The 72,089-nt window shown below is 38.6% G+C and overlaps 2 protein-coding genes, 1 long non-coding RNA gene and 1 pseudogene across 5 annotated transcripts; 3 read left to right on the top strand and 1 right to left on the bottom strand.

The window, feature by feature from the left end:
- Positions 1-14,165: 14,165 nt before the first annotated feature.
- LOC148854947 (uncharacterized) lies at positions 14,166-15,754 on the bottom strand. Its single transcript, XR_016113323.1, has 2 exons — positions 14,740-15,754; positions 14,166-14,545 (listed from the first exon to the last, which is right to left on the bottom strand). It is a non-coding gene; the product is annotated as an uncharacterized LOC148854947 (long non-coding RNA).
- A 13,656-nt stretch (positions 15,755-29,410) lies between these two features.
- LOC148854946 (uncharacterized) lies at positions 29,411-40,715 on the top strand. Its single transcript, XM_088984869.1, has 5 exons — positions 29,411-29,689; positions 35,514-35,614; positions 39,034-39,502; positions 39,689-40,063; positions 40,479-40,715. The coding sequence occupies exons 1-5, from the start codon at positions 29,411-29,413 to the stop codon at positions 40,713-40,715; spliced, it is 1,461 nt and encodes a 486-aa protein (XP_088840995.1).
- Positions 40,716-45,079: 4,364 nt separating this feature from the next.
- On the top strand, positions 45,080-60,961 carry LOC148854944 (LEAF RUST 10 DISEASE-RESISTANCE LOCUS RECEPTOR-LIKE PROTEIN KINASE-like 1.2). Of its 2 annotated transcripts, XM_088982617.1 has the most exons (5): positions 45,097-45,980; positions 47,479-47,511; positions 47,623-47,664; positions 47,764-47,883; positions 59,307-60,961. In XM_088982617.1, exons 1-5 carry the CDS (start codon positions 45,236-45,238, stop codon positions 59,309-59,311), a joined length of 945 nt encoding a protein of 314 aa, XP_088838743.1. In that variant the 5' UTR covers positions 45,097-45,235; the 3' UTR covers positions 59,312-60,961. The 2 variants fall into 2 exon arrangements, with proteins under 2 accessions (XP_088838742.1, XP_088838743.1); XM_088982616.1 differs by lacking the exon at positions 59,307-60,961 and having other exon boundaries at positions 45,080-45,980; positions 47,764-48,030.
- LOC148854945 (GATA transcription factor 12-like) lies at positions 59,517-60,961 on the top strand (annotated as a pseudogene). Its single transcript, XR_016112981.1, has 2 exons — positions 59,517-59,520; positions 59,577-60,961. The product of XR_016112981.1 is annotated as a GATA transcription factor 12-like (transcript).
- Positions 60,962-72,089: the final 11,128 nt, after the last annotated feature.

The raw sequence follows: 72,089 nt of genomic DNA, 5'->3' as shown, positions 1-72,089 counted from the left end.
TATCAGGGTTCAAATATTGGGGGGTAAAGACCTCCCATCAGTACAAGAAGTATATGCTCTAGTATAGTCAGAAGAGAGCAGACAGAATGTGATGAATAATCCTAAGGGAGAGCATGTTGCTTTAGCAGCTAAAGAGAGTGTTTCTATGGGTGGTGGAAATTCCTCCAAGAAGAGTGACTTCTAGAAGAAAGTTGATGACGAAGATAAGTTATGGCATACACACTGTCAGAAGTCTAGGCATACTCGAGAGACATGTTGGGAGCTTCATGGGAAGCCAAAGTGGGCTCATGAAATGAGTAAAAAGATGGATCAAAATAAGAAACAAGGACAACAAAGTCAGAGGAAGTTTAATGCAGCAAACTTAGTCTCTTAAGAGCCTCAATCATCTACCACTACTATGAGTCCTTCCGGGCTGATCTGAGGGAAGATATCATTAATTCTTTCTGTCACCATTTGGAGTTGTATGGGAGGGCAATCCACCAGATGGGTTTTGTTTCTCCACCCTCAACTTCCTTTGCATCTACATCAGGTAATGGTAATTCTGCCACATCTTTCCATGTGTCCTCTCATCTCTCAGACTCCCCTTGGATAATAGATTCTAGAGCCTCGAACCATGTGACAAGTAAGTTCAGTTGTTTTCAATCTTATCATCTTTTATCTAGTCGGGACAAGGTGAGACTTGCTAATGGTTCTTTCTCCACCATAACTAGCCAAGGAACCATCTCCCTTCCTCTTGGACTCACCCTCTCCGATGTTCTACATGTTCTTAAACTACCCATCAATTTGTTCTCTATTAGTAGTGATGTAACGGTTTCTGGTCACATATCATGTTTTTTTGCTAAGCCCCTCGTCATTTGGTCTGCTCCTAGGTGGTCGATGAACCAGAAGCTGAAGTGGAGCTCCATAGTGTAGTGCAACCCGGCTGCTCCCTGTAGGAGATGATCTGCTCATCTTTGTAAACGGTAGGAACTGGTTACCTACAAGAACTAAATCAGAGAACCCAGGGTGGCTTACCCGGCGGGGACACTCCGATGGCTAAGTCAACACTTAATTGTGAGCTGAAAATGATATTAGAGAATGAGAGAGCTAGAGAGCAGAGATCACCTTTCATTTCCATCATTTTTCCTCATACCTTTGCCCTTGGGGGGTGAGGCCTTTATATACGTCCTTGTGGGTTTGGTGGAGCAGTTCCTGGATTTTCGCTATGATGGGACCTGTTTTTGTGTTAGGTAGGGATAAAGCCACCAACCAGTAAGGTTGCCCATTTTCGCCTAAATCGGGGAGTGGGTGAGCTAATATAGCCGTTACAAGTCACAATCCCATAAAATGCGAGTTGCGGTGGTGAGCTCCTTGGAATTATCATGCGGTGGTCGAGCTGTCTGTGAAGTGTCGAGCTGTTTGGGTGGCGAGCTACCTAGTGGCGAGCTTCCTGTAAGGTGCCAGGCTGCATGATGGAGAGCTGCCTGTGAAGTGTTGAGCTGTTTATAAGGTGCCAGGCTTACATGATGGCAAGCTACCTAGTGGCGAGCTGCCGAGCTGCACCTAGTTGTCAGGCTACATGATGGTGAGCTGCCTGTGGCGAGCTGCCTAGTTGTCATGGGGCTGCACCTAGTTGTCATGAGGTGCCAGGTGTCATAATGTCATTGGAGGGCCAAATCCGCCCTCATCATTTGCCCCCCACTCCCGAGCTGAAAGTAACTTGGCGAATGGAGTAGATTTCTCCTTGTGGCCCATAATTCGACGAGCTCGTAAGTGCTGATTTAGTTTCTTAGGCTCTGAGAGCTGCTTGGAAGCGAGCTACCTGTAGACTCTGGGGGCAACTTATAGTCCACTTTTGTTGATTTTGTCCATGCCGAAGAGGTGATTGTGTCTTAAGTGCCCATGCCAAGGAGGCGACTAGGACTAGCTCGCCCATGCTGAAGAGGCGACTGGGTCTTAAGTGTCCATGCCAAGGAGGCGACTAGGACTTGCTCGCCCATGCCGAAGAGGCGACTAGGACTTAGCTTGCCCATGCCAAAGAGGCACGAGGACTTAGCTTGCCCATGCTGAAGAGGCGACTGGATCTTAAGTGCCCATGCCGAGGAGGCGACTAGGACTAGATCATCCATGCCAAAGAGGCAACTAGATTTTAAGTGCCCATGCCGAGGAGGCGACTAGGACTAGCTCACCCATGCCGAAGAGGCGACTGGGTCTTAAGTGCCCGCATCAGGTCGCCCCAAGTCGGCGCATGTGCCACGCTACCAGGCCGCCAGACCGTGTGCAGGCTGCTCGCAGGTCACCAGGCCGTGTCAAGCCGCGCCAGGCCACCGGGTGGGCACCTTAGAGCTATGACTGCGATGCATCAACCATGTAATTCTGGTCACCCACTCCCACAAGAAGCTACTAGAAGCTCGACCTTCGGGGGCTGCAGTACTAACTTTAGGTCGCCAGCTCACACGGGAGCCTTGGAAGGCTCGACCAGCAAGGACGCCCATGTAGTTTGTTGGCCGCCAACTCCCGCGGAAGCCACAAAGAGCTCATCTTTGTAGAGGGGACCTCGCGAAGAGGACTGATGAGGTTTTATCTGAATTGAAAGTAAAATTGGTAGAGCTGCTTAGTCTGTTAGCTCCCTGCATAGTCTTTGAGTTCATAAAAAATGGAAACTATAAAGCGAGAGCTTCAATTTCTAAAAGGTGAGGACTTAGCTTTCTAGGCGAAGAGGACTTAGCTTTTTGTAGGATGAGAACTTAGATTTTTGTAGGATAAGAACTTAGCTTTTTGTAGCATGTTCCCACAGATGGCGCCAAATGATGTAACAGTTTCTAGTCACGTATCATTTTTTTTTTGGCTAAGTATCTCGTCATTTGGTCTGCTCCCAGGTGGCCGATGACTCAGAGGCTGAAGTGGAGCTCCTTGGTGTATTGCAACCCGGCTGCTCCCTGCAGAAGATGGTCTGCTCATCTTTGTAGACGGCAGGAACTGGTTGCCTGCAAGAACTAAATCAGAGAACCCAGGGTGAGCCGAAAATGATATTAGAGAATGAGAGAGCTAGAGAGCAGAGATCACCCTTCATTTCCATCATTTTTCCTCATTCGTTTGCCCCTGGGGGGTGAGGCCTTTATATACTAGAGTCCTTGTGGGTTTGGTGGAGCAGTTCCTGGATTCCCGTTGTGATGGGACTTATTTTCGTGTTAGGTGGGGATAAAGCCCCCAACCAGTAAGGTGGCCTATTTCTGCCTAAATCGGGGAGTGGGTGAGCTAATATAGCTGTTACAAGTCACAATCCCATAAAATGAGGGGTACGGTGGTGAACTCCTTGGAATTATCATGTGGTGGTCGAGCTTCCTGTAAGGTGCCAAGTTGCATGATGGTGAGTTGCCTAGTGGCAATCTGCCTGTGAAGTGCCAGGCTGTCTGTAAGGTACCAGGCTTATATGGCGAATTGCCGAGCTGCACCTAGTTATCAGGCTACATGATGGTGAGCTGCTTGGGGCGAGTTGTCTGTGGCAAGCTGCCTGTATGTGGCGAGTTGCCTAGTTGTCATGGGGTTGCACCTAGTTGTCATGAGGTGCAAGGTATCATAATGTCATTGGAGGGCCAAATCCGCCCTCATCAAGTAGTATAACAAATTCGTTGAACTGTTCAATAACATTTTTTCCTTCCTCTTGTATGATACAAGATTTGGCCTCGGGGAAGGCGATTGGTAGATGTCGTATGGTAGATGGTCTTTACATGCTGGAGAATAAAGCTTGTCTTGCGGCTATTGAGCCTAAGAGTCTGTCTAATAAGAGTCAAGTCTTGTTATGGCACAGTCGTTTGGGTCATTTATCTTTTGAGTCATTAAAAGCTTTGTTATCATATTTATTTAAATTAGTGTCAATGTCGGATTTCACATGTCAAACTTGTCATTTCATAAAACATTGTAGAAATCACTTTATTTCAAGAAATAATAAATCTGATTTTCCCTTCCATATTGTTTATTTTGATGTCTGGGGCTCTACTACTTTAACATTCGAGTCTGGCTATAAATATTTCATTACACTTATTGATGACTACTCCCGATATATATGGGTGTATCTTATGCGGTCCAGAGACGAAGTACAAAAAATCATTAAAGATTTCCAACGCTTGATATTCACTCTGTTTCAAATGGAAATCCAAATTTTCCAATCAAACAATGCCAAAGAATATTTTCATAGTGATCTCATGGAGTTGTTTTTCTTTGTGCGGATCCATACACTATAGCTCTTGCGCTAGAACCCCCCAGTAAAATGATGATGCTGAAAGAAAGAATTGTCATCTCCTTGAACTTGCTCGCAGATTACTTATACACATGAATGTCCCTAAACGTTTCTGGTTGGATGTTGTGTTGTGTGCTGCCTATTTCATCAACCGTATGCCATCTCGCTTGTTAGGGTACAAGGCCCCCATCAGCTTCTTTTGCCCAAGGCTCCCCTCTTCTCTATTCCCATCCGTGTTTGGTTGTCATTGTTTCGTCCAGGACCTTTCTCCTACTCGTGGAAAACTTGATCCTCGTACCATTCCTTGTGTCTTCTTGGATTATCCTTCTTCCTAAAAGAGCTATCGATGCTTTGACCCATTTCCAATAAGTACTATGTCTCTATGGATGTGTCTTTTTTTTGAAAGTAATCATTTTTTCCCAGTTTCTCCTCAGGGGGAGAGTAAGGTGGAGGATAAACTAGTTCAGGTTGTTCTCCTTCCTTTGCTTGACCCTCCTCCATTCTTTGTTTTTTGTTGTCACAAGAGCCAATTAAATTCAAGAGTTGTGGAGCAACTTGAAACTGTACCACCAATATCATCAGATTCATCGAGGACAGATCATATCCAACCAGGTTCTATCATTCCTATTGATGTTCTTGATCTTCTTACCATAGATATTCCATCTGGTGATGACCTTGACATTCCCATTGCGAAAAGGGAGTTAGGTCTTGTACCACCAAGTATTCTATTACCTACTTTGTTACCTATGAGAACATCTCACCCTCGTTTTGTGCTTTTATTTCTTCCATTGACAATGTCTCTATCCTTAAAAATGTGGCAGAAGCTCTCTTAGTACCTGAATGGACAAATGTAATGAAAGAGGAAATAACTGCCCTACATAAAAATGGTACGTGAAAATTAGTGGATCTTCCTGAGGGTTAGGAACCGGTAGGATGCAAGTGTGTGTTCACAGTGAAGCACAGGGCTAATGACACGATAGAAAGGTACAAGGCTAGGTTGGTGGCAAAAGGGTTTACCTAATTATATGGTGTAGATTATGCAAAGACTTTTGCCCTAGTAGCCAAGATGAACTCCATTAGAGTCATTTTCTCTTTTGCGGCAAATCTTGATTGGGATTTTCATCAGCTAGACATTAAAAACGCCTTCTTGAATGGAGACCTTGAAGAAGAGGTGTAAATGGTCCAACCTCTTGGCTTTAGTACCCTAGGCAAAGAGTAGATAGTGTGCAGGTTAAAGAAGTCTATGTATGGTTTAAAGCAATCACAAGAGCCTGGTTCAACAAGTTTCATCTGGCTATACAACAGATTGGCTACAAACAATGTTAGATTGACCATACTCTATTTGTGAAAAGAAGGGAAGGAAAGATTGCAGCCTTGATAGTGTATGTTGATGACATAGTGATCACAGGTGACTGGAAGGTTAAAATTCAAAGACTAAAATATTTCTTAGCCACTCAATTTGAGGTAAATGATCTAGGTCCCTTTCGATATTTCCTTGAAATTGAAGTAGCCCACTCTTAAAAGGGGATCTTCATTTCTCAGAAGAAATACATCATAGATTTGTTACAGGATATAGGAAAACTAGGGGGTAAGCCAACCGACTCTCCCATTGATCCAAATCACAGACTAGGTGATTGTTGTGGTGAAGTTGTCAAAGATGTAAAACAATTCTAGAGACTTGTGGGGAGGCTATTGTATTTATCCATGACCAGGCTAGACATTTCTTATGCAGTAGGTGTTCTTAGTCAGTTCATGCATGTTCCTAAGACCACACACTTAGAGGCAACAAAAAGAATACTTAGATGCCTAAAGAGGTTTCCTAGAGCTGGTTTATTATACCAAAAGAATGGTCATTTGAAGATTGAAGCGTGGTTTTCAAAACCGGACAGGACCGGACGGTCAGACCGAAAAAACTGGGAATCAGTCACTTGACCGATTCTGTTTTCCCCCAAAACCACTTTTTTCCCCAAAACTGTTGATTTTGGTTAGCAAACAGTTGAACCATCCGGTTAACCATTCGAATTGTTTGAATGGTTTTGACCGTTTTCCAAATTTTTAAGTTTTTTTTTTTTAATTTTTATTTTTTTTTGTCAAAGCGGGTCGACCGTTCGAACCGGTAACCGGACCCTTGACGGGTTTGGTCACCAATTCACTTTTAAAAACCATGGATTGAAGTATATATAGATGCTGATTGGACTGGATCAATTGATGACAGAAAGTCTACTAGTGGGTATTGTTCTTTTGTGGGAGGAAACATAGTCACATGGAGAAGAAAGAAACAAAATGTGGTGGATAGGTCTAGTGTTGAAGCTAAATATAGAGCAATGTCCCATGGGGTGGCTGAAGGCATGTGGATAAAGAATCTGTTGAACAAATTGGGTTTTCCTGTTGATGGCCCTATGCCCTTGTATTGTGATAACAAGGTTGCCATCAATATTGCAGCTAACCCAGTTTTTCATGATAGAACTAAGCATATAGATGTCGATAAGCACTTCATTAGAGAGAAAATTGTTAATGGGGAAGTGTGCACCCTATATGTGAGTTCCAAAAAGCAACTTAGTTTATTTTAAGTTTAGTGCCGCAAGGGCACCTTTGTAATTTTCTCTCTTCTCTCTTCTGTCTATTGTCAGCACCAAGAAGCAGGTTTGTTATTTTTTTTCTTTATTTTGAACTTTGGCTCCCATTTTGTTTCAAGAGTAAGGTTTCATGCACCATCTTTTTTTATGATCATTAATAAACTCCTCCTTTCTTCTTCGAAAAAAAAAGAAAAGAGTATACAACCTATGATTTTTAATGTTAATGGTATGGTATGAGTCTTTTCTTGTCACGAAGACTGATCGTTTCAGTCATGTTAGTGGATTGGTTTTCAGAGTGGGCCTCTATCAGTGCCAAGGGGAGTTGGTTTATGCCCTCCAAATAGAGCTGATCCTAGCTCAAGCTTAAATGGATGAAGTGGCTAGAGTTATTCACGACTCATTAGTCTAGATGGTGTCCTCCCAAGGATATTGTCAAAAATAACGTAGAAGGTGCTGCTTCTAGCGTTGGAGATGAAGTAGGAGTAATTATCTGCAGACACAATGGAGGTTTTATTATGGCTCAAGCTTGCAATCCTTCCTTGTGAACAACTGAAGAAACAGAGGCAGATACTTTCAGGAAGGTCTTAATTTTGCCCATGGTCTAGGAATCGGAAAAGCCATTTAGAACATAGAAAATATTAGAATTCCCAAAGTGATAAGGTCAATATTAGAATTCCCAAAGTGATAAGGTCAAGGATCCCTCCCACCTGTAAGCATAGAAAAGACACCAACGGTTAAATCAGCTAAGGTTTCAAAGAAGTTGAGGTAGAAAGAGTGCAATAGCAGTTGAATGGATGATCAAAAAGCATTACCTGAGGCCCCGAGTCTCTGGTTATATATAGTTGAGTGTGGCGACCGTTGGGTAACCACCACTCTAAAGTCTAAACGATGAGAACGTTAAAACGTTGTTCCTTGTCATAAATGTGCCGAGAAAGGCTCGGCCAACGTCATAACGCTCATCATTAATTAAAGCATTACATAAATCCCAGGGGTAAAAGGACGAAGATACCCCCAAGGGTATGCAAGATGACCAAACTGTCCCTGCGGATGTGCCACATGTCTTTATATCCTAACAAGGACAAATTCGGATACGACACATGAGTTTTGTGATCAATATAACTACTAACGGAGAAGCGCAAAATTTAAAAATGCAATTTGGAGATACGATTTTTTTTTTTTACGCCTATTTGGAGGTACAATAATAAATTAGGATATGTTTTTTAAATAAAATAATTATAATTATATTATTATGAATAATAAACAATCATGTAAAATCAGTCTTGAACCGATTATTTAATTGAGATCAAATCATAGACTTCATTATATTAAAAACAATAGTCAAAATAATACTAATTTATTTTTATATCAATAAGTTAAACATTTTTAATTAATATTATCTTATTTATTATTTAACAAATTTATTATTTCAAACATGAAACATGATAAAAAACAAAAACAAGAAAGATAAAAATTATATATTTCATAAAATGTTTGGTTTCGGACCTGAATCGATTATGAACAAGTAAGAATGAGAATCAATCCAATAATTAATCAAGAAAAAATCATGGAACCAAAACCATTATAATTATGTCCGGTCAATTTAGCTCCATCAAGATAGACCCAACCCATTGGCTCATCTGTAGCTTTTCTTAAGTAAAATAAATAAACGTCTATTGGGATCGGATTGGTATAAGCTATTACGAACCAAACCCGACATGTTGATAGCACTAAATATTGGGCTCAAGGGGAGAGAATAATTTGTTATTAAATTATTTCTAAATAAATAAATAAATAATTTAGTAAGTAAATAAATAAATGTTTATTGAAATCTATCAATTTATTTTATTAAAATAAATAATTTATTTAAGTTATTAAATGAATAAATGTTAAGATAATAATAATAAAATAAATAAATGAATAAATAAAAGTTGAGATAGAGAATAGGAGAGAGAAAGGGAGAGAGTTGAGAAAGAAGAGGAATGGCATTTTATTTATAGTGTCATAACCATAAATAATTGTATGTGGCACTATTGTAATTTTGGAATGCCATTGAGTCAATTATATAAGGAGATTTGTATTATATTATATGTGGCATTGCTATAATTGCGAAGGCATTTATAGAGAAGTTTTGTCCGATATGGGGTATTCTTGTAATTTTACGAACAAAGAGAGAGAAAAGAAAAGAGAGAATAAAGAAGAGAAAGAAAAGAGGCATGTGTCAACCTCACAATGATGCTGTATATCCTCCCAATGTTTTAAGTATATAGATAGACTATGTGACACTCTAGCAAGGTTTTTAAAATTGACCTGGACAACGAACAGGTCAGGGGTCTGGTTTTGAGTTGAACGGTCCGATGACTGTTTGAACCGAATGGATAGCCTATTCTGATAAAAAATAAAAAATTTTGAAATGAAATGAAAAGGGTCAAAACTGTTGAACGGTTCGAATGGTACAACCACCCGAGTTAGTGGTTTTTTGACCAAATCAATTTGTTTGGCAAAAATCCGATTTTTGGGAAAACCGCAACCAATCCCTTGACCGGTTCTCAAAAATCCGGTTCGGTCCGGTGTTGAAAACCATGCACTCTAGATCCTCTACAAATAAAGGAATGTATAATGGGTTATGTAGCCATTATAGTGAACAGGCTAATGACCTATAGACAAGGGGTGTAGGCCTCAGGTTTGTAACAGATGATGTAGGGCATATGAAGACAAACAAAAGGGCTGCGCGCCTGTGCAATTGAAAATTGAAATTGCTTCTCCGCCCGCCACTGTCAAAAATTACGCGGTACACCTGAAGAAATTGTGAGCTTTTAAGTGTAAAGAAGGGGGATCGTGTCGATGGAAAAATTGTGACTTTAAAACAGCCAAGGCTGTTTTTTCCAAATAACCAAAGTTTTCTGTGGTGTCACTAGACAACCCAAAGCCACGCCTGGCCCATGGCAGACATGGAGTGACAGCATGATAATAAATAATGATGCTAGATGAGAGGAATTTTTGCTGTTTGGGAAAAAAATAACCCCAACTTTTTTTTTTAAGCTTCCCGCTCACGACACGATACCCACTAACTACGAATATTGGTCGCAGATACTCTTTTACCCAACACTGATGTAACATGTATGTCATGCTAAGGAGCCTCCCAACAGTTTTCGGGTTGAACCAAATAGACAATTTGCTTTGGCCAAAATAATAAAAAAACGGTCAAAAACCTCTGTTTGAGTTGGCGGTTCAACCATTGGGATCAGTGATTCACTGACCAAATCAATAAATCAATGATTTTTGACCAAAAACCTGTTTTGGGGTGAAATAGAATCAATAAGGTAACTGGTTCTCGGTTTTTCTAGTCTCATCGTTCAATCCAATTCGGTTTTGAGAATAATGGTTTCATTGGCTGTAACCAAAGTTTCAAGGTTGTTGATCTATCATCACCAGTCAGTAACCAACAGTCTATTTGACCTTATGATTGGGGGTGTTCCTTTTTTGGATTTTGAGAGAGAGAAAGTTCATCAATGGGATTTTGATTCCCATTGACCAAAAATCTCATGTTCTTTTTACAAATTTATGTGGGGACCAGGGAAAGTTTATTTCCCTGAGCATCACTTAATCCTGTAAGTGATACCCATCTCCTAGGTAGATAAATGACTTTCCCACCTTAGGGAAAAGTTGTCAACACTTAAAAGGGACAAAAATACCCCTTGTAAAAGTAGATTTTCATGGATAAAATGGTAATTGTCTTATTTATATGGGGAATAAAAATACATGGGTAAATGCACTTATCCAATAAATCTTTCCTAAGAAACAATTACCTGGGTAAGTGCATTTACCTGAATAAATAACTTACTGAAATGCGAACGGGCCTTGATGACAAGTTAGTGCCCTTGGGAATCAACGCTCCTGATGCAAGTAATGAACAGTTTATTATTTTGTCCGAAGTCACACTAGATAAGTTGGTGGTAGACATTGGTGATGCCTGTAAGGGTTCTTGAGTGTGATTGAAAAAGGAAAATTTGAGAATTTAAGACCATCATTATCATCATCTAAGCCTTATCCCAACTACATGGAATCAGCTATATAAATCATATTCCGCTAATCGGTTCTGCATAATGCCATATCCAAAATAAAAATTGAAGATAACTAATTTTATTTATTTATTATTTACTTTTTTTAATACCCCAAACCTTACTTTAGATGGAGGGGTTAGAAAATCATCATTACAAAGCATTAACTATAATGAACAGTGGGAAGGCAAAACAACCTCATTAATTTCCTATGGAATAAATGTACAGAGCCCAAGAAATGAAACTGAGTTTCATCAATATCACAATTTGCAAGGAAGTCCGCACCGTACGACTACATTAATAATTCATGAAGGGTGTAATCAAGCTGAACATGAATATTCCCCAATAACCTTATTAAATCACCAAGGATATAAGAAAGAAGCCACAGATGAAGAACTTCGCCCACTAGAATATCAATGGCTGTTCTATCATCACTTTCTATATCAACATCATGAATTTGGTTATCAACACACAGCTGAATTTCATCGTGAAGAGCCAACATTTCTGTTCTTAGGGTGTTGTACTGAACTGTAAAAATCGTGGAAAGGAAAACACACTTTTGGGTTTTTTTTCTTGATAAGTGAAAAGAAATACAGACTTTGGTTGTATCATCATGAGCTTTTTGTTGGAGGGTTTCATCATGAGCTTGTAAAATTGTAAACAAAAGTTATTAACATAATTGGGAATAGATCAATGCAGAAGCATAAAGGCGATTATAACTAAGGCATGCATGAATACTCTGAATAATCAAGCTCTAATGCTCCCCTCTTGTCCTATTTTTGATAGTTCAATAAAAAAAGTTTGTTTTAATATTTATAAAATAATCAAATTAAGTTTACCACCTTAATTTTGTGAAAAAACTATAAAAGAAAAATTCATATATAAGAGCAAATATATAAAAATTAATGAAAAAGAATGAAATTTAAAACCTTGAATAATTGAGGCATAGCTATCTAATTAGCTGATAGGATCAAAATGATACCAACACTAATAATTTAGTCGTTGATTACATCATTAGTTATTCTGAATTTCCACTTGTCTAGAATAAAAATCAATGACAAGCATTTAAGTAAAGGCAAATATACGTCTCAGGAGGAAAGGATAAAGCTACTTTTCTTTCTATAAAAAGAAAAGAAAGGGTAGAATGAAGAATGAAACAGTCAAGGCATCCACGTTCATGGCATGCCGCCCACAGATAATTAATTATATATATGAATAAAAGCATTCATATTCACATCTCTCTCTCTATTATATATATCTAACTAGAAAAAAAAAATCATCATATATATCTGAAGAAAAGGCATGTCATGGAGCAAGTTTTAAATTTTAATTCACAGAAACAAGAAAACAGCATCACGGCCGGTCAGTTCAATCCAATAGGCCCACCTCCCACTTAATTTGGTTGTTACTATTCCACGACAAGCTTACATTGCTTAATACCCTATCTTATTGATTCTTATATCAATATCACTACATTTTATCTGATTCTAAGATTGATTAAGTGGGTGTTTTTTAATGTTAACTGTTTTTTCTTGTTCTGAGTTCTTAAAATATATATTTAAAATCATGCATCTGGTTTAAAAATATATTGTTTTATTTTAAATAGAAGATGAGAACTAAACATATTTCTAATTGTACGTACATGGGTTTTTTTTTTTTTTCTGAAACAAAAGATGCACTTTTGAATTTTTATTTTAAATCATAAAATATATCCTCACCATCTTTCATAAATCATATAATATATTTGTATGCATTTGCTCTGTTGAATGCATGAATATAGAGATGCAAAACTTCTCGTCTATATATAATACGATGTCACTCCTACATTTCATCTTCTACAATTGAACTTATCGTTTGTTCTTGACTCTTGAATAGTGTGATGTAATTTGGTGAGTGATTGATGAATGAATCCTAACCTTCTGCCCTTAAAAATAAAAGCTAGAAATCTTATATGCCTTAGAGTGATATCAAAGAATAAAAGGTGGGACTGAATATCAAGCCGCAAGAATACATCACTTCTGTCATAATTTATATTAAACTTCAAAGAATATATTTCATTTAGATATTTTGCGGCTTTTATGAGATCAACCTCCTTATATCGGTTTTTTAGAAGGGTAAGGTTTTCATATTCTGTTTTCCTACATTTTTTATTATTTATTAAAAATTGAAACAGTGGGCGCATTTGGGATTAAAAAAAATATTTTGCTACTTCTAAAATATTTTCTGGATTAAGAAGCATCCCAAAATGTGTTTATCCATTAGGCCCCGTTTGCTTTTTAATAAGTTATTCAGTTTAATGTAATTTATTTGGGTAAGTTTTTCCTAGGAAATACTTACCCCGATAAGTGCATTTATCCATGTTCTTTTATTTTTTAAGTAAATAAGACAATGACCATTTTAGCCATAAAAATCTACTATCAAAAGAGGTATTTTTGTCACATTCAAGTGTCGCCAAATTTTCCCCCAAATGAGAGTTATTTACCCACCTAGGTGATGGATGTGACTTATCCGAGTAAGTGATACACAATAAATTTTTCCTATCCCCATATAAATCTGAAAAAAGAACATGAGATTCTTGATCAATAGAAATCAAAATTTTGGTTGACCAACTTTTCTCCTCTCAAAATCGGAACAAAGAATAATCCGTTGGGCGGTAAAATTAAAGCTTATGCCAGGCCAGTGAACCACATTCTGCCAACGGTACATTTCCAATAAGGTTCAACCCTTCCTCCAAAGTCCAAACCCTTGCATATAATACAACACACTTCTAACTGAAATGGCCTCCAATATGTTTATAATTTGGATGGATTTAATAAAATAAAAAATGCATTTATTAGCCCGTTCAATATTTATAAAATTGTAAATAATTGTGTGGAAGATCATTCCAGACCACTTATTTGGAATGTAAGCTATGGTTATGTTTTTGATTGTTTTTTTTGAATTTCCAATAACTTGCATTAATTAACCCTTCAACTGTATCGAAGTAGCTGGTTGTTGATAAGGTTCATGGATTTCCAACATGTAGCAACCACATAATTAAGTATTGGTACGGCTGTTTGGTGGAATGGAATTTGAATAAAGAACAATAGGAAATTTTGAAGGAAAACATAAAGGATACTGTCTCCCCTTTTGGAAAAGTGTGACTTTCTGTGATTTGGAAATGGAAATTTGTAACTTATCGGAAATTGGGGTTCAACTCAATCCATCCCAGTTTCCCCTCGTGCATCCAAGACCACAAAGAAAGAGAATTACAACCTACACACACAGAGAGAGAGAGAGAGAGAGAGAGAGAGAGAAGATTCACAAATCACATAGGAGACACTGCAACTGTACATTGATAAATGAAAGAGAAGACTCTGCAGTCACATTACCAAATACAGATGTTTGGTTGCTCACATAAAAATCCTGATAGGAAAACAGAAATGCAAGATGCATTAAAAAACACAAACCCATAATACAACTTGCCATGAAATTGCCTGGTTATTTGTTAAAGGCTTCAAAGGTTGCAACCTGAATTCCAACAGAACTATCCAACCTCACAGACCATTTCTGCTCTGAGATAAGAAAGAAATTACTTTAAAACCAAAATATGCGAATTGGGTTTCTGATTTTTCACTTCCAAATCCAAAGTCAAGAGCAGAAGCAATCCCTTCGGCGAACATTAATTATCTGCAACCCTCTCTCAATTTGGCCTGCACAAATAAGAAAATAACGAAACAAATGAAACAGACCAAGTAAACCCATAGAGAAATCTGCTAACAAAATTGTTTTGGTGTTTTACAAAAGCAAAGCAACTTAATTGTATGTTGTAACTAAAGTATGAGAAAAGAAGTTGAAGGTGATAACAGAAGCATAGAAAGCACAAAGCAGTGAAATGCCAACTTACACGTTTTTCATCATCTGTCTCTCTATCTTCTGTCAAGAAACAACATCACCGCTGCCTTCTCTCTCCCTAATTAGTTTATAACAGTCTGAACGCTACAAGAAAAAAGTCATTTAGAGAGAGAGCAACAAATTGCACGAGACAAACTGCAACTGTACATTGAGAATTGAAAGAGGACACTCTGGACTTGCATTATTAAGTTAGATATGTTGGTTGCTAGAATAAAGACTCCTGATAAGAAAATACAAATGCAAGCTGCATCAAGAAACAAACCCATTAAATAACTTTGTATATGATGCAATTAATGCCTGGATATTTGTTGAGAAGATTCTTCTATCTTAACAAAGGTTACAACCCATATTTCTTATGGTGAGTTCCATCTGACCTCATATGAGCTGAGATAAGAAAGAAAGTGCGTAAACTGAAAGACGCAACTGGGTTCATGATTTTCACTTCTAAAATCCGAAGTCAAGATTAAGAGCAATCCCTTGAGCGAACATTTTCTGCAACACTGAACCAATTTAGCCTGCACAAATAAAACAAACAAACCAAAGGAACCAACAATTGTATGAGAAGAGAAGCAGGGAGTCTGGTGGTGGTGTATCTAAAGTATGAGAAGAGAAACTGGGAGTAGTGGTGGTGGGGTTACTAAAGTATGAGAAGAGAAGCTGAAGGTGATGACAGAAGCATAGAGAGCACAAAGGAGTGAGATGCGAACTCGCGCGCATTTCATCATCTGTGCTCTCTATCTTCTGTCAACAGCATCACCAGTGCCTTCTCTGTCCCTTACTAATAGTAAATTGATCAAAAAGGAGAGAGCACTCAGAGAGGAGGACGGAAAAGGTGAGGTGGGTATGATTTAATAAGGACTCCCCAGACACCTCTATTTATAGAAAGTGCTGCGAGAAAGCCGCCAGGTTACTACTATAATCGTAATCTTCACATGTACTATAGCAGCTGTAAACGTTTCTCTCTGGGTAAAAGATTGAAAGGACACAATCTAGAACTTCACAACCACCGTACTTGTTTCTGGTTAACTGTAAATCTCTTAAAAAAACAACACCACCAAAGTAATCTTCGGCCTCGAACAAATTAAATTCCGGGATTCCCACAGTAACCTAATTGGGCATGATTGATTCTTTTCAGAAATGGGTTACAATATAAGTGAATCTTGGAATAAACTATTCTTATTTTGGAACTTAACCAATCCTCTCTTTCTCTATAAATCTCAACTGGGCGTGCTCAATACTAAGCCTGACGACATTGAGACATCCCGACCCTGGATAGTGGTTTCTGGGTCCGACGTTTTTTGGCCGCACTTGGGTCCATTTTTTAATACCAATTAGGAATGAGGCCGTACTGGGGTCCCTGCTCTGCTACCCAACAGAAATTAATCCAAAGACGAAGTTGACCAACCCGTACTCTGGGCTTTGCTCTTTTATAAAAAAATCTAGCCTTAAATATTCATTTTTTCCCTTTCTCTAAGAATCTTATTATATACCTGTTGAATTGGAAAACTAAAGCAAGCTCACTGCTGGTTTTGTAATTTTCACCCAGAGGAGCTAGCATCGGTTCTTGGTACCATTCTTGAGAAACAATGAAGGAGGTAGCAGAGGTTATTGCTACCATTTTTTTTTTTTGGCTCAAAACTGACAAGAACTTTACGAATCACATTAGGATTCTAGTCTTAGTGACAGAACTTTCTATTAAATCATCACCTTTTCTTTTTAATTTTAAAGTTACAGTCATTGAGAAGGATGATGATGACACATGAGATCATTGTAATCAGATAATCACTGTTGTTTGTTGAAAGCATTAATTCAAGAAAATTCTGGGGTCATTGATGGGATAGAATGCTGATGACGCTCATAGCAGCATATATGTTACACGCAATTATCCAAATGAAGGATCTCTTTTCTTCCATGATGGTCTATATTTACCGTGTCCGTGTCAGCCCTCCACAAGAGAGCTTATAATCAGATAATCTCTTGTCTCTCTGTCATTCATTCTTATTCTAAAAGTCGGCATGGATTAACAAGAGCAGCCCTCTACTGGTGGATTGAGTACGGAGTCATAAAGATCAAATCTATATGATATGATTCGGGAATATGTATGTTTAGCCCCTATTATTTTATCTGAAAGCACCTTCTTACCTTCTTCTATAGCAAAAGATGCTGAGATGACTCCCTTTTATATATCTTTCTATGCAGATAGGGATGGCTAGCTATGTGTATCGGCTTCTGTTTGGGTAGGGATCCATGCCACTTTAATTTGGTTGGACCAACTCGAACCAAACCCTCTCTTAACTGAACTGAACCCAATCCAATTTTTAAAATGACAAAAATGCCAACCTAGTAACAAGTTCGATTGGGTTAGCTAGGGTTAGTGCCTTGGGCAATCCAATCCCTATGCATCCCACTTGCATATTCTTGTTGTATGTATAATTAAGCATTTATTTATAGGGGAAAGGGGGAAGAGAAAGAATGAAGATGAAGCAGGATGATCAATTATTATAAGATGTTACCATTTACGTATGATTTTCATGTAAATAGGGTTGTCTATAACCTACATTACCATCTTGTTAATACGTCAGTATTGTAGTTGAACTTTTGATAGATAAGGTTCCCATGACTCAACCAATGGTTAAAAATCTTGGGTTGAAGATCAAGTTGGGTTAAGATTAGGGTTTCGATATTGACACATCAGGATGCATGGTTTATAAGGGCTGTTTTCAATGAACAATTGGAGCCAACCTGGCTCGAGTTGCACCTCTGTATATGGTCAGAGTCGCATTGAAATATGAAATTGACATTGGAGTAAAATTTATCTGCATAGAAAGAAATACGACACTAAACCGAACAGAACGGTGAAATAGGATTCATGTAGCCTATCGATGGGGACAAGACTTAGATGATCGATGATGACGAGTAAGAGGAGGAATCTGTTAGAAAAGAAGGAAGCTTTCCTTAAAAATGAAGAAAGAGAAAAAGAATTAATAGAGATGACAGAAGGATTAGAACCAAATCGAGACCTTAAACCAAACTCCAAACCAGCTGCTCGGGTAGACCAAAAACGAGGTTTGCCCATGCATGACCATTAGTTGGCATTCACCGCATGTAAATGAAGATCACTCACTCAAAAGCACTAGTATGACCCACCACAGAGAACACTGTAATTAAGACGTCGGCAGCATCCACCACACACTATTTCATTAATGGTGATAGAATGGAACCTGAGCAATTTTCAGTATTCGCTATTCAGGAAATGTGAACACTGAGAGCGTGCTGAAGTGATACTTTGATATTTTACAATTCTATTCACAAAGAGGGACAACAGTAACACTTTATGTTTTGATCGAAATTAAAGGACCGGGAGGGAGAGAGAGACGTTTGCGTCTGGGGCTCTGGGCTAGGCTAGACATGTGAACAACTTGCCAGGAAACATGGAGTAGAAAGAAAGATTGGACCATTGGAGCATCCCCCAACATACACGCCTTATCCCGTTCAGTCATCCAAGAGCAAATGGGGCGGTGGTCGTTGTTGGAATCAAACTGTCCACGTGGCATTACCCCCAGAGCTTCCGTCTCTATCTGTCTTCAAGTGGGCTCCATTTTGTTAGCCTCCTTCTGATTTGAACGATTTGATGGATGATTCTGGTGCGTTATGTAGAAGAGAAAAATATATAGATTAGATAAACCAGCCACTAACTAAACACATTATACAGAATTAATCATGGATTGGCAGCTGGACAGACATGGAATGTTGTAATGGAATTCCCGCCGTTTTTTTTTTTCTGGAGTGCACAAAGTGGATCCCACATTCCATCGATCAGTGCCGTTTTTAGAACAGAACAAGCCCTTTCGAGATATCTTTCCGTTTTCCTTTTATGGGAGTTGAAGTGAAGGGGGATCATTTAGAGAAGGATTATTTAGACTAAGGGCATCCATGATATCCATCCCCTCTGATTATTTCATTGTGGTAAACATCCTTCTTTCTTTTCTTTTTTGAATTTGTTGGATTCGTGCTTTCATGGCTTTTGCTTATGCTTTGTCTTTTAGAAATTGCTTCTTAGTTATTTTATCTGTCTGCCCCACCTTTTCTCTACTTATGGTTACCACCATATCCTTTTTTGTTTTTTTTGGCTCCTTTGCAAGGTTCAAAGTAGGCATGCTGGTAATGCGCACTGCCTTTAGTTTGTGCCTTTGTGGGTCCATCAAAATAATGACGATAACAATTCAATTCATTGGATGTATATAGGTGCCCAAGATATGACTCGGTCAGTCACCTTTTTGGGTATGCCCGCTCAAGAAATGGGTCGATATGATCACACCTTGGGATGGGATTGGGATGTCACTCTTTTGAAGCAAATTAAACAAAGTTTTTGGTGGAACCATTGATGAGGTAAGGACTACATTGGACTGTGAACGCTTATAGATCATTTTTTCGAGGAGAGGCAGTTACACCATGCATGGCAAACCACTTAATTCTCATAGCTTAATATATAATTAAAACATCTCTCTCCCTCTCTCTCTCTCTTATTGCTTGCTTCTCTTAGAAGGTTCAAGGGTGGTTTGGTTCTGCTAATTATGAAGATTCACAAACCAACGAATGAAACCCATAAAGCCCGCATCTGCAGCAAAAGTGGGTTGTGCTCGAATCAGTAACCCCATTTTTTATTGCTTTTAAGAATCAAATTTTGCTCGGTTCATTGCATTTTACCAACTAAGCTTTTCTAGTTCCTCGGGTGGAAAACACAGAAGGATTCGTCCAATAATACTTAACTCTGATTGGTTCTTTATGTTTTGTTTGCTTTGTTTCATTTATCATCATCCCATCCCTTGTCTTGGTGGAGAGAATACTTTGACTGTTGGGCTGTAGAAGAGTTATTGTTTTTTTTTTTTTTTTTCACAACTCACAAGAAACATCAACCCACTCAGACCCCTTTTTGTCTTTTTGGTCTAAAAATATTATTCATTGCAATTACTTTTTTGCCCCACACCTATGGTAGCGTGTCTTGCAGAAAAAGCTCCTCCACAGCCTCCAACAGCCAAAATTTTTCGGTCCAGGTGGATGATGGCTGATCAACCCAACCCAAGCCCCAACAAACGTTCATGCAACGCATATGTCATGCTATTTGGGCGTATGCCTAATTCTTTAGGCTGTGTTTGATTTGAAGGAAAAAATAGGGAAAGGATGGAAAGGGTGGAGAAACCTTTACAAATCTTGTATAAATTTTTCTACATTTTTCTTCATTTTCCTGTTTTTTCCTTCAAACTAAACATAACTTTAGCGATTGAACAATTGCTTGGTTAATTGTTCATGGATTTATTTTAGGATATGAACCTTTCTTTTATTTAATTTACACGATATGTTAATAGTTAGGCAAGGCTTAACCATAATATATGCCACATGTCACAACCTACCAAAATGTCCTATGAGATATAAACATGGCATGTGCCCAATAATCTATCTTGAATAAGACATAAAGTGTGAATTTTTATGTCCTATGTTTGCTGCATCTGAGTTTAATTAATACAGTCACTTAAGCTACATTTTACCACCTCCTTAAAAGAAATTCGGTATATATCAACAATTCCACTTTCTTTTCTTTTCTATTTCTTTTATTTTAATGTAAGCAACAATAGTTATCTACGTGAAAGGAAGCTCTCCTCATTATTATTCAAGCATTTAAGCCGTATTTCATTTGAAGGAAAAAGTAGGAAAAGGTAGGAAAATCTTTACAAACCTTGTATAGGTTTTTCTGCCTTTTCCCTACTTTTTCCTTCAAACCAAACATAGACTTAAGATGTGTTTGGTTTGAATGAAAAAGTAGGGAAAGGTAAGAAAACCTTTATAAACCTTGTATAGATTTTCCTCATGTTCCCTTCTTCTTTCTACATGTTCCTTCAAACCAAACATAAGCTTAATGTAAGTATTTTTTTTTCTTTTATTGATGTAGTGACTGTTTTTGTTTTAAGAAACAAGACCATCCATGTAGTGACTGTTTTTCCAAAATTAGATTCTAAACTTCGGCTGCATTTTTTTTTTGCCTAAAACGAGGGAATGGATTATTTTTCTTGCACAAGCAGGATATTAATTAGGAAAATGACTTATGTTTTTTAATTATTTTTTTAATATTTTACTTAACTTTAAAGAAATTAATCTGACTAGTTGAGAGTGTTCCAAGATATAAGCTGAGAGGAGAAAGGTGGAATGAAAAAAAAGGCTTGTGCAAAATAAGAAATAATGCCACTTTACTACAACTAATACTCACTCTTTTTGGTTTTCATTGTCATTTTCAAGCAATCAAATGTCATAAGATAGCAATTTTTAGAAAAAGTGTCATTTATAAAATTAAATTGTTCTTGCTCTCCCCCTTTTGCCACAACCTCAACATGAAAATCAAATATATACTTGCTTTAGAAATTTAAAATTTTTTACAACTTGACAAAAGAGTGTATTGTTTTGTTCACACATGACATGAATTTTCTAGAAGTCATGCATTTACATTTTAAATGATGAAAGATAGGTCTACAAACCAAGTGAAGAAATTTTGAATAAGGGTATTATCCAAATTCAATTTGATAACAAAATAGGATATTCGAATTCAGTTTAAATGTGATGGATCTAAAAATTCTTATAACTGAATTTGATTCACTTAAATATATATCCAGACATCCAACTTGACTTATATATATTAAATATTCAAATCTTGCAATTCAAATTACACATGATTTTAAAGCATCAATGGCAATTTCTTTAGAAATTAGTTACTTAGTAATATTCGCCATGTGATTGGGCCCATGCGGGACACGTGGCAGCCTAGGGCGATCCCTAATAATGATCAAATAATGGTTGTTAGAGCTATTTGAGCCATTTACGAGTTATTCGAGCTTGGCTCGGTTCAGTTTAAACTAAGTTTCGAGCTGAATTCAAGCCCAATATATAGGCTCATATGCTAATCAAGCCAAGCTCAAGCCCAATTAAGCTCGGCTTATGAGGCTTATAAGGCTTGTGAGCCTAGTATTAAATAAATCATTTTTATTATATATATATATATATATATATATATATATATATATATATGCATATATGTATAATAGTAAATAATTTTTATAATTCTTAATTTTTGTCTAAAAAATAAAAATAATAATAATTTTATACATATAATTTTTATTTTCTAGAAAAAAAATTGGCTTATAGTTGAGCTCGAGCTGAGCCAAGTTCCAACTTCGAGCTATGAACTGTGCCAAGCTTGAGCTCAAGTCTCTAACTTGAATCGAATTCAAGCTTGATACTATTCCTGTGAACTGAGCTCAAATAACAAAATATTCAGCTCGATTTGACTCGAATTCACCCCTATTGGAGTCATAAAAGTATACTAACCTGACCAACTCAGACCAGTGCATTTTTATATCATATGTTGGTGCAATGCTAGAACATTCTGGAATAACAATTAAGAGCCAATGTGAATCAAGAATATGAACTAACTAAGAAATAAAATATGGTAGAGTAACATTGGTTAAAATAAATTTATATGCATAAGTCATCAATTGAGGAATATTCTAGAATAATCAAGGGTAAAATAATAAATATAAAAGTTTAGGAATGTGAGAGACCCAATCAGATATACACAAGTGACCCACACCCAGATTCATCTTAGACCCAATTTACCTCTCTCCCACATTCTCTCCTATCTCCCTCTCTCTCTCTCTCTCACACACACACACTCTCTCTTTCTCTTGAATTACCACTAGTGGCCTACTTTCTCCTCTCTTTCCCTTGTTGAAATTCTAGCTTCAGCAAACTACAAAGGCATGATCCCTCACCGAAGGGTAAATATGTCGGCTCACCCTCCAGGGGTTTGGCCAAATCTCCTCTCCTCTTTCTTCTCTTCTCTTGAATCACACCATCATCCTCAAACTTTTGGGGTGAGGCAACAATTCATGGCCTTACAATACTAAAGAGAATAGAGACCAACCATGAGGAAAACCTTCCTAAGTCATCAACCCCACCTTACCCAACTAGTATACTCACCAACTGACTCTAGAGATTCGACGACTCTCCCTTGCTCCACCTTTCTAAGTTATAGAAACTGCTCCTGATGAATGCAGCCATGACTGACAAACTAGAGCTTCTTGATCATAATGAATAACTGTCGCCAGAGATATATCCTCCCATGCCATCATCGGCCAAAACTCTCCACACACCATGAAGGTCAAGGGAACTTCGAAACAATTAACCAACCACTAACTCTATTTATAGACAGTGGTTCGACCTATAACTACATCGACCTTGTCATTAAGGACAGGGTTCAAATCCCCAAGTTGTCTATTGTCCATTTAGAAGTGAAAGTGGCCAATAAATATTGACTGCAAAGCTCTATCAAATGTTAATAGGTTTCTATTTGAGTTAAGGGCTCTGAGATTGTGGTTGGGAGCTTAGTGGCTTTGCACGCTAGGTTGGCACCCATACCTTAATAGGGTTCAAGTTAAAGAATCGGAGTTGGTATCATTGGACCAAGCCCCAAAGATTTATCCAAGAGTGGGGAGGTTTACCTATTGCAGTTGTGTGACACTGCCACCCAAGGACAAGATGTATCAACAAAAATCCTAGAAGTTGTTGTAGTCGTAGATTTAGGAATTCATCCAAGAACCCAATTAAGGGGCTGTCATCTATTTGATCCCAGCAAGACCATGTCGTAGTGCTAAAAAAGGAAGGTGTCAGCCCAGTGAATGTGCATCCTAACTGCTATCCATACTACCAAAAGAATGCTATTGAAGGGAGATCATTCAATATTATGTTTCAACATAGATTTTCGAACACTAAACTAGGTAACAGTGAAGGATTGGTTTCCGATACTAGTGATTGATGAACTACCAGACGAGTTTTAGGAGGTGATGATCTTCACCAAGTTGGACCTCATGTCAGGTGATGATCAGATCAAGAATTCAAGATATAAGAGCATAATGTACCAAAGATTGCTTAATTTTATAACTCATCAAGTGTGTAATACGAGTTCTTGGTATGTAAAACCTTTTGGCCTTTTCAAATACGCCTTCTACCGTTTAAGCACTCATGAGCCAAGTCTTCTAGAAGAAGCTAAGGAGATCCATGCTTGTTTAGAGCCTGGCTCGATGGGCATCTATTACATGTATAAGGAAATTTTTTGGATTATTAAGGGATAACTAATTTATATGTCAAGCTTAGTAAGTGCAAATTTCCAGTGGCAAAGGTAGAGTACCTTGGTCATTTGATTTTGTCAGTAGGGGTGGAAGCTATGCCATTTAAGATTGCTAGCATACTCTAATGGCCTCGAATCAAGCCTTTGAAGGAGATCTAGCTAGCTATATGGGAATTCCTTAATTAATTTGCTTGACAAGTTATTACCAAAGGTTCATTTAGAACTATAGACTATAGTGTGGTAGCTAGGCCACTCACTAGTCTTTTGAAGATGGGATCCTAGGGATGGTCGGATTTTAGCTGAGTAGGCATTCAAGGAACTCAAACAGGTGATGACAAGATATTCACCCTGATGTGTGATGTTTTGTGACAAAGGAGTTGGCACTGTATGTCAATCCAAGACGGTGACCATCACCTTTCTTAGCAGGGCTCTCAACAACAGAATTCTAAGCCAATCTACCTATGAGAAGCTCATTACCAATGTCTTAGCAATACAGAAGTGGAGGCCCTATCTCCTTGGGCAACAGTTACAAACAAAAACTGATTACCGCAGCCTTTCTTATATGGTATATAGCAATGAATAACCACTCTTGCCTATCAAAATTTATAAGTTGATTGTTTATGATCACTTTGAAATTATCTACTGAAGGTTAAGAACTCAACTACTAATGATGCGCTCTTTGGAGGGAAGAACTATGCCCCATCCTAACCAGTGTTAGCATGGCTGAAGGAGATCAAAGAGGAAACCGAGAAGGATGCTTATACATAATTGGTCGAATAAGAGCCCATTTAGGATGCACACTTTATTAATTGAGCTATGATGGTTGAGAATTAGTGTTTTAATTTGAAGAACCTACTCAGAGTAGCTTCAAATTTGAGCAGTAGTTTGGGCATTCTAAAAGCCCGTGTTGGCTTTTTGGGTTTTTACCCAACACAGGTTCAGGCATTCCCGTGTAGGGTCAAGATCGAAATGACATAAGTTACATGATGAAAGCCCTCCTAAATGGGTACCAAACCAGGGTCTATTGGGTCCCAAAGGGTCTGATCATTTAAGGAGGGACTCTTATGGATAAAGGGCAGTGTAATGTTAGGACCAACATCACCATTCAGGTGAAAATCTTTGAAGAGATTCATAGTATCCCGTTGAGGAGACATTCAGGGTATCCCAATTCCTTGAGGAGGGGGGAGTTGTCACGTGACTAGCATACGGGATATATCTTTCAATGAATGAAATCATGCATTCCGATTCATTATTTTTCCTTAATTTTCAGTCTTCCTATTGGAGAACAACCTAACCCCTATAAGTAGTGTCCTTCAGCACTATAGCTTGAGGCAATGCTTCATTGACTTCCCAGCAACAAGAGGAAGTATATGACAAATTCTTTCATTTTTGTACTAGATTATAATTTGAATTAGGGTGATCACGATTGCATGCAACAAACAAATATTGGAGCTTGGACATCTTGTCTTTTGATGCGAACTGGCTTTCAAAGTTCTCAATCAATGTTATGAAGAACATGTGGCTTGAGTGTTTTTTTTTCCTGACCATCAGTCCAAGATCAACAAAGATCAAGGTTTTTCCATGAAATCAATTCATAGAAGTGAAGAAAACTTGAAATAAACCAAAAGAAAATAATAGAAAAAAGGGGAAAAAAGAAAATACATTTCTTCTCAATAGGAGGTATGCAGTGGTGGTTAAAAAAGCAAAAAATAAAAATAAAATAAAAACTTCATCAATCTAAGGGAAAAAGAAAGGAGAATAAATTTCTAAAATTTGCATCCTTATTTAGGATTTGCTAAATTTCTTATCTAATGGCATTGGTTTGGAAAGAAATACCTTCTCTCAATGAAAAGGGAAGAAGAAAGGCAGGGTCAAAAACCTCTCAAATTCTCAAGTTCATATTGCAATAGGAATTGAGATGATTGTTAGGGTTACTTTGTTTTAAATTAGGCTTAACTTTAATTAGGGGTGCAACCAGGTAGGCTAAGGTTGAGGATTTGTTAAAATTTAAAAGGCCTAAACTGAGATTTATTGAACAGAAGCAAAATCAACACACACAAGATGACAGATGCCAGGGTAAGAAGAAGAATTAATCCCGAGTATTAATTGCCACTTGAGGCTATTGGTTTTTTTTTTTTTTTTTTTTGCAAAGACCTCGAATTGAGATGAGTTATATCAAGGGTCCATCTAAATTCAATCCCATTGATAAAGAAACCCATTGTTTCTTTGAAGTCTTTGCCAACAGTTTCTTTCATCAATTTGAGCCTCAAAATTAAATCATCAGTACTCTTTGACTCTGTGTCAGATTGTCTTCACTTATCCATTACAATGTTCTAAATACGACTTTTTTCTTTGTAGACCAAGTTCTCAAATTTTCATTCCTCTTTTTTAATGGTTATCCCTTTCAATATCGTAACTAACTTTGAGTTGATCTTATCTTATTCCGTGAATATGATGCATGTCGTCCTTTAATTTGATTGGCCCGACATTCTGCTCGATAAAGCAAAGCAGATCCTATTCTTGTTTCTACAAAAGAAGACCTTAACTTGATCGACTTTTGACACTTAAACATTGTTTCGTATTCAATCAGCTCTAATTCTCTAACACGTTTCGTGATGTGGCAAGACAAACTTGTCCCTGTGCTAGAGGTAACTCCACACTGGCCACGTCATCAGTCATGTCATCAGTTAGATAACAACAATAATTTGTTATATGTGGACTTATCAATCCCAGATAACAATTATCCTGTTATCAACTTATGATAATCATTACCCTTTGTATCTATCATCTTATCTGTACATTCAAATTTGAATTTCAAATTCTATATCTTCTTTTATATAAACTCATGTAAATTCTGCAATTAGTTAATAAGAATTCGCCACTTTCATTGTCTCTTGTATGGTATCAGAGCACTAGAAGACTAACGTCATGTCTAATCAAAGTTCTTCGATCAACTCCCAAGGTGAGTCATCTTCCAGAAATAATGGTTTGGTTACTCTCTCAAGTTTTATGAATGTCATTACAGTTCGCCTAGATAGACACAAATATCTTCTATGGTCTATGCAAATTCTTCCCGCACTCAATGGGTATCGACTCATTGGTTATGTTGATGGATCACTACCATGTCCATCGAAATTTCTTCTTGGTACTAATGATCAATAGATCAACCCCGAATTCATCTCCTAGAATGAACAGGATCAGCTCATAATGAGATGGCTTCTTTCCTCTCTCACAGAGCATGTTCTTGCTCAAGTTATAGGATGCAAAACTTCTAAAGAAGTATGGGATCGGCTCAACCATTTATTTTCCTCCACTAATAAATTCAGGATCCATGATTTGAAGCTAGAGTTAGCACATATTAAAAAAGGCGATATGTCAGTTATATATTATATTCAGAAAATTAAAGGGTTTTTTAACCTCTTGTTGCATCCAATTATTTTATATCAGTTTCTGATCTCATTCACTATCTTCTTGGTGGTTTGCCGCCAGAGTATGATACTTTTGTTATCACAATTATTGTTCATTTGGATGATTTAATCATGCCAAATGTGTAAAGTTTACTTCTTACTTTTGAGAAGTGTCTAGCTTGCCATGCTATTTCTGTAGATTCTCCCTCTGCTAATGTTGCAAATAAGAAAGGCTGGAATACCTCCAGCCACTCATAGCAGCATTATTCAGACAAACCTTGGCAGTTCAATTATTCGAACAACAAGGAACATCCCAACAATGGTTCTAAATGACCTAGTGGTAAGGATAATTCTGTGGATATGTTTGACACACTGCCGCCACTTGCAGGAAATATTTGGAGCTTTTAAGGGTAAAGAAATTTGCAAATAAGAACGCCAATGTGGCTTCTTGCACTACCTCTTCTGTAGTGTCCTCTCGTGACTCCATCTGATATCCAGATTCTAGCGCCACAAATCACCTTATTGCAGATCTCAATAATTTGTCCTTACATAATCCATACAATGGTTATGAGGAAATCACTATTGGTAATGGTATGCATTTACCTATTTCTCACATTGGTTCTTCTACTATTCACACCTCCTTTGGATCCTTTGATTTACATAATATCTTGCATGTACCTCGGATCACTAAGAATTTGTTATCAGTGAGTCAATTCTGCAAGGATAATGATGCAGCCTTTATATTTGATGCTTGTGGTTTTCTTGTAAAGGATCAAATGACAAGGAAAACTCTTTTCAAAGCACCAACTAAAGATGGTTTATACAAGGTGCAATCCACTTCTTCTTGCAGTCCTGCAGTTTTGATTAGAGAATGCACCTCTAAGGACATTTGGCACTTGCGTTTGGGGCATCCAGTCATAGGATTACTTCTCACATTATTTCCAAATATGATTTACTTGTTTCCAATAAAAAATTTTCCTTCTGTATGGCTTATCCTAGAGGAAAAACTCATTCTCTTCCCTTCTCTTCTAGCACTTCAGTTATTATGGAACCATTAGCGTTGATTTTTTCTGATGTTTGGGGTCTTGCACCCACTACTTCGGTTGAAGGATTTAGTTATTATTTATCTTCTATGAATGCATTTAGTAAGTTTATTTGGATATTTCCTATGATTGCTAAATCTCAAGCGCTATCTTTATTTCTTTCATTTAAAAATCATGTTGAAAATTTATTGGACTGTAAAGTCAAGGTTAGACTGATGAAGGAACAAAGTATAAGCCTCTTAATGTTGCACTTCATTCTATGGGAATCTTTCACCGGTGTTCCTGTCCTCATACGCACCAACCGAATGGTGCTATAGAATGCCGACATCATATTATTGTGGAGACAGGCCTTACACTCATGGCTACGGCTTTTGTTCCACAAAACAGGTGGTATGATGCTTTTGAGGCTGTTGTTTTTCTCATAAACAGATTACCTACTCCTACTCTTTCCATAGCTTCCTCGTGGTTTAAACTGTTTGTAACTGCTCCTGATTACACATTACTTAGGGTTTTTGGTTGCTCATGTTATCCATATCTCCGACCTTACCGGTGTTCTAAACTGGAATTTTGTTCTGATGAATGTGTGTTTATGGGCTACAGTCCTTCCCATAAAGGCCATAAGTGCCTTCATCTGCCAACTGGTCATTTATATATCTCTCGCAATGTTGTTTTTAATGAAGGGCACTTCCTGTTTGCTGGTTTATCTACAGATGGGTCTGTGCCTCCTGTACCTGCACCACTGATCCTTGGTCCTCCACCACTTCGGCATGCTTCTTCCAGCTCTACTTCCGTGACTGATACAGTTCAACTTTCTTCTACAAGTATTCCACCTCTTGCTCCTAAACTGCTAGATCCTTCTACATCCACTACTATCTCTCCTGCAAATGAGCCTCCTGCGCTCTCCACTCATCCTATGGAAACTCGTTCTAGGCGTGGTATCTTCAAGCCCAACCCTCGATATGCATTACAAGCTAGCACTCTTAGTGAGACTGAGCCAAGTTGCTATTTCAGGCTCACAAAGATCCTCGTTGGGTTCTTGTAATGGCAGATGAATATAAGGCATTAATCTCTAATTATACTTGGTCATTACTTCCTCTTCCTCCTAACAAAAACATCATTAGCAATCGATGGGTTTATAAGATTAAGCGACAGTCAGACGGTACCATTGAGCGTTTCAAGGCTCGGCTCATTACTAAGGGGTATGCTCAAGAGGCTGGTCTCAATTATGACGAAACATTCAGTCCGGTTGTCAAGCCTACCACTATCCGTATTGTTCTTTCACTTGCTCTCTCCTACAACTGGGGCATTCGTGAACAAGATGTAAGTAATGCTTTTTTACATGGTATTCTGACTAATGAGGTGTATATGAAGCAACCCATTGGGTTCATTGATCCCCGGAACCCTTCCCATGTTTGTCGGCTTAATCACAATTTATATGGCCTCAAACAAGCCCCACGGGCTTAGTTCACTAGGTTGCGAGATTATCTTCTCACCTTGGGCTTCCTTGAATCACGGGTTGATTCATCTCTTTTTATTCAACATAACAAAGAGGAGACACTTATTCTCCTAGTTTATGTCAATGACATTCTAATTATGGGTGCCAGCTCTGCTTCTATTTCATCTCTCATTGCTAATTTATCATCTAAGTTTGCCTTGCGGGATGTTGGTCCAGCGCACTACTTCTTGGGAGTTGAGTTGACTCGCTCTTCTTCCGGTATTCATTTGTCACAACATAAGTATATATCCGACTTGTTAATACATGCTCAGATGCATGAAGCTAAACCGTCACCTACCCCAATGTCTGCCAGCACTCGGCTTGACTCCTCACAAGGTGAATCTCTCTCTGATCCTTCTTTCTATAGAAGCATTGTTGGTGAACTCAAATATGTAACATTGACACAACCAAACATTTGTTTTTCAATAAACAAAGTTTGCCAGTTTCTTAAAGCTCCCACCATCGTTCATTAGGCGGGAGTCAAGCGCATACTTCGCTATCTAAAGAGTAGTATCACGCATGGACTATCTATTCTTCGATCCAAAACTCTTACTCTCACTATCTTTGTTGATGCTGGTTGGGCAAGCTGCCCTATTGATAGGCGATCTCAAAGTGGTTATTCTATATTTTTGGGCCCCAATCTTGTATGTTGGAGCTCGAAGAAGCAATCTACTGTCTCTAGGTCCAGCACGGAAGTGGAGTATTGGTGTCTTGCCTCCACTCTTGCAGAACTCTTTTGGATTACCATGCTCCTCTCTGAACTTGGCATTCAGCTCTCTCTTGCTACTATTTGGTGTGATAATATGGGTGCCAAATCCTTAGCTTACAATCCGGTCCATCATGGTTGCACAAAACATATCGAAGTTGATGTTCATTTCATTAGGGACTTGGTTGCAAAGAAACTCCTCTCCATCCATTACGTGCCCAGCGATGATCAGCTCGCCAACTTGCTCACTAAACCGCTTCCTTCCACCCGGTTTTTTCATCTCAAGAGCAAGCTGACCATTGGTCCACCCTTGTCCAGCTTGAGGGGGGATGCTAGAGATAACTCCACACTGGCCACGTCATCAACCATGTCATCAGTTAGATAACAACAATAATTTGTTATTTGTGGACTTATCAATCCCAGATAACAATTATCCTGTTATCAACTTATGATAATCATTATCCTGCTGAATCTATCATCTTATCTGTACATTCAAACTTGAATTTCAAATTCTGTATCTCCTATATAAACTCATATAACTTCTGCAATTAGTTAATAAGAATTCGTCACTTTCATTGTCTCTTGTACCCTATCTATGTACATACTCATGGGAACGAAGAATAAGTAGTTGTGCCTAACCGGCCCACTTTCTAATGATGATTTAGCCCAGCTGGTTATGATAGCAAAATGGGTAAGCTGGATTTCGTTCATCTCTCTCTCTCTCTCCTGCCACCCCAAGAAGTCTCTCTCCTGTCACTCTACGTCCCAGAAACGGCTCTACTTGTTCCTTCTCCAGCTACTTGTTCACAGAAGAAGATTCAGCCCAACAGTTACGTACTCCATTTGCAGAACAAAAGGAATTGCATTACAACGGCTACGGTCAAAAGAAACGGGATTTGCTGTAAGCAAAAACTTTATATACACCATGAAATTAAAGCAAAGGAGTTGGCCCTTTGGGAATAGATCTTCTCATAAATTTAACATAAGTATATAGAAACGTGAATGAATGCTATGTAATAAGCAGAATTTTTACTTGCAGGAGATCCGGGCTCATTGTTAAAGGTCCATTATTGAATGGCGGAGTATAGAGTGATATTGACAGAGTTACTGACTTATCTCCATTTTTTTGGGTTCTTTTGTTTTTTTTTTCTCCGTTTTTCATAGAACAACGAGACACAAGGGCTTGCATGACAGGATCAGCTAGACCAGGTTGAATTTTTAGCGCCCAAAATGAGCTTGGACCTGTTCTATATTTATAGACATTGCCTACTGCAAGGTCCTCAACAAGTACCAAGTTAGACGAAAACAGGAAAATAAAAGATTAACGATGCGTTATTTACTTGATTTTAACAACCCATGGCTTGATTTCAACCAATTCTCAACTCAGCTTTCTAATCCCAAGTATTTGGGGTCAGTTATATATGAATTCCGTCCTGCCATTATACGTATAATATACATAAATATACATATGATATATAAAAATATATATATATACCAGTCAGTTTGGTTAGCTGCCACCAAAACTGAACCGACTGATTCAGTTAACCAGAATTTTTAGTTCAGTCTCGTCAGTTTGGTTCGGTTTTTCAGAATTGTCAGATTACAATTCCTTCAATCACTTTTCTACCACTACCAATATAAAAATTTGGGGTTTTGGTGGTGTTACATAAACACTGTCAAAAATACTACAAACGTCGCTAAAAGCTTCCCACGACGTTTGCACAAATGTCAGGCCTATAAAAGTTTCAAAAAGTTTTCATGACGTTTGTGATGACTTTTTGCAACGTTTGCAAATGTCGTCAAAAATGTTACATACGTTGCCAAACATGTAATTGTTAGCAATGCTTATAAATGCCATCAAAAGTGAAACTTTCAGCTACGTTTATATGTCACCGAACATGAGTTGGGTCCCTTTAGTAACACCTTTAGTGACATTTAACAAACATTGCCAAAAGTTAATTTTTTTCGTATTTTTTCGTTTTTTGGTATCCCAATAATTTTAAATCATATGCTATTACATGTTATACACTTATTCATCATATTCATCCATATAATCATTTAATTAATTGATAATATAAATATATATTAAAATAAAACAAATGAAACTTTAATATTATTAATAAAATTATTTATAATTAAACATTATGTTTAAAAAATATATACAAAAAAAGAAGAAAAAATATCATTCAAAATGAAGGGATTTCCCCTTCACATTGGCATTCTCCCTTTCCCTACTCGTTACATGTGCATGAGAAGGCCCTTTGCCAATTTATTGAATGTCTTGCAAAAGACAAAATAATGATGTTATTTTCATAACAAAATATATGAAAGTATAAACATAAAGTTAAATTTAACTTATCTTACCAGGTTAAATGGTGGTGTTGCATGATGGGGATGGAGATCTCTAAGTGGAACGGGAGTATTTTTCTGACCCATGCATGGCTCTACACAAAAACATAGTGTATTTATATATAAGATAACATTGAATAAAATTGATGTTTTGTGTGCAGTCTAATACAAAGTCTATGGTATTGATGTTGTACATCCAAGATGTGCCAAACCAAAAACGCAACAGATAATATCCTGCTATTCAGATGTGGCCAAGGTAGAAGAACAAAGTCGTGCATCGAGGTGATCTACAACCACAGAAGAAATCAGAGGCCCTAAGAGAGGATCCCTAGGAAAGCACTCTGATGCTCAAATTAGTAGCCAGAGGATGAAGTCAATTGGGCCAAGCTTTAGAGAGAAAGCTGATACAAGCCAAAGAGAGCAGTAAGGTAACAAGGGAGCCAAGAGTCGAAAAGCCCTTTATCCAAGAGAGAGATGCCTTTAAATAGGTGAATATCCATATTGTAATTGAACGGGCTCCACGGGGTTTTCAGGATGAGACTGCCCACCAAGGTTCTCAAGAGGCTCTGTCCTCTCCGACAGGGGCACATCTCCTCGTTCGTGTGCGGTTTCGCTTCATCGCGAGGCTTTTGGTGACACAATTGCATAGGTGCGTCCTAACATGGTCCGAAGACATCGGCCACAGAAGCAACCACGTGACAACTTCGACCACAGCTAGGGCACCATCCGAACAGGTATAACCAAACTATTTGACTTGCAAAGAAGCATTGCTATTGCAGAAATCTGAAAACAAAATAACACTAAGCTATGATCAAGACAAATGACATAGCTAACATTGACTTTTGTAGCTTAGTTAATCGGTTCCATATGATGTTGAAAGTTAGAACCAAATTATTATACGAATATGGCAACTTCATTTCAAATTCAATGTCATTTGAGGTCTTTGAAAAGTCTGAGTTTATAGTTTTCTTGTCTTCGATTAGCGTCATTACAAGTTCACTCATTAGGGGAGCATTCCTGGGTTGAATTTTTTAAATTGCAATATAAAACGAAGGAAAATGAAGAAAAGAAGAGAACTAATAATATTTAATAGCAATTGAGTTGCAAAATTGAACCCACTCTTGAGGAACAGTTGAACTTAAAAACTTAAGCTGTTAGATGAGCTTTCTGAATGGGTTTTTATTTCTTAACATGCACCCACACAAAAGCTTATCAGAATTGAAGCATGGAGAAGAACAAACACACCCATAACTTGTAGAAATTTAATTAACCATAAAGGAAGCGGCGAGGATCAAATACTACATTACTTGGTCAAATAGGTCGTTCTAGTAGCCTCTCAATAAACTGTTCAACTTAAAAGTTTTAAGCGGTTAGATGAGATGCCTAAATAGGTTTTTATTATCTAAAACCTACTTTCTAAAAGAGGAGACACAAAGTTACAAGACAGAAGCCTAACAATGAAGTAGATGTGCCGTGCAAAATTGACATCACATATGTAAACAAACCCACCTCAATAATCACACAAATCTACATCTAGCCAAAGCCAAAAACTACTCAAATTAAGTTTATGTATCATCTCCGTTACAAGTATTGGGAAATAAAAAAAAAATTAAAAAATTAAAAAGGTTGGTTTGGAATCCTTCCATTTAGTACTGGGTCCTACTAAGAAATCTAAAGAGCTAAAGATAAATATGATGAAGCAATGAGAGTACATTCTTCATTTTTGTATTCATTTGCTCTATCAAGTAAAATCCTACTAAAATCACCCAAAAGGCTATTATTAAGCTAACATTGTACTACTCTGATATTTGGCTTATTGACATATTGAGGTCTTCTTTATCTACCTAGTTAGAGTGGGTCAGGAGTCAGAACCCATACTGATATGAGACACATTTTGAAGATGACACGTAAAATACAAAGTTGAGGGAAAGTTGTCAAGTAATTTTGTAAATCAATTTTCTCATTATCTCTTATTTTCTGTCAAGCCAAACATGGCCTTAAGGCCCTCTGTCCAGAATTTAGGGCAATCTATTGCAGGTGGCTGCAGGTCTGGACATGGCACAATACATCTCATGCAAAAAACAAGCTAACTCCAAGAGTACTAGCTTATTCAATATAGTTGCCCATGTCCGACCTGTCACATGTTGCTAATTAATTAATTCCAGATCCTTATCTTTCATCAAATTCAACAATACAGCAACTCCAACGCAGACTCAAAAAAAAACTTGGAAGAGTCATAACACATCTTCCACATAACTATGCATGGTACTAACAACACCATAATAGTGTTAAATATATTATAATTTCTGTATCTCTGTTGGTTCAAAGCAGTCAAGATATTTTTACTCTTTAATGCTTTCATGTGTTCCAAGGAAACAAAGTTTAATGAGCAATTAGATATATAAATCTAAACAATTTTCTATCTTTTTAACCAAAGAAACAGATTCCAGTTGTGTGGCTTTTAAAGCCATCCACAGTTCTCTTCTTTATTTATTTATCTATTTTGTAAACGACCTCCAATTACTACTGCATGTTAGGAGGCGTTCACCAACATGCATGCGGTTCATTATTCATATTTCCATTGTTTTTTATAGCTTTCTACTTGCACCAAGCTACTCTTTATTTCTGGTGCAGTTGTTGCACTTGATCATATCATCTCAATCAACTTTTACGGTTCGACCATAATGCTGAAAAGGTATGATACTGAAAAAACTTACAATCAATCAATGAACTTATTTCTAATTTTATCATTTCTAGTTTTTGTCACTCACCATCTCAGCATATTATGATTATCCACATTCATTTTGAATATAATGTTTCTTGATTGCTTAATACTTTATCCCGATAATTTAGTAGAACCTGCAAAACAACAGACTAGATGCACGCCTTCCAATGACTTCAGTCACTCTGCCCTATATATATATAAAACTCTAGTGTCTAACACCCTATTGTCGTCAATTGTCCAATCTCATTTTATAGTCTTTAAATATTAGAACTCGAATCTCATCTTGCAAATATTTGAAAATCACTACAAGCCAATTACGTTTTGAGGAAATAACTTCAACCCTAACCCAATTAAGTTTGGTATGGACTTTTTTTGTTTTTTTTCAGTATCGTTTGAAAGGGCTACACAATGGGGTAGCCCATCCCCCAACACATAACATCCCAACTTAAGTGCAGGCAGGATTTGATTCCAAGTCTTCACTATAATCAGCACGATACCTTCTCAATCAGTTGGCTGGCACCTTGCAAGTTTGGTATAGATTTGACTCAATCTGAATTTCATCAAAAACAACTCTAACCTTATTCCATGGTTTTTAAAAACGAACCGGTCAGGGGTCTGATTACCGGTTTGAACGGTCTGACGGCAAGTCTGTTTTGACAAAAAAATAAAAATAAAATAAAATTTTAAAAATTTGAAAAACGGTTAAAACCATTCAAAGGGTTCAAACAATTCGAATGATTAACCAGCCAATTCAGCGATTTACTAATCAAAATCAACAGTTTTAGGGAAAAAAGCAATTTTGGAAGAAAATGAAACCGGTTCTCGGTTTTTCTGGTCCAGTCCGGTCCTGTTTTGAAAACAGTGCCTTATCACCACAAAATAAAGCGAGGCTATTATTAAATCCAGTCCAACCCATCCCATGATTGTACACGTTGGTACATTCCACCAAGCCTATATTCACAAATGTTTCAATGCTACAATGTCAACTAATTAGGTTTATCACAAATTCATTTAAACCCAAACCCAATCAAGGCTGACCTGAGTAATAGGACCGGGTCAGTAGAAATTTACCAACCCACTAACATCCCTAGCTAATTTATGGAGAGGTGAGACGTGATATACACTGGGGTGATTTCTGGAATGGAGAGAGACTTGTTTGATTTGATTTTCTTTTCTCCAGATTCGTTCAAACATGGCAGTCTTTAGAAAGAGGTGGCATCTGGTCAAATGGTCCAGTCCCTGAGGTTGAGGTGACACCTAAATGATTGGGAATCTGATTCCATGGACTGATTATTGCTTCAATATTTAAGCACAAGGATTCAGTTGTATGAAAAAAAGCTCTGAAATTCCTCCAGTTTTGTGAACTTGGATTGGTCTAGCTCAGGTTACATTGATTCCTCTAGATAGGAATTTATATTACAAGAAGGCTCATCACATCCCACATCCAAAATATCCTTTTATCTTAAGATAAGTGGACAGTGGACGGCCACAAAGTTGAGGGGACAAAATTCCAACTATCAACCATTTGATGTTTGGAGGGGGATCAGAACACTAGAAATATCTGCGCCTTATGTTATTCAAGAGGGCCAGCCAGTTATAATTAAGGGTTGCCATTGCATGCCTAGGCCCTAGCTAGGTGGTCAATTCTGTGGAATTTCCTTCTCTTTTCTTTAATTTCTTCTATATAAAGCTGCAGCTGCATGGACCAGAACCGAATCACACCCAAATTATAATTAGACAACTGGGGAAACCTTTACCTACTCTCACTGTAGGAATCCTCCTTATAGGAGGGTATGTAGACAGCCCCTCTCTGGGGGTGGTTCAGCGGACTTCCGTTAATTTCTCCCCCTTCTTCTTTCCGCTCACCAGTCACCACCATTCCAGGTTTAATCAACAGTACTCTTACCAAATTTGATGGGCTTGCATATTATTAGAAGACTAAACTTGTAATTTACAATTTATTAGTTTTCCCCTTTTTTGTTTTTTTCTCATTTGCTATATATGTCTCTTTGTAATATTTCCCGGATCAATGAAACGAGAATTATCTCTCTCTCCAAATTGCGAAATTGCGATATGGTATCAGAGCATCCATCGCCTTCTCAGCCAAACCACTCCCCTGCTCCGGAATCAAGACCGCTAGTGGTTTCATGGCTCCTGCTCTAACGGCCCTCTCTTTGTTCTGCTTCATCGAGCAAAGCTTGGAGAACGTTGTAAGCGCGTCTTTCTTCCCTCGATTCGATCCATTCAGGAGCAAAGAAACCAAATGGCGGGATGGCACCGCACGCACCAATAGAGATCTTGTTGTCTTCGATGAATGAGAGACTAAGCAGAGCACAAGCAGCGTTCTGCTTTGACACCTCTGTACCGGTTTTCAGAGCTTCATAAATTTTCTGCTATATCATTTTCCGGCGTCGCCATTATCACAGACGCGCTCAAAGATAGGCTCTCTGTTTTCTTTTTTCTGCGTTTCTTTGGGAGATTGTCCTCTCGTTTGTTCTTTCTGATCTCGACAAGATTGTCTTCCCTTCTTCGCCGAGCCTCGTCTGCATCAACACCAATCTTGTAGGATTTTCTTGCGAACATCGGTTCGGGAACTAAGAGTATCTCGTTGTTCTTTTCCCAACGGCACTGAATTGAGAAGGATTCGCTGGCAGAAATATTCTCCAAGATCTGATTTCTTCATCACAATCTTTCTGCGGCACTAAACAGCAGGTTCAGACAGATCTAGTTCTCTGTTTCACAATCTCGCCGACAGTAGGGCTTTGCAGATCGGAAAATCTGTTGCTGGTTTCTTCTTCTTGCTGCTACTGGTGTTGTTGAGCAAGCTGATTGGAAATATTATCAGAACGGCTTTGCAGATCGGAAAATCTGTTGTTGGTTTCTTCTTCTTGCTGCTACTGGTATTGTTGAGCAAGCTGATTGGAAGTATTATCAGAACATCCTCCATACTCTGCAATACTGATTCGATTAAAGGATAGTTTGAACATCTGAGAAGGGCTCTCCATTACTGTCCGCTTTTGAAGTTCTATTGAACAACTGGAAATATTATCGTTGCTTGTTCTGTTTGGAGGCGTCCCTTCGGTCTTCCGCTTGCATACATCGGTGGGGGCTCTTGGACGAAATTTTCTCTAATCAGAATTTTTTTTTCTTGGCTGGCCTTCTGTTTGCATACATCGATTTCACAGAATTAGTTCAATTTGATCAAGTCTTTCTGCTGTAATCAACATGGCAAACAACGAGATTCATTCTATTGTGCAACAACAAAATGCAGTTACAGCAAGGCCTGAAGATACACCATCAAATCCGTTCTACCTTCATCCGAAAGAGAATCCATCTCTAGTGTTAGTTTCACCAGTTTTATCAGGGCCTTACTTTCATTCATGATTTAGATCCATGCGAATGGCTTTGCTCTCAAAGAATAAGCTTGGTTTTGTTGATGAAAGCATACTAATTCCTTCGAAGGATGATCCTATTTATCCAGCCTGGAAAAGATGCAACACAATGGTTTATTCATGGTTAGTCCGTTCCTTATCACCTTCAATTGGTAAAAGCATTTTGTGGTTAGACAATGCTATGGATATTTGGAAGGACTTATATGATAGGTTTTCTCAAGGAGATGCTATAAGAATCTCAGAACTGCAAGAAGAGATTTATAATTTTCGACAAAACTCACTCTCTATCAATGATTATCACACACAATTAAAGATTCTGTGGGATGAATATGTTACTCTTAGACATGTTTTAGTTTGCACTTGTGAGCCCCAATGTTCTTGTCAAGCACTCAAAGATGTTAAGAAAGTTTATCAGAATGATTATTCTATCAGATTCTTGAAAGGCCTCAATGATAATTTCGCAACAGTAAGGTCACAAATCTTCTTGATGGATCCTTTGCCCAACATTAACAAATTGTTTTATTTAGTACTTAAGCATGAAAGACAGTTCAATAATCCTATGATTAAGCTTGAGGAACCAGCCTCTGTGTTCTTAACCCAAGGACAATGATCTAATTACAATCGAAGACCATTTGTTCCACAAAATTCACAGCAATCTCAGATATCTTTTTCCCCTTCTAAATCTAGTTCAGGAACCACTAATTCAAGAGGGTCCTATACTAATACAGGATCCAAGCCAATCTGTAGCTATTGTAACACTCTAGGACATACAGTTGAAACTTACTATAAAAAGCACGGATATCCAGTTGGCTATAGAGGAGGAAAAGGCAGATTTGGTTCAAAAGCTACATATGCCAATCAAGTTTCTTATAATAGTGAATTAGCAGACGAAGGCACAGATGTTGCAGATTCTTCAATTCCTAATTCTGCATCTAGAGTTCATAATGAATTCACTTCAGCCAATAATGTGGCCACCTCTTCGATTACTCAGGACCAATACAATCAACTCATGAGTCTGCTTCAACAAGTCAGCCTTGCTCCTGGTTCCACATTAGCGTCTTTCTCCACACCTTAGGTCAATCAGCTAACATCAACCTTTACTCAAATTGCTAATGAGTCAGGTAAATTCATTCTTTTATGCACCATTAATGATAATGAATTTCATCAAACACACTGGATTCTTGATAGCGGTGCCACTGATCATATAACCAATAGTTTATCCAATTTTTCAACCTATACACCTATCACAAATATACGTCATTTTACCCAATAATCAAAAGGTTTCAGTTTTTTACATAGGAACTGTTCTATTCTCTTCCAATTTTGTACTTCATAATGTTCTTTATATACCTCATTTCTCTTTTAATCTTATATCTACTAGCAAGCTTACTGATTCATATCCTTATTGTCTCATTTTTCAACACAATCTTTGTATCCTCCAGGATCATCAATGCTGGAAGATGATTGGATTAGCTAAGAAATTCAATGGCCTCTATAAGCTTATCCTACCTTTTGTTTCTTGTAATTCTTCCATTACTTGTAATTCTGTTTCTGTTCCTTTTTGTAATAAGCCTAATGCAACTGATATATGGCATTTTAGGATGGGGCATTTGTTCAATCCTCGATTGAAACTTTTGAGAGCATTGGATCATTCTATAACACTACCATCTTCAAATTAATGTTCCATATGTCATTATGCCAAACAAAGAAAACTTTCATTCCCTATTAGTTAATCTACTTCTGCCAACTGTTTTGATTTGATTCACATTGATACATGGGGTCCTTTTTCTACTCCTTCATTTTATGGACATAAATATTTTTTGACAATAGTTGATGACAAGAGTAGATTTACATGAATATACCTTATGAAAATTAAATATGAAGCTAGACAATATATTCAAAACTTTTGTTTTTTGATTGAAACTCAGTTTTCTGCAAAAGTAAAGTATATTAGATCTGATAATGCTTTGGAATTTAACATGTCTGATTTTTATACTTCAAGAGGTATTGTTCATCAAACTACATGTGTGTATATACTCCTCAACAAAATTCTATTGTTGAGAGAAAACACCAACATATTCTGAATGTTGTCAGAGCTCTCAAGTTTCAATCACAACTTCCCCTTTTCTTCTGATCTGACTATGTTTCTCATGCAGTCTATCTAATAAATAGAACTCCTTCCCCAATCATTTCAAACAAAACTCCATTTCAACTTCTTTATCATGCTGCACCTTCATTTGATCATTTGAAAGTTTTTGGATGCATTTGCTTTGCTTCTACACTTGATACAGATAGAACTAAGTTTGATACTAGAGCCGATCCTTATGTATTTCATGGCTATCCTTCTGCCACTAAAGGTTTTCATTTGTATAATTTTATAACTAAAAAGGTCACTGTCTCAAGAGATGTGCATTTCTATGAACACTCGTCTCCTTTTCATTCTAATTCTTTCTCAATAGATAATTCAGACTTTGTTCTTCCCACAGAATATGTAGTTCCTTTAGCAGAACCCTCTCCACCTTCTTTCGCATCTTTATCTACTAATCAATCACCACCACTTACCACTTCAAATAATACCACTATTGATCCAACCCCTTCTACTAATGTTTCACCAGATCCCATACAAAGTACACATTCTAAAACCCAACCTAGAAGATCATCCAGACCTCATACACTTCATTCATATCTTGACCAATATCATTGTCAAATACCAAATCTTAAAGCCAATTCTATTTTCAAAACATCCAATCCTCACCCCATATCTTCTACCTATTCCACTCACAAATTATCTCCTTTTCATACGATCTTTGCTACTCAAATCTCCCAAACCAAATATCCTAGAACCTATAATGAGGTTATAAAATCACAATGCTGGAAGGATGCAATGGCACTTGAGGTCAAGGCATTAGAGCAAAATAATACTTGGGTTTTAATCTATTTACCTGCAGAAAAACAACCTATAGGGTGCAAATGGGTTTTAAAAACCAAGTATCATGCAAATGGCAGGGTTGAAAGATACAAGGCAAGACTAGTTGCCAAGGGCTATACTCAACAGAATGGCATTGATTATCTTGATACTTTTTCTTCAGTTGCAAAAATAACAACTATTAGATGTTTACTTGTTGTTGCAGCTATTAAAGATTGGCATTTGCAGCAACTGGATATTAACAATGTCTTTTTGCATGGTGACTTACATGAAGAAGTTTACATGACTCTTCCCATAGGTTTTGAAACTTCTGATCCTTCAAAAGTGTGCAGATTAACTAAGTCACTCTATGGTCTCAAACAGGCAAGTAGACAATGGAATAAAAAACCCACTGATGCCTTGTTGTCTCAAGGATTCACTCAGGCAATTTATGATACTTCTCTGTTCACAAGACAAGCTGGTTCTCATCTTATAGCCTTGCTAATTTATGTTGATGATGTCATTTTGGCAAGTGACAACATTGAATTGATAAATGAGGTCAAAAAGTTCTTACATGAAACTTTCAAAATTAAAGATATCGGCCAACTCAAGTTCTTTCTTGGCCTAGAAGTTGCCAGATCCACGGCTGGCATTAATCTCAGCCAAAGGAAGTATGTGATTGATCTCTTAGAGGAAACAGGTTTTATAAACAGCAAAACAGTATCTACTCCTATGATTACCTCTCAAAGACTTGTTAAAGATGCTGGTACTCCTCTAACGGATTTTACTTCCTACAGAAAATTGGTTGGCAAATTAATTTATTTATGTAGCACAAGGCCAGACATTTGTTTTGATGTCCAACATCTTTCTCAGTTTTTTGACTGCCCTACAGACCTTCATGTGCAAGCCGTACATAGAATTCTTCGATACTTAAAAGCTAGTCTTGGCCAATGAGTGTTCTTCTCTGCTTCATCATCTCTACAGTTGAAAGCCTTCTCAGATTCAGATTGGGCTTCATGCCTTGATACCAGGAGATCTATCACTGGCCATTGTGTTTTTTTGGGAGATAATCTAATATCTTAGAAATCCAAGAAGCAACAAACTGTTTCCAAATCTTCCTCTGAAGCTGAGTATCGTGCCCTTGCTGCTGTTACATGTGAAGTTCAATGGCTTACTTATTTATTAAAAGATTTGCAGATCCCTCAAATTGCTCCTGCTCTTATTTTTTGTGGCAATCGATCAGCTATTCACATTGCTCGTAATCCAGTTTTTCATGAGCGTACAAAACATATTGACAAAGATTGCCACATTGTAAGGGAAAAATTGCAAGCCGGTTTGATTCACCTGATGCCAGTAACTTCTGAAGACCAATTAGCTGACTGCTTCACTAAGCCCTTGCCACCCCACTCGTTCAATAGCTCAATCTGCAAGCTGGGCATTCAAAACTTGTATGCTCCGGCTTGAGGGGGGCTATTAGAAGACTAAACTTGTAATTTACAATTTATTAATTTCCTCTTTTTTTTCTTCATTTGCTATATATATATATATTTCTTTGTAATATTTCCCAAATCAATGAAAAGAGAATTATCTCTCTCCAAATTGCGATACATATGACAAGGAATATATAGAGCAGGATATTTGATCATAAGAGATTGACAATCACACATGGTTGAGCAAATTAACAGAAAGAAGGACATTGTTGGGCATATCACTATTCATGATCATAAGAGTTCAACAAAAAGTTCTAGTATCGGCTGCCAACGTCATGCAATCATTGATTTAACAAAACTAAATCAATGATTTTAATAGAGATACGGTTGTAATTACACAGACATCATGGGGGTACGTACACAACGGCCGGGATTATTCTACCAAAAAATTTAAACCCCAAGATGTAAAATGTTCAGAAATAAGCATCCCAGCGGAGGCCCAGGCCCATATCCAGTATTTTGGACCGCTTTGCCAACCAAACCTGCCCAATCAAAAAGACAACTTGGGCCAAGGATACGCGCAAATGTGCAAAGCCGCTTTACATGGCCACGCCCTGCATATGCATTCAGTGGTGCGAAGCCCCTGGACCTGGAGGCCACTCCTGACTCTTGAGTGTTGACCACGTCCCAGTTCCCAAATCCGAACCATGTCGACCCAAACCCGGGCCAGCACATTAGTGAGAGAGACGTGAGTGCAGCCAAAGTTGATTTGACCTTTTCCACTGTCCCAACCCTATTAGTTTTCAGTTTACTAGTTTTCCACTCAAACAATCAAAGGGGAAATTGTTCTTTTATCTCCACCTATCATTCAAGCTAAAGCATGGGATAAAGAGTAGCGCCCCACAGCACGCATTCCAACCGTGTATTATAAACATATATAAGTATCCAAAATGTTTCCAATGTACGTTCAGATATGCATGTGGGACGCCCCTAATATAATCTCTTGAATAAAGGCTAAACTTATGAACCTGTTACGAATATGGATCTGTTCCTTATAGAGCACACCTCATATCTATTTCACAGTATGTTTTGGCAGAACATCAAGAACATTTACATGTTTATATTTATTATTTATGTGAGATGTTTTCAATACAATATGGGATGTGTGTGAGGTAGGTGTTAGGTGTGCACTGTGAGGAGCAGATCCCAATTCACCTGGCACCTGTGATCCAGCTCACTGTATAAAGAAGGATTCATTCATCCAATTAAAGACTGCCACATAAGCGAAAAGTAGATGCCCACGAGCAAAATAAACTTTGAGAATTTGTAGAATAAAAATATATTTGGAGTAGATGTCAATTCGGAATTGATACCAATTTATGAGTGAGTATGGATGTATACACTGTAAGATTTAAAAATCTATATCAAATCTGTCCGTATTTTTCTGAAAAGACTGACTGTTGATTTCTGGATCGGGCACGTCAAATAGTAGTGGGCAAATTAATAATTACGTTCTGATTTATTTTGAATAAAAACAAAAGTATAGCCGTGAATTGGTAAATTGAAAAGCTGTTGGGCCCCAACAGCCATAAACCCCCGTGAGCTGTCTGCAATACGTACACATGCGCAATTCTTGGACCAAATCCAACCACCGTAGCCAGCCAAAACGTAGCTTGGTCAAATGGTGCAAAAAGTGGCTCATAGCTTTGACATGGATGTCAGAACCCTTGCTTTTCCCTTGTGTAAAAAAAATGGTGTGGTCCTATATATACCTTCTGAGCTTCTTATCCAAATTCTATCATCTCACTTGTCTTGAATCAGATTCATTGTTTTAAGAATTCAATTGTGATTTGGGAAAGAGAAAATGAGAAACCAAGTAATGTTCAACCGAGGAGTATCCACTACTTTGATGCCAGCACTACTGGTCTTTCTTCTCTTCTTCATTAATGTTGATGTTCAAGCAAGAAATGTTGTACAGGAATGTGCTCCTTCTTCATGTGGGAACATTCGAAACATCAGCTACCCATTTCGGCTCAAGGGCGAACCCAACAACTGCGGTGACCCAGATTACGAGCTCACCTGCGACAACAACAATGACACCATCTTGAAGCTCAATTCAGGGAGATACTATGTCAAGCAAATCTCCTATGACCGTCATATCATCAGAGTCGCCGATATCAACTTGTCAGACGGCAATTGCAGTTTACCAAACAAATCTCTGTCACGGCAGGATATTGAGAATGATCGTCGATTCAGAGCCGACTTGCTCATCGGGCGTACGAGTTCAAGCTTCGTGAATTGCTCAACACCCATCGATGATCCCAAGTACAGAAGTCTTCCTTGCTTCGCCACCAACACATCAAATGCTTATGTTTTGTATGATCATCAGCAAACGCTATCTGGCGATTCTGATCTCTACAATTCTTGCACGTTCATCTCAGTGGTTCCTGCAGTCTTAAGTAATGCAAATAACCCTTCGTATGAGACCATACAGAAACTACTTCAGAGGGGGTTCGGTCTGGGATGGTCGGTTGAGTGCCGGAATTGTCTTCGGAAGGGCAAATCTTGTTCACTTAGTGAAATCACCGATCCATTGATTTTTCAGTGTGGTACTTTCTCTTCTCCCCTCTTTTTCTTTATTCACTAGTTACTACCTAGTTCGTACTTTTGCACCGTCTAAGCATTTTCTCAATCTTTGGCTTCATATTTTTCCTTCTTTTTTTTCTCAATCTTTCTTTCAGTTTGGTTTGTGAGATGGGAAGGAAAAAAATATAGAATATTCTTGAATATTCTTTCCCATTCATGTTTGGTTAATATGTGGTATGCCATGAGATGGGATGGGAAAACCTACGATTACATATCTTAATTTTTGGGAAGTGGAATCTCACCATTTTCGTGGAAAATAAGTGGAAAAGGAGAAGAAAGTTGTTTAATAGAAAAACACTTTCATTGTGGTATATTTAAGAGTTAACATTAGACCCATGACCCATAAGTTAATTATTGATTATTTAATAATATATTAATAAAAATTAATTAATAAATAAAACAAAAGAAATAATCAATAAAAAATTTTAACCAATTAATAATAATTTAATAAATAATTATTTATTTATTTTATTATTAATTTAATTAATAAATGAAATAATAAAATACTAATTTATTAAAATAATTAATAATACTAAAGAAAATTTTGTAGTTGATTCACAATAAATATTAATAAAATGAATTAGTAATTATTAACTAATTACTAATTATCAATATTAATTATTTATTATTATTAGAATTGATTTTCTCACTATGTCCCTTTTACAAGGTAATCAAGTGGTGGAATGTGAAAGATTTCCACCCAATTTCCCTTTCACATCACATCACATCCCATCCCACCAAAATCTTCCATTGAACTGAATACATCCCAAAGGACCCCTTAGACAACGATAACGATAACGATGAATTCTTAACTTCTAAAATATTGCTGATGTAATTTAGTTGGTTAAAACATTCTTTATATTATTAGCACTATAGGCTGCTAATGTTGCACCCCAATACAACTGTGCCCTTAGGCTGCAAGTCTTAGGGTGCAACATTTCCAAGCTTGGTGTACTTACATCCCATGGTACCTTCATAACCGAGCAGGTCGTCCTATAAACATGTTTATTTATTTTTTTGCTTAGAAAACTGGCAATCATGGGTGTCAGCTTTTCAATGGGTTCTTCAAATCTGAAAGGATAATTGGTGTTTAGATGCAGTTTTTTATTACCTTATATAATGATTTTTGGTGACCTAATTTAATTTTATAATTAAAACACTTATTAAAAACCATCAAAAGAGCATTAAAACCATGATCCAAGTATTGATACGCTAGAAATGTGAAATTTATACTTATTATTATCTGATGTTTCCGGATTAAATATGTTAGGAGGGGTTCTATGGAGAATGGACACCCCACTAACTCCCTATAAACAGCGTTTTGGTAGGGCTAAAACACAACTCTAACCTACAAACAGCGTCTTGATTAATTAGAACATTATAACATATGTAAATGTATGTACATTTTGACCTATAGATAGATAATACAACTCTAACCTTCTTGCCTCATGTCTCATGCAGATGATAATTGGGTACTAGAAACAATTAAGAACGGTAAGCACCCTGATTTAGATTTTTAATTATTATTATTATTATTATTATTAAGATGAACTTTAATTAGCAAAGGGTCGTCTCATCAATTATATTGTTATTTTCTCTATACAGTAATGTTGGCGCTGTTAAGGGATGTGGTACTCTCTCTAATAGGTAAAATCTCTGAACCTAAGCTTCATTTCTAATGCACTTGTCTTCTTGTTATTAATTAATTTCAATCTCTAAGTCTCTCCTTGCTCCGATTCATTGCAGCACTGAGTTTCATCGCTCGGATTATACTTGTACTGCTACTCATGTCTGTGTTCCTCATCTACAAGTTACAAAATAAACAAAAGCCCATAATTGTCATAGAAAAGTTTCTACAACCCAGAGGTAGACCCAGGACTTCCTCTTTATCAGATAGTTGAATGTTCAATTGTTAATAGTGTTAGACAGTTTTGTATGTTCTTAGCTCCAATAGGTTGATGTATTTATGACATTTATTGTAAACGAATAAATTACATATTTGATTCATGTTCCTATGGTGTGTTTCTGTATAATGCCCTTAAACATGACACTTATGAGACTTGTGTTGGTTTAGAATGTTCACAGTCGTTGGATAAGTTTAGGGAGATTCATCCTATTAAGGCTAACACTGATGTGCCACTAAATCAGTTGGGGTGGCATGTCTCCTCCACCAAGGTGAGACCCAAGGTACATGCAGTGTAGGGTTAATTGAATCTTTAAACTGGACTAGAATTCCAGTATTGCCCTGGACCTTGGAGATTGATGGGCAAAACCGGAAAATTACCCCTAATCCCTAGACTCGATTATGATACTGCACTTGGTGTTGGATTGGTCTGTCTTTGATATGCCAATCAGCGAGATCCTTAGCGGGGGTCAAAACCTGGGTATGTTGGGACAGTCTGAGAATTCATCTGAGTGGATGATCATAGTGATAGGATCAGCCCCTTTGTCGGACAAAGGTAATGATTGGGGATGCCCTCTCTCTGATGGAAACCAAGACTGTCGGCAACCGATTTCAATCGTTGAGATTTGTTTTGCAAAATATATTTTATATGATATATAAAAGTATATATATTACAGTTTCCAAACGTTTGCAAAATGTTTTAATTCCCGGGATCCATGTGAGTGGAAAGTGCAGCACTGTTCCTTGCAGCCGAGGGAGAGGTCCTCTATTGTCGGGCAGTGTTTGATCATTATGGGCTGAGAGGTTAAGTGTAAGATCATTGAGGGTAATACCTGATGGGTTAATCTTGCATTTACCCACAGTCCCTGTGTGTTACTAGGTGGCTTGGCCCAGGGACCACTTAGAGTAAGTGTTAGACCCATAGAGCCCATGTGATGGGTTTTAGGGGGTGCACTGTCCATAACAGTGTATTCGGCCAGGCCTTGTAACAAAGGCTAAGATGAACCCATGTGGCCGATGTGTAGATCAATGTTTGGGTCCCACGCCATACAAGGAAGCCCAACTGGTCAGCAGTTTGGAAGGCTAAGTGAGCATATTACCTTATTGGGCCTAAAGCCCATTTCGAATCGGACTGATTTTATCAGCTTAATAAGGGGCGTATTCTGAGATTAGATTAACAGATAGGATTGAGTCTTAACCTATCCACTCAGAGAGTCCAGATCTGAATGTGATTCAGATCTGAAAACCACCTAATAGGATTATGGGAGGGCAGATCTAATCTACAAATAAGATAAGGATTTACCCTTATCACTTAAGGGGATTTTTTATCCAAATATGATTTGGATCAGCAACTCCTAATGGGATTAGGAGTTGATCCCTTTAAGCTTATAAAAGGAGGAATGGGTGGCAACCTTTAAAGACACATATTCACATCTTCTTCAAAGCTGAAATCACAGAAGAAAGAATTCAGCACCTCTGCGAAAATTCTTTCTTGCCGCCTCCTTCCTGCCGCCGCCAAATCTGCCAGTTCATACTCCTCTTGTCAGTAGGAGTGATCAAAATTAGATCTTGATATCAGTCCTTTGTGAAAGGACTGATTAGAAGTAGTGCTCACGTGCCATCTAGCTAATTCTTGCGAAGGATCCAATTCTTGTGAAGGATCCAATTCTTGTGAAGAATGATGTTGATTCTGTTCCATCCTACACTGCGCCATCTTCAGTGGGAGCAGTTTTTTGTTCCTTCTTTGGGTGTGAACACCTCCATTGGGAGATATTGTTTCTTTGTATCAAGTATATCCCTCTCCTACTGCTTTTGTTCAGATCTGGTTCGGTTCTTGGTTCAAGATTGATCATTGAAAAATATAATTTTTCTAAAATAGGGAATACGATTCCTAGTAGGATGGAGAAATTTTTTTGAAATTTGCCCATTCTATTCCGCAAGATTTGGGCATCTATACGATGGATATCTCATCCATTCAGTGGTATCAGAGTCAAGTTCAAATCTTAAACCGCATTGGATCAAATCTGAACCTGCGCAAATAGGCAGAAGGCGTTCTACCAGATTTGCGCAGTTATAAGGTTTTTCTAGAAAATTTGTTTCCAGTTGATGGGCGATTAATCTAAAATTAAATTTTATAAATCTGATTATTATTTAGAATTGTTCTTTATAATTTTCTTGATTTATGGGTTGTTCATACACATGGAGATCGAAATCTTGATTGGCGCAGGGAACCTGCGATTTTGCAGTTTCTTGTTTTTTTATTACATTTGGTCTATAAAATATTTTTTTTATTTTTAGACTAAATGTATAGGCATTCGATCTGATGTAATTATAATAGAAATTAGGTTTTCTATTTATTTTATTTTGGATCGAAGATGGCAGCGCAATGAAGGAATTTTCGTAGATGGGAAATCGCTATCTGCAATTTGCAGTTTATGAAACTGCAAACTGTGATCTAACCTTTGTTTTGCAGGATGGAGTGTGCGAACAACCCTATCTAACTAATTCTTGTTTTTCTTTTATCAGTATTTAATTTCAGATTAATTTCTTGAATTAAATCTTTAATTAAAGATCAAACCCTTGACCCATTCGAGTCAGATTGGTCCAAACTGGTTGGACCGAATCTAGGGTTCGATCAAGGCTGAATGCCAACACTATTTCTCCCACTAATGGGCTTAAGGATTGCTAATTAATTGAATATTTAATTCGGCCCAACCTGTAAAGGCCCAATTTTAATTTGTTAAAACTACTAAAAGCCCACTTCGCAGATAAAACTATATGAACCGAATTGATCAACCCTAACATCGGCCCATATACCTAGATAATATTAATGGTTAATATTATGGTCCATATACCTATATGGACCGAATTGATCAACCCTAACTTCGGCCCATATACAAATATTAATTGATTGGATCAATTCTTCCCTACAGGTAATGTATGGATGTGTGATGTGCTACGTTCATGAGCCATAAGTGCTTGGCCCATGCTGATTCGATAGTGGCTCTTGTGCACACCATGGCCGAATGCACATCATTGCCATGGTGTCCCTATTGGTCATTCAATGACCTCCCTCAATGGTGGGTCCCACCCCTCCTAAAGAGGATACGTGCAGAACCCTAGCCCATTTTGGCCCACCGAAATCTTATGAAAGTCAGTGGGAGCCACTTTGGTTTGACTTAAATCAAACTAGGGCGTAATTTTTTGTTCCCTCCTGCAAATATGAGTGCATGTGATAAGGAGATTCATATGATGAACTCTCTAAAGGCCTTCCATCATTAGCATGAGGATGGGTCATTCAGTAATGAGGAAATGCACCAGAAAATGGGCTATCCATTTGCTATTGGGTTTGTTTGAGTGCTTCATAAGATGATAGGGGCATCATAGATCGATATGGGAGGGGCTTCACTACAAAATGAGAATTCTCTCACGGTACCTTGGCGTTCACGAATATGATGGGTGAGCACTCATTGGACATAAAAGTTTACCTGAAAATGGCTCTGAACCTTATCTAACAGAGGCCAAAGGGAAAACTCATATGATGAGTGGATATGATCATTCACAGAAAGGTGGTGGGGTTTGGCAGCTGAAACAGTTGGCTCCATGCACCCTATGTGGTTTCCCACATTTCTAGAGACAAGTCGTTGTCTCCATCACTGAGATGGGAGGGAAATCTTAGAGATGAACAAATGGGAATTGAACATAGATTAAAAGCCATATCTATGTAATGAACATGAATTAAATTAGGTTGTGGACTAATGTTTGTTGTTTTACCAAAAAATGGCAAATTGACAATTTGCAAAGCTTCTTGACGACAACAAGCTTAAGGGCCCTAATTATGTTGACTGGTACCGTAACCTCACGCTGGTACTGACTTCTGAAAAACTGGATAAAGTTGCCAAAAACCTCGCTCTGGAGCGTCCAGGTGATCGGACTTCTGAGGCCCGTAGAAGGGACTATTTAGAGTGGGAGGAGAAGAACTCCCTGGCCCGCTACTATATCATGGCTTCTTTGGTCAATCCAATACAAAGGCAGTTTGATCAGATCGAATTGGCCAAGGACATATTGAATAGTCTGAAAACTATGTACGAAGAACAGAATCGTTCTACTCGGTAGAAGGTCTTGAAGCAGTTCATGACCGCTCAAATGACCAAGGGACAGCAAGTGCATGACCATTATCTTCGGATGATGGGATACATAAACGAGCTAGAAGCCCTAGGGTCCGGGCTAGACCACGTTACCAAGGTATATGCCATTTTGAATTCTTTACCTCTGTCCTACAATCAGTTTGTCATGAATTATAACATGAATAAACTGAACGTCAGCTTACAAGAGCTCAGCAACATGTTGCAACCATCTGAGGAACTGATTCGAAAGGATGAGCCCATCGCCATGCTTATGGAAGCAGGGAAGCGTGGCAAGAAGAGGAGGTCTAAGAAGAGGCCCTAGAAAAAGGGCAACAAATCCAAGAAACAGAAGAAGGACAAGCCTGATCCCTGTCACCATTGTCATCAGACCGGCCACTGGAGAAGGAACTGTTCTGCCTACCTGGAATCCAAGAAAGGTAATCCCGAATCTTGTGTCATAGAAACCAATTTGTTGGTTACTTCTGCTTCCTGGTGTATTGACTCTGGGGCTTCAACTCATGCACGTAACACATTGTAGGGTTTCAGAATAAGCAGAAGACTGAGTGAGGGAGAACTGATGCTCTTCTTGGGAATTTCTGCAAGCGTTGCAGCTATGGCCATCGGCAGTGTAGAATTGTTTTTTAGATAAGAATCACTTGTACTTAAAGATTGTCTTTATGTACAAAACTTAAGAAGAAATTTGATTTCTGCCTCAAAATTGTGTGCTGATGGATATTCTATTTTCTTTAGTAATATGATTACTATTAAAAGAAACAACAAATTCATCGCATGCGGGGAACTAGAGAACGATCTCTATGTTCTGCATCCTTCTCTAGAATCCAACATAGTCGAAACTACGTTGGTTAGCGTTCCCAAGAGAACTCGTGATACCGTAAGTCCCATGTGCCTATGACATTACCGTCTTTGCCATATTGGTATTGACCGAATCACAAGGTTGGTAAAGGATGGTTCTTTGGATTTTCTAACTATAGAAAATCTTTCCACTTGTGAGCCTTGCTTTCGTGGTAAGATGACAAAACGGCCATTCGGCGGCAAGCCTGAAAGATGTACAGGCATGCTTGACCTTATACATAGAGATGTATGCGAGCCCCTGAATGTTAGGAGTCGTAACCAACATGTATACTTCATCACCTTCACCGATGATTATTCAGGGTATGGTTATGTGTACCTAATGAGACACAAGTCTGAATCCTTTGAAAAGTTCAAGGAGTTTAGATAAGAGGTTGAGAAACAGTTGGGAGAGAAATCAAGACCCTTTGATCCGATCGAGGTGGCGAGTATATCTCTGACGAATTCACGGACTACCTAAAGGTCAACGGGATAGTATCGCAGTTAGCTCCTCTTGCTACACCACAACTTAATGGTGTTTCAGAGAGGAGGAATAGGACCTTACTTGACATGGTCCGGTCACTTCTCGCACACTCGGAGTTACCCACATCCTTTTGGGGATACGCATTAGAGACTGTGATTTACGTGCTAAATAATATTCCAACCAAATCGGTTCCGAGCACTCCATATGAACTTTGGAGCGGAAAGAAAACCAAGTGTCAGACACTTGAAGATTTGGGGTTGTCTGGCACATGTTAAAAGAATGAGCCAGGACAAATTGGAATCTCGAACCAGCCGTTTCCTATTTGTAGGCGACCACAAAAGTTCTATGGGCTATCTATTCTATGACCCATTTCTTGGAAGAGGATTACATCATAAACAATTATCGTGAGGAAATTGTTTTTGATGAGGATAGCTCAGGAGTAGTGGGAGATGTCCTACACGTTCTAGGTAGTAACCAACCTAGAAGATCTACCTGGGTATCCAGGCCACCAGTCCGTTATGGTTATGACCATGATAGTTACCAGGTAGAACCTTGACTAGTGAGGAGGATCACGTGACTTACATGGAAGCTATGTTGGACATAGACTCCCTTAAGTGGGTAGATGCCATGAGAGCTGAGATGGACTCAAGGGAGACCAATGGAGTCTGGACTCCGGTAGATCCGCCCCCTGGGGTAAAAGCAATTGGTTGCAAACGGATCTATAAGAGGAAGAAGGCAATGGCAGGGTTGAGAGCTACAAAGCTCGTCAGGTAGCGAAAGGGTACACTGATAAAAAGGGCATCGATTATGAGGAAACATTTTCTCCTGTGGCCATGGTTAAATCCATTAGGATCATGCTAGCTGTAGCAGCATACCATGACTATGAGATTTGGCAAATGGATGTCAAAACTGCGTTCTTGAATGGAGATCTTACTGAAGATATCTATATGCAGCAACCACAAGGATTCATAGTTGCGGGTCAGGACCACATGGTATTTAAACTAAATAGATCCATATATGGACTTAAGCAAGTTTCTAGGAGTTAGAACATTCGATTTGACTATACTATCAAATCGTTTGACTTTGAGCAGAATCCGAATGAGCCCTGTGTTTATAGGAAGACCAGTGGGGATAAGATTACGTTATTGGTTCTGTATGTGGATGATATCCTACTCATTGGGAATGATGTGGGAATGCTGACATCGGTTAAAGTATGGCTTTCACAGCAAATCTCCATGAAAGATCTTGGAGAAGCGTCTTATATACTGGGTCTTCAACTGTATAGAGATAGATCGAAGCGGATAATAAGATTATCCCAATCTGCTTACATTGACAAAATCGTCAAAAGGTACAGCATGAAAAACTCTAAGAAGGGAAACGTTCCTTTCAGGCACGGAGTTGCTCTCTCCAAGAAGATGTCTCCCAAGACATCTGAGGAGACCGAGGACATGAAGAATGTTCCTTATGCCTCTATCATGGGGAGCATCATGTATGCCATGTTGTGCACTCGCCCCGATATTGTTCATGCGGTGAGTGTAGTAAGTAGATTTCAGGCCAACCCAGGGCAAGAGCATTGGACCGCTGTGAAATGCATACTTAAGTACCTTCGAAGTACAAAAAGAGTTTTGTCAAGTATTCGATGGTGCATCACTACAGATATAGGGGTATACTGATGCCGATTTCCAGTCGGATCCAGATGATAGAAAGTCTACATCTGGTTACGTGTATTCACAATAGGATGGTGTGTTGTTTTCTGGAAAAGTAGCAAACAGGAATCCACGACGGATTCTACAACCGAAGCTGAATACATTGCCGCAAGTGAGGCTGCCAAGGAAGCCGTGTGGGTGAAGAAGTTCATCCAAGAGTTGGGAGTAGTTCCATCCAGCACATCACCCATCCCGTTGTTGTGCGACAACAATGGGGCCATTGCAAAGGCTAAGGAGCCATGAACCCACTCGAAGTCCAAGCACATCGAGAGGAGGTACCACGTACTGCGGGAGATTGTTGGTAGAGGGGACATCCTAATTCAGAAGGTAGCTTCAGCGGAGAATGTTGCAGACCCATTGACTACGCCACTCACACAGAAAGTGTTTGAGAAACACGTGGAAAGTATGGGACTCCAGCTTATTCCAGATTGAACCTAAGTGCAATTGGGAGTTAGACATTTTTGTATGCCCTTAGCTCCAATCAGTTTGATGTACTTATTACATTTATTGTAAATGAATAAAGTAGATATTTGATTCATGTTGTTGTGGTGTGTTTTTATGTAATACCCTTAAACCGGACACTTATGAGACTTGTGTTGGTTTAGAATATTCACAACCGTTGGATAAGTCTGGGGAGATTCATCCTACTAAGGCTAACACTGATGTGCCGCCAAGTCAGTTGGGGTGACGTGTCTCTGCCACCAAGGTGAGACCCAAGGTACATGCAGTGTAGGATTAATTGAATCTTTGAACCGGACCAGATTTTCAATATTGCCCTAGACCTTGGAGATTGATGGGCAAAACTAGAAAGTTACACCTGATCCCTAGACGTGATTATGATATTGCACTAGGTGTTGGATTGGACTGTCTTTGATATGCCAATCAGTGAGATCCTTAGCGGGGGTCAAAACCTAGGTATGTTGGAACATTCTGAGAATTCATCTGAGTGGGTGATCATAGTGATAGGATCAATCCCTTTGTCGGATAAAGGTAATGATCGGGGATGCACTCTCTCTAATGGAAACCACGACTGTCGACAGCCGATTTCAATCGTTGAGATTTGTTTTGCAAAATATATTTTATATGATATATAAAAGTATATATATTATAGTTTTCAAACGTTTGCAAAAGGTTTTAATTCCGAGGATCCATGTAAGTGGAGAGTGCAGCATTGTTCCTTGCAGCCGAGGGAGAGGTCCTTTATTGTCGGGCAGTGTTTGATCATTATGGGCTGAGAGGTTAAGTGTAAGATCATTGAGGGTAATACATGATGGGCTTATCTTGCATCTACCCACAGTCCCTGGGTCTTACAAGGTGGCTTGGCCTAGGGACCACTTAGAGTAAGTGTTGGGCCCATAGAGCCCATGTGATGGGTTTCAGGGGGTGCACTGCCCAGAACAGTGTATTAGGCCAGGCCTTGTAACAAAGGCTGGAATGAACCCATGTGGCCGATGTGTAGATCAATGTTTGGGTCCCACGCCATACAAGGAAGCCCAACTGGTCAGTAGTTTGGAAGGCTAAGTGAGCATATTACCTTATTGGGCCTAAAGCCCATTTCGAACCGGGCTGATTTGATCAGCTTAATAAGGGGCGAATTCTGAGATTAGATTAACAGATAGGATTGAGTCTTAACCCTATCCACTCAGAGAGTCCAGATCTGAATATGATTCAGATCTGAAAACCTCCTAATAGGATTATGAGAGGGCAGATCTAATATGCAGATAAGATAAGGATTTACCCTTATCACTTAAGGGGAATTCTGATCTAAATATGATTTGGATCAACAACTCCTCGTGGGATTAGGAGTTGATCCTTTTAAGCTAATAAAAGGAGGAGCGGGCGACAACCTTTAGAAGACACATATTCACATCATCTTCGGAGTTGAAATCACAGAAAAAAGAATTCAACACCTCTGCGAAAATTCTTTCTTGTCGCCTCCTTCCTGCCGCCGCCACATTTGCCAGTTCATTCTCCTCTTGCTAGTAGGATTGATCAAGATTAGATCTTGATATCAGTCCTTTGTGAAAGGGCTGATTAGAAGTAGTGCTCATGTGCCATCCAATTGATTCTTGTGAAGGATCCGGTTCTTGTGAAGAACGTTGTTGATTATGCTCCATCCTGCACTGCGCCATCTTCAATGGGAGTAGTCTTTGGTCCTTTCCTTGGGCGTGAACACCTCCATTGGGAGATATTGTTTCTTCGTATCAGGTATATCCCTCTCCTACTGCTTTTGTTCAGATCTGGTTCGGTTCTTGATTCAAAATTGATCATTGAAAAATATGATTTTTCTAAAATAGGGAATACGATTCCCAATATGATGGAGAAAAATTTTTGAAATTCGCTCATTCTATTCCGCAAGATTCGGACGTCCATAAGATAGATATCTCATCCCTTCAAATAGTCATAGACACTACTTTAACCAAAATGGATCCAACTTTTGATTATGAGGAAGAGGACTGGACACATGCAAACATCAACTAATTAGTTGTTGCCTTGTTGGTAGATCCAAAGAGGAGCACTCCTTGGTTTTGGGGACATCTAACTACAACTAGGAAGTAATAGTTTCATCAGGGAATCGGGTGAAACCAGTTCTCGTAGTAGATTATCTGATTTTCTGTTCCCGTTCGTCGTTGGACATTAGGGGGCATTCTTTTTCTGAATTTTGAGAAAGGGGAAAGTTGGTCAATGGGATTTGGATTCCCATTAACCAAAAATTACATGTTCTTTTTTCAGATTTATGTGGGATTAGGGAAAGCTTAGTTTTCTTTGTATCACTTACCTTGGTAAGTAATATCCATCTCTTATGTGGGGAAATAACTTTCCCACCTTAGGGAAAAGTTGCTAATACTTGAAAGAGAAAAAAAATACCCCTTGTAATAATGGATTTTTATCGATAAAATGGTCATTGCCTTATTTATATAAAAAATAAAAAAAATGGATAAATGCATTTATCTGGATAAATCTTTTTTTGGAAAACAATTAGCTAGATAAAAGCATTTACTTGAATAATACGGGTAAATTATTCAGGATTCAAACTCGGTGTCAATAGATCAGATCTACCCAACATATCCGAATTTATATTGATTTTGGTTCTTTGATTTCATCATGATTAATCATTGGGTCAGTTCTTGTTATTGCCTTTCCAATCATTCAAATCCAAATTGATTATTTTGTTAATAATAAGGGTAAATTACGAAGACCCCCTGTATTAAGGGATCTGCGATAAAGACCCCCTGTAATTTGTTTTGCCACAAAGACCTCCCTATATTATGACCATGAGATAAAGACTCCCTTCATTAGCTTTCCGTTGAAATCCGTCATTGTAATATTTTTTAATCCCCATGCTACCTTTATAATAGTTATGTCCCTTGACTTAGTTCAGAATCTGCTCCCGAGCCGAGTACTTGGAAAACTAACACAAAAATGTTATTATACCATATACCGAGATACCGCTTGGTAGAATTGCCTGGACTGAAGAAGCCTAAGGCCAAGGCACCTCCTCCGGATGCTAAATTCTATTTCTTGCTTATCATTTCCCTTCATTTAATCCCATCATTGAAGGTGATTCAAGTTAGCAAAATCGATGAGGAAAATGAAACAATAATAGAACAGAGCACCCCTGAACGTTCTTTTGATATTGAGACCTTATCTATTTTTTAGTTCTCTTTATTTCATTTTGCCATTTGGCTTGCCAAAACAGGGGTAAACTATATAGTTGTTATTGATTGAGGGAGCAAGGTCTAAGTCTGAGAACAGAGAAGAGAACATGAGGGCTTTAGATTTTTTTGTCTGTATAAAGAACATTTGCATGGAAGTAGAAGAAGACAGCCTCGTGTCTTGGGTTTGTCTTGCAGATCCAAAGTCACAACTGCAAGAAGACTTTATCTTCCCATTAATGATTGGAGTTTTTTGAACAACGAATACAGGTTAATTCAAAGAAGAAATGTAAAATAGCACAAAAAAAAAACAAAAAGAAATACTCAATAGATATAGAGAAAAAGAATTTCCAAACATTCATACAACATTACTATTTGCTGGAATTGAAAAGAAAAAAAAAAAAAATGATTCTATCATCGGCATTCAAGAAGGAAAGATGAAAACCCTAGACATAGATATCAGCTTTTCTCTTAATATTCTTGATGTTTGAAACTTTTCGCTAACACCGTTGCTGCTACCGTTAAAATCCACAATTGCCGTATTGCCTGTCCATTCTGTTGTAGGTTGAACACCGTTAACGAAGGCTTCTTGCTATTAATGGTGCAGTTGGAAAAAGGATAGAGTTTGAGAACGTAAGGGCTTTGAAAATTTCTGTCGTATTAATTTAAAAAAGTTATCAATTTTTATTTAAAATTATTTTTGTCACTGATAAAATTTTTCAACCGGTTGTGCGTAATGGTTTGTGGAGTACGGAATTACGTGTCAAAACTTTAATGGGCTCGAATAGAAAATCCCTTCGAGTCCAAACGCACTAAATCCGGAGTAAACTCCAGAATTCCAACAGAGAACAACAAGAATAACTATCGAGACGTCGGTTCCCGCCAAAGCGAGAAGAAAGCGTTCCCGTGCTGCTCCGGGCAATTGGTCTTCAAGACTGTTCGTACTGTCGCCAACGACATCGTCGTCGGAATCCAACGTTGCGACGAGTTCCGATAAGAAAGCATGAAAGGGACACTGAAGAAGAGAGAAAATTCAGACGGTGCAAGTGGCAATGGCGAGGGGCGGAAATGCCTGCATTGTGCCACTGACAAGACACCGCGTTGGCGGACCGGGTCCATGGGTCCGAAGACGCTTTGCAACGCATGCCGTGTCCCGTACAAGTCAGGGAGATTGGTCCCAGAGTACCGGCCGGCAGAGAGCCCGATATTTGTTCTCACGAAACACTCCAATTCGCATAGAAAAGTACTGGAGCTTCGACGACAGAAGGAGTTGCCGAGGGCTCAGCAGCAACAGTTCCTTCACGCTAACCCAATTTTCGATGTATCTAGCGGTGAGGATTATTTAATCCATCACCACACTGGGCTCGATTTTAGGCAGCTAATCTGATTGATCAGTACGGTTTAGCGGATTCACTCGTGCAGAACTCAATTCAGCTCGACAGTGTTAGCAGACATAATTCTCCGGAGAATTTCCGTAATTTTCTGATTTTCTTGCTGTAAGAGATCTGATTTTGGTCCTAACTTTAAAACTTCGTAGGTTTTAAATCTTTACCACAGAATTACCAAGCAAAAGAAAATCGGGGAAGAAGGAAAAGGTGGATATGGTACTGAACTATAATGTTTCTGTTCCTTTTTTTTTTTTTCTTGTCAATTTTTTTTGCTTTCCATTTCGGCCAAATTGGGCAAATTCTGGAAGCAAATATTCCCATTTTGGAGAAATGTTTGTTTTGTTTGCACTCTCATTTTAGCGTTTTAAAGCTTCCTAGGGAAGAAAATATGTTGCGCAGTTTGCACTCTCTAGTGCTAGTTCTATTGTCATAACTGATAAAGCCCCCCAAAAGAACGTCCATTCTCAAATCTCAGATTTGACTACTCGAAACCAGGTTTGATTGGTTGGACCATTAGAGTTTCAATTCTCATGTCATCAGAGTGAACTGACAAACAAGAAGCATGTGGCGGTTATGACCGAGAGGAACGAAAAACAGAGGAAAGCGGGAAGAAGAAAGGAAAAGTTCTCTAAATTCTTGCTCTCTATCCTGAATTTAATTGCTCGAGTTATACTCGCATCGCTGGTTCTATTTGTGTTCTTTATCCACATGTTTCTGAAGTGTCGGAAGCCACCAATATCATAGTTTTGGTTTATATATGTAATAGAGTTAAATGAATGGTGGTTGTAATATTTGTGTTCTTCATCCACCTGAAAGAAAGTCTTGGATTTACTTGGGATAAATTCATCATGATATCGTATTAATTAGGTCCTAGAGCTTATTTTGGAGTTAAAAGCCTCTAAATGCTGCATTTGGCATTTCTTATTTTAAGGATTTATCTTCTTTTTATAATTAAAAACTCAGTTTTTTTTATGGGCATTATTTTAAGAGCAAAAAGAAAACAAGTACTTAAAATAAGAAATGCCAAATGCTGAGTATCCTTCTATTTACAAGTATTAGAATTTTACTCCTGCGATAACAAACCCCAAAGCTACCTTTAGTTGCCAATAGAATAAAATAATGTGAAAGAAAAAAAAAAAAGGGCATATTACAACGTCAGTGATAAATACCTCCCTAAACCTTCATTTTGTAAAAAATACCTTCTATATTCAATGATGAAATCCAGTAAAAATTACCAAAATGACTACCTAAACTTTCTTATTTTCTTTTTCTCACCCTTTTCTCTTAAACTATAATAGACCAAAAGTATATGCTTTTCTCCAAACGAAATCAGCTAAAATAACAAAAATCATTTCACAAGTATATTTTAAATTAATTCTTGATTCATTTCACTCGCATAAATGTGTCTATTTCATCTTAAAATATAAAAATTATTTAATCCTTTCTCCAATAAATCAAGAAAAACCAAACGAAACCATAAATTCATTTCTATTATTAGAAAGAAAACTCTAGCATTTCATTTGAATATTAAATCCAATTAGAACTCTGTAAGGATCTATTGGAGCAACCAAGAAGCATTCGATGTTATATTTAAAAAACTAATCAAATCATAAATCATTAAACTAAATAAGAAAATGGTACTTTGGAGACTTCAAAAAATTTAAACAGCTGAATGAGAATCTTTTTCTCAAAATTAATTGACTGGCTTTTAAGCGTTTGTTTGGCATCAATGTCGTTGCTCCAGAAAACGGTGACACATCAGCGTCACATTGGAAAAAACTGTGCTCAAAGAAATGCATGCTTGTTTGGAACCATTTTTCCATAAAACGGTGCTCCAAGCCATGCCTTGGAAATCGAGAAGGCATGGCTTGGAGCAATGCCAAATTTGGTATTTTCTCAGATTGTAGATCATTGCTGCCAATGAGGACGTGATGTGACAATGATATGGATTTCTTATAATGGGTACCAGTGCTGAAAACAGACATGAAGCACTTTGTTGCTCCAGAAAATGTCCTACTTAGCAGTAACGTTTCAAACAGAAAAAAAGAAAAACCATTTTCTCTTCCAACCCACACATTAGCAGTGGGAAAACAGTGTTGTATCCGCAGCATTGATGTCAAACATATAGTTAGAGAGGAAGTATTTGTCACAAAGTCAAAGTTCAAGGAGAGTTATCACTAACACCCTATAGTACATGAGGGAAAAAAAAAAAAGAAAAAAAAGGATCAATACTGGGATTTGAACAATATGGATCATATGTTTTGCCCATCTAACCTTGGAGTGATCAAGATGGAGGCAATTCTCGGTACATGAGAACTTTGTGAAGGAAATTGCTGCCTCTCTTGAAACCTCCCCTTCTCTCTCATCGAGCAACTGCACCAGTGGCCCAAACTATTCGCGTTTCTGTTGCTCTAAATGACCTTGCTAAATATCCCATATAGCCTAAAGGAGGGAACGAGAAGGTCTGAATCAGCCTTCTTGACAATTTTTGTGGTAACTGGACCACCACACTTGGGCAGGGGAATTGGTCTTAAATCCATGCCGTCCGTCTTAGGTTTGCGTCTTGCTCAACAACCGCAGTACTAATCTCCATCAGTGCCATATATAGCAGAACCTCCTCAAGGCCCTTCTCAAGGACTGCAAATCACAGACAGTGCTCTCGACTCTGTGATACTTCGGCATGTTGCTGAGTTTCTCTTGACAAGATGCCAAAGGAAAACTCACCCATTTTTCCATTTTGTATTTCATTTTTTTGCATTTTCTGATAGTTTAAGGATGTGTTTGTTTTTGGTGTAAATGAGAACTGGGGTAAATTTTATACTCCAGTTCGATTTTGCCCGTATTTGTTTGAAGTATTGTTTTACATCGTAAATGAGCATAAAACTCTTCTCTAAGTAAGTTTTATATTGAGATTCGATGGAAAGTCTTCATCAATAAAATCGATGTAAAACTCCATCTTCTTTGGTGTAAAAGTCCCTGCTCGCACTTCTTTTCAGCCATTGTGACGGTCAAATATCACTGGTGTTTCCACCGTCTCAGAGCATAAAAGATGAATGGGAAGAACGTCATCTTGATCCCATTCATGGCGCAGGGCCACCTCAACCCTTTCCTTGATCTGGCCCGTCGCTTCACCTTCCAAACATCTTCGGAGCAGACCTTGCTGCCATCAACGGTTTCATAGTAGCCCATGGGGGAGTTAGATCTGGTCTCTGTGCCACTAGTGGGATTGGTGGGGGACTTGATACTAGAGCTAGTTTTACAGTTGAAACCATAGCTTGTTCAAGATTGACCTCTCCAATGTTGCAATTCATCCAAGAGTTTTGCCACATCTCCATTGGAAAGGTAGCAATTGTAGTCACAGTTATTGGGAATAATCCCTATATTCTTCCTTGTGAAAAATCACAAAGATCTAAACCACAAATATCAAGCATGCAGCGGTAATAAAACAAATAATCAAAACAGAGTAAGGAACAGTAGTAGACACCAAGTTTTTACGTGGAAAATCCCTCTGTGTGAAAGTAAAAACCGTGGGATAGAAGTCTAAGTCATCCACTATCAGCAATAGTAATGGAGTACGGTGTTTTCTATCTAATTACAATTAGATAATGAACCTCAAGAAAACTCTTAGATACCAATAACAGAAAAACATTATTACCATGGATAACAAACATGAAATCTCTCACCAAAGGTGGAAACATAATAATAAAAGCAAGAGGAGATGCTGAAAACAGATTTATCTTCTTCGTTTCAGCCCTTGTAGTTCTTCTTCTTCCTAAAAACCTTATTCTCTGAACACATTTTCTGTTCTCTAATATCGTCTAGAGAGCTGTTAGAGTTGAAAGAGTAAAAATGAGCTCTCTCCAATTCTTTAGTTAGCCAATGACGTATTGCAAGCCAATACAAAAAGCCCCTTGATTTTCCAATTCTTTCTGTTTTTGTCTTTTCTTCTTTTCTTTTCTCTACCTTTATTTGTGGGTCCCACATCATAAAGAGGGAACCCCAACAGCAGTGTGGGTGGTATTAAGGATAGAGATATAGTTGAGTTTGTTATGTTATGATACAATTTGAGATGGATTGAAATAAAGTAATAGAAATTAAAAAGTTTGAATTTAAATAGGTCTTATTCGTCTTAATCTATAAATATGATGTAATTTCTATATTCAAGCAAAGCAACATTTCTATGTTTCTCTATTATTTCACAGGTGGAGTCATTCTCAAACTTCTTGTAAGCAGGCTTAAACATCTCCTCAAAGCAAGCCAGCAGCTGCTCCGCTATGATATAAGCATCATTACCCTTCGGATTATATACAAGGGAATTGTTGAAGGTTAATCGGACATGAGGGGATGCATAAAGATTTTTGCCAAGCTTCATCTTAACGGTTTCAAGGTCCATTGAGTGCTAGTCGTGAAACCCCATGCCAACAACATCAACAGGGACATTAAGGCTATGTTTGGTTTGAAGAAAAAGGTAAGGAAAAGAAGGGAAAGAGAGAAAAACCTATACAACGTTTGTATAGGTTTCCCCACCTTTCTTTACCTTTCCCTACATTTTCCTTCAAACCAAACACGGCCTAAAGATCCATCTGTGCTTGCGCTTCGTCAATTTGGACAAAATCTGCGAGCAGCACCGGATATTAGCTTTCCTGTTGTAATGGGTTCCAATGCCGCCCTCTTTGGATATTTTCCAAAGGCCGGAGGAAGAAGAGTGCGTTTGCTTCCTAAAACTTTGTTGCCATTAGGAGGTATTTTCTCTTTTCCGGTGACAAAATCAAAGGGCCCATGGCACTGGTTCGTATTCGGAGTTCGTTTCTCTTTTGCTCCATCGGCACCTGGTGAATGTAAGAACTAATTTAGATGTTGAGGTGGCCTTGTTGTAAAGGTGACTTCCTTACCTTCATAGCCACCAAAATCCTGAATCCAGTTGGATTCGATGGCAGGGAAAGTTGTAGAGCAGCAGTGGGAAGCTTCTCACTTTTACATCATGACTACCAAACAACATCAGCGTAAACTTCAAAAACACCCCGGTTCCATTTTGCATCCATCACTGAACTGAAACCTCCTGAATCAACAATGTAGAGTCAAGAAACTTCTATTATGATAGGCAAGGTTCAAAATAATTGTATCTCGAAGCATCCCTAAGACAATCCTATGATATGCATTGTGATACCTTTGTAGACACATGATGGATACATTTGGGAAATTCATATAAAATTGAATACGTAAGGCTGAAATTACTATAAATGAGGTATAAAGAATATATAGGTACATATGAAATACGTTAAATTTTCAAAACTCTCACTGAGAAACTAAAAGTAGCTTAACATGTTGCAAATTTGGGCTTTCATTAATAAACTAAGTATTGGGCTTGGGCTTGATTATTTTATTTTTGAGCCAGGGTTGGACTTTTCAAATAGGCCCGCCCCAAGAATATTATAAATCATAAAAACACATAATAATAACTTGTATTACTAGGAACAAGTTAAAAATATAAAATTACAAGATAAAATTAATATATTGCATTTTACACACTAGGATTCGGGCTCTATATTAGGGTCAGGCTCAACCTCAAAAATAGGCCCAATAACTGGGTTGGACCTGGGCTTGAGCTGGACATTTTCTGTTAAAAAGTGGCAAAGCCCATCTTAAACACAACCTCCAAACAACACTAATGAAAATCGGAATGGTAATGGGATGGGGTTGGGCCGGTTTTCGTATGTCCTATCCCCACCTCGTACCCCCCAATGAAGATGGAAATCCCAGCCCCAGCCCCATCCCTGCAGGGAAAGGGGATCCCCAAATTTTCAGCCATTCCTACATGCGAACCTGTTTTCTGAGAAAAACATATTATACACATTATTATAACATGTTATATAGTATGTGTATAAAATTTATTTACAAAATACCTAACATAAAATAACGTACTATAAGAATATTATTATAACATATTATCTATTTGGGGCAGGTTTAGGGTGGATGGACAAATGCCACCCCCACCCTGTCCTGCATTATTAGAGTTTTGGGTTTCCCCAACCAAGGTAGGGCTGGTCAGATTGCCGTCTCTAAACTGATAACATTTTGAGTGTAAATTCTGATTCATTTGTATTTTAGGCTGTGTTTGAATGTTGATGAGGGCAGATTTGACTCTCCACTAACATCATGATATATGGCATCTCGGAACAATTGAGTTACACCTAGAACCACCTATGCGACAATTTGCCTTAGCCAAAATGGTTGAGTCCCAGCTAGCGATTAGGCACTATCGCCAACATGGCGACCTGTCTCTGTTGCCGACCTGCGACCTGCGACCTGCCTCTAGTGCCGGCCTGGCAACCTGCCTCTGGTGCCAACCTAGCGACCTACCTCTGGTGTTGACCTAACGACCTGCCTCTGGTGCCAACCTGGCAACTTGCCTCTAGCGCTGACCTAGCGACCTACCTCTAGTGCCGACCTGGCGACTTGCCCCTGTTGTCGACCTAGCGACCTACCCCTATTGCCGACCTAGCGACCTGCCCTTGTTGCCGACTTGGTGACCTATGAGACGTACTCGCTGTCGATTTCTACATGCATCCCATCACTCTCAGGTCTCTCGGAAATCAGCTCTCACACCGAATGTTTTGGAAGAAACCGAGTAAGGCGTAAAGATTGGCCTACGTGCACGACTACCTCCGAGGACTTCGGAGCAGTTAGGCACGTCCTTCTAGAGATCCCGGATGTGTTGCGTGATGCTCACGCCAAACAATGCCTATATAAAGGCCTTACCTCCAACTCCAGGGGGGAGAGGCGCAATTTAGTTCTCGCAACTCTCCAGCTCTCTCACATTTAGCTATCTTAAAATCTCTTATTCGCTAACTTAAGCATGGGAGTGCCCACCCCGAGTAAAGCAACATGGGCACTCTGACACTGTGTCCTTGCAGGTTGCATCAGAGCCACCTCTCCAGCTCGTCACTACTCAGCTAGACATTAAAGCCACATCTCTAGCTCGTCACCATTCAGTTAGGCATCAGAGCCACCTCTCCAGCTCGTCACCATTTAGTTAGGCATCAGAGCCACCTCTCCAGCTCGTCACCATTCAATTAGGCATCCAAGCCACCTTCCAGGTAGGAACCATTCAACCAAGCATCCAAGCCACATTCTAGGTAGGGATTATTCAGCCAGGCATCCAAGTCACCTCCCAGTCGGGAGTTGCCGAAATGTGCTTCATCAATTGGCGTCGTCTATGGGAATAACTACAAAAGTCTATTTTCTCACCCGATTCTCTCAGCCTCAAGTAATAACATCTTCAAATAACAACAACAGCGCTTGATCGAAAGAACACCCTAGGGGGGGGGGGGGGTAGAAGCAAAATGATTAGCCCAGATGAGTTATCGTAGTCTTGCCCTGACAGAATCTCCCTAACTGTGAGGCCACCCCCATATGTCGAGGTTTACGTGGTCTCTACGAGAGCTGACGGCCAATAGAATGTGAGGCCACCCCATAAGTTGAGCCCTCCATGCTTTATGTGGGAGTTGATGGCCAGTAGGTTGTGGAGCCGCCCTCGCAGGTTAGTCCTGCCGAGGTGACGAGGTGTTTGTAGGCTGAGGTGTTGAGGGCAAAACTAGATTGTCAAAATTCTAACGACCTAGCAACCTAGAGACCTACCTCTGAACTGCTGCTTCCGTCGACCTAGCGACACACATAATCAGCCTGGACAAGCCTTGTCAGCCCTATTCGCGAGGTCGCCCCTACAGGTCGAGCCCTTTGTGGCTCCTGTAGGAGTTGGCAGCCAACAGACTACAATCGCCCTTGCGAGTTGAGCCTTTCAAGGTTCCCGTGCGAACTGGCAACTTGCAGTTTGTAAAGCTGCCCCCACAGGTTGAGCTCCTTGTGGCTTATTGTAGGAGTAGACGACCAGCACCTTAAAGGACTGATACAACGCAACCGTGGCACCGACCCACTATTTAAATTCCAACATTGATGCACCTATCACAAGGGGAAGCCAAACTGCCTTCAGCATCAAGGACCCCTAAGCCGACCTCAAAATATGTTGGTAATAGGCCTAAGGACCTACAACAAAGCACAAATCTACTCCCTTCGCTGAGCTGATCTCAATTCGGGAGTAGGGGCAATTGATGAGGGTAGATTTGGCCCTCCACTAACATCATGACACATGGCATCTCGGAACAACTGGGTGACACCCAGAACCACCTAGGCGACAACTTGCCTTAGCCAAAATGATGGAGTCCCAACTAGCGACCTGGCACTGTCGCCAACCTGGCAACCTGCCTCTGGCGCCGAACTTGCGACCTACCTCAGGTGCCGACCTGGCGACCTGCCTCTAGCGCCGACCTGGCGACCTACCTCTGGTGCCGACTTGGCGACCCGCCTCTGGTGCCGACCTAACGACCTGCCTCTAGTGTCGACCCGGCGACCTACCCCTGTTGTCGACCTAGTAATTTGCCTCTAGCGCCGACCTAGAAACCTGCCCCTGTTGCCGACCTGGTGATCTATCTCCGCTGCTGAATTGGCGACCTCCTCTAGCATCGACCTAGAGACCTGCCTCCACCGCTGACTTGGCGACTTGCCTCTAGCGCTGACTTGGCGACCTACGTGCTTGCCGTCGATTTCTGCATGCATTCCATCACTCCCCGGTTTCTCGAAAGTCAGCTTTCACACCGAATGTTTTGGGAGAAATCGAGTAAGGCGCAAAGATTGGCCTACATGCACAACTACCTTCGAGGACTTCAGAGTAGTTAGGCACGTCCTCCCAGAGATCTCGGACGTGTTGCGTGATGCTCACGCCAAACAATGGCTATATAAAGGCCTTACCTTCAACCCCAAGGGGGAGGGGCACAACTTAGTTCTCGCAGCTGTTCAACTCTCTCACATCTATCTTAAAATCTCTTATTTGCTAACTTAAGCATCGGAGTGCCCACCCCAGGTAAAGCAAGTCGGGCACTCCGACACTGTGTTCTTGCAGGTCGCATCAGAGCCACTTTTCCAGCTCGTCACCACTCAGTTAGACATTAGAGCCACCTCTCTAGCCCGTCACCATTCAGTTAGGCGTCAGAGCCACCTCTCCAGCTCGTCACCATTCAGTTAAGCGTCAGAGCCACTTCTCCAGGTCATCACCATTCAGCTAGGCATCCAAGCCACCTTCTAGGTAGGAACCATTCAGTCAGGCATCCAAGCCACATTCCAGATAGGGATATTCAGCCAAGCATCCGAGTCACCTACCAGCCAGGAACTGCCGAAATGTGCTTCATCAAGTTGTGTAAATGTACTTTTATACCATTGGAGTTTATATATCCATTGGTTTAAAAGTTATTATCGATGTAAATTGAAAATCAGGATTATCAATATAAATGTTTATATATCCATTGGTTTAATTACACTTCATACAAACAGTTATAAAACGGAACCGAAGTATAATATAACATCAATCCGGTATTTACACTGCTTGCAAATAAATGCAGCCTTAACTTTTTTATTTTATTTTGCTTTTTTTATATTGCAATGAAATAAAAATGAAACATGAAGCAATTTAAAAAAAATGTTTAAATAAATGAAATTGCATCGAAAACAAAACAGATCCACTAGGTTAAAAAAATATATGTGGAAAAAATGTTATGGGTAAGATGTTTTTCTAATTCTCAGCTTCAAATTGGGCTTTGAGAGGAGTCCAAATTGAGGAGAAATAAAAAAAAAAAAAAAAGGAAGAAATAATAGGTGAGTGCAGTGGGCCCACTATCAAGTGGATTGTGTTGATTGGCCCAGTCTGATACGATGCGATCGGCGCATTGCAGGTATCTTGAGGCTTGAACCATCCTCTCCAACTCTAATGGCATTGAAAATTGAAATGGTGACGAGATGAATGTCATTTCAAATACTTTTGGGCCTCGTAGCCTGCCTGTGTAGGCTGGTGGTACTCTCTCAATATAAATATGTACAACAAGGTCAGATACTGAATTCTGAGTTCCAATTTGTCAGTTGCCCTCCCTCCAAAAATGGGCTTTGCAAATTGTAATGACATACGGCTTCGTCTTCTACTAATTCTCCTTGGTAATGGTACGTAAGTCAGGCAGGCAGCAGGCAACCCCACTTTTGGAGATTTTTATTTATTTCAGCCTTGAACAAGTACCAAGGGATCCTATCTCTCTATCTCTCTTCTTTTCCGGGTTACTACTGACTCTGCCTTTTCTGGTTAACGTCTGGGATTTGAAAGGACTCTCCTTTAATTACTATAACATCACCATTACTACGAGTAACTAATTGCTGCATATCATGTGTCCGAAGTGAAATTACTGTAACTTGTATGATAGAACTGGGCTCTAAAGCGGGCTTCACTTCGGTTTGAGCCCAATGGTAATGAACTATTGAATGTTGATACAATTAGGGCTGCAATCGGCTTGGATTCGGGTAGCATTCCAATTTAATGGAATAGTACATTTGAATTTGATCTAAACTCCAACTCGGATGTGGGGATTTTGGATACTATTTGAATCTTATCAGATTCGAGTAGGATTCAGATTTAATCCAACTCCACTTCATATTAAAAAAATAAAAAATTGATTATATTAAATTTATTATGCATAACATTTATATATATATATATAATTTTATATTTTATATTTGAATAATTGGACTTTAATTTTTAAATAGATTAAATGGAGTTAAATTCCCAGATGACCCAATTATTAATAGGATACAGATTGTAAAATTTGAAGCGATCTAAATATGTGGGTGGATCATTCAAATCCAGCGTAATCAGATTGGGTGTTAAATGATATATCAGACTTTTGGAGTACATTGAGGCATTGGCAGCCTTAGACTAGACACAGACTACTAGACTAGAGGTAAACTTGTTCAGTCCGACAGATTGGCCCGGCCCAGATTGTTATTTTTTGGGCTTGGACAAAACTTCGGGCTTGATGGCTGAGACTTTTTCAAATAAGCTTGGCCCAATATTGTTACATATAATTAAAACATATAACATATAACATAATATATATATATATATATATATATATATGTTAATCTTTTAAATTATTATCAAATAACAATTTATAATTCAGGAAATAGAAATTACTTTATTAATTCATTAAATTGCACTATAAATAAGACTGCTTATGTGCAGACTGACTGACCTTTGGGTTCAAGCTCAAACTTTAGGTTTTATATAAAGCCAGGCTTGTACTTGGTTTTAAAGATTTAGACCTGTCAACAGGTCTAAATTACGGGCTAGTTTAATAATTGTATGTTGATGCATCACCTTGGTTGGAGCTTAAATGTTTCTCTAGTCTCCAAAATCTACAAAGAACATGGGGAAGTGTCAAAGGAAAATAAACGAACTAAGGCCTAAGGGATGAAAATGAGTCAGCAAAAATAGTAATAGAAATTAGAAATCGAAGATAATTAATAATTACCGAAGAAAATTAATGTTATGTTTGGTTTGAAAGAAAATGTAGAGATAAAAAGAAAAAGGTAAAATAATCTATAATTTTCTTTCAAACCAAACAAGTAGTCCCATTACGGGATCAATCATACAGTATTCCTGATTCGAGAAGTTGTATGCTATTGATTAAATAATTAAGGCTGAATTTGGAAGAGTATAAATGCAAATATATACAGTGTATATACATACAAAATAACAAAATAATACAAAATATAAAATTTTGCACTCTATATATTTATATTTTTATTCCTTCTAAACTCAGCCTGAGGGCGAGTTCGCCAATGTGTATGGGTTTGATTTTCATAACACAAATCAACTGCACCAAGTACAGCCAAATGATATTATTTTCGCTGATATGGCAGTTGTTTTTGGTTTTGAAAAACAAATTCATACTTGCAGGCAAACACCGCCTTGATAACCTACGATTTTGAGATATATAAGGACTTGGACTTGATACCAGAATCGATGGTTTATGAGATTGATTTCACATGAATTCGGTTCTCCGACTAATTAAGACCAGTTTTCAGT

This window comes from Nelumbo lutea, chromosome 4 (assembly GCF_056320005.1).
Source record: "Nelumbo lutea isolate HS-2025 chromosome 4, American lotus-T2T, whole genome shotgun sequence".
Lineage (NCBI taxonomy): Eukaryota > Viridiplantae > Streptophyta > Magnoliopsida > Proteales > Nelumbonaceae > Nelumbo > Nelumbo lutea.
This window is presented reverse-complemented; position numbering and strand designations above follow the sequence as displayed.

Bases quoted from the DNA above. Each gene is read 5' to 3' on its own strand.
- LOC148854946 (XM_088984869.1), top strand. From the start codon at position 29,411: ATGGCAGATGAATATAAGGCATTAATCTCTAATTATACTTGGTCATTA. The intron at 35,615-39,033 runs GTATGATACTGA...TTCATGATTTAG, and splicing joins TCGACCATAATGCTGAAAAG to ATCCATGCGAATGGCTTTGC. The intron at 40,064-40,478 runs GTCAGCCTTGCT...TGTATCCTCCAG, and splicing joins TCATGAGTCTGCTTCAACAA to GATCATCAATGCTGGAAGAT.
- LOC148854944 (XM_088982616.1), top strand. From the start codon at position 45,236: ATGAGAAACCAAGTAATGTTCAACCGAGGAGTATCCACTACTTTGATG. The intron at 47,512-47,622 runs GTAAGCACCCTG...TTCTCTATACAG, and splicing joins ACTAGAAACAATTAAGAACG to TAATGTTGGCGCTGTTAAGG. The intron at 47,665-47,763 runs GTAAAATCTCTG...GATTCATTGCAG, and splicing joins TGTGGTACTCTCTCTAATAG to CACTGAGTTTCATCGCTCGG.